Genomic DNA, 71,899 nt, shown 5'->3' on the forward strand with positions numbered 1-71,899 from the left:
ATCATTCAACTAATGATGTGACCTCGTTAATCAAATAACAACACTTTGTTCATGGTTAGGAAACATAACCATCTTTGATTAACGAGCTAGTCAAGTAGAGGCATACTAGTGACACTCTGGTTGTCTATGTATTCACACATGTATTATGTTTCCGGTTAATACAATTCTAGCATGAATAATAAACATTCATCATGAAATAAGGAAATAAATAATAACTTTATTATTGCCTCTAGGGCATATTTCCTTCAATGGGTATATATAGGAGGAAGGAGTACGTCGGTGGAGCACCGAGGGGCCCACGAGGCAGGGGGGCGCGCCCTGTAGGGGGGGCGCCCCCTACCCTCGTGACCGCCTCCGGTACTTCTTGGAGTAGGGTCCAAGTCTCCTAGGTCTTATCCGAGAAGAAAATCACGTTCGAAAAAGGATTTTTCTGTTTGGACTCCGTTTGATATTCTGTTTCTTCGAAACACTGAAATAGGCAAAAAAACAACAATTCTGCGATGGGCCTCCGGTTAATAGGTTAGTCCCAAAAGTAATATAAAAGTGGAAAATAAAGCCCAATATAGTCCAAAACAGTAGATAATATAGCATGGAGCAATCAAAAATTATAGATATGTTGGAGACGTATCAGGCATCCCCAAGCTTAATTCCTGCTCGTCCTCGAGTAGGTAAATGATAAAAAGAGAATTTTTGATGCGGAGTGCTACTTGGCATAATTTCAATGCAAAATTTCTTAATTATGGTATGGATATTCAGATTAGAAAGATTCAAGACAAAAGTTCATATTGACATAAAGAATAATAACACTTCAAGCATACTAATAAAGTAATTATGTCTTCTCAAAATAACATGGCCAAAGAAACTTATCCCTACAAAATCATATAGTCTGGCTATGCTCTATCTTCACCACACAAAGTATTTAAATCATGCACAACCCCGATGACAAGCCAAGCAATTGTTTCATACTCTAACTTTTTCAAAACTTTTTCAATCTTCTGTAGCGACCCGACCCGAATGGATCAAGTCTACTGTGCTCCGGTGTCATCCCTGGATCAGTAATGCTGACACCACACAGTACATCGAAGGATTTATAGCAGAGTGGCAATCACACACTTATTACATCGTTGTCTCAAAGAGAACTTATTACAATAAATATGGCTTAAGGCCATCTAATAACGATAACAGCGGAAGACTCGGAAGATGAATGGGTCCATCAACTCCAACGGCATCACTGAGTATAGAACCACGACCTAAAAGCACCTTACTCGTCGTCTGAAAAGTCTGCAACATGAGAAGTTGCAGCCCGAAAACGGGTCAGCACATGGAATATGCTGGCAATGTAACACATAGAGAGTAATGGAATGAAACAGCTATACTATATGCATATATGGCTGGTGGAAAGCTCTATGGTTACAATTTTGCGTAAAGCCAGTTTTTCCCTACTGCAAAGGAATAAATTTATTTAACTATCATGGTAGTTGTTAAACATCGAGAATGGTTGACAGCATTCCGATCCCAATTAAGTAATTAAAACCCATTAATATTAATTAGAGTAACATGTTGAGATTCACATGATATTCAAGTACTAGATACTCAAGTTGTCCATAACCGGGGACACGGCTAATCATGATTAGTTTGTACACTCTGCAGAGGTTTGCGCACTTTTCCCCACAAGACTCGATCGCCTCCGTTTGGTTTCTCGCACTACATGGTGTTTGAGAAGACGGATGACCGAGACATAGTCTTTCAGAAGCGCTAGCACCTTACATGTGGGTAGACCGGTACACCTACTTTCCCCTACATCTGCTAGTCTACTCGTAAGAGTTCGCACGACTTAGTCAACTATGCCAGAGACCATAATGGCTTGTGGCTGCACACGAAAGTTACTAGCATGAATGATCTTATGATCCCTTTGAGCCTGGGTGGCGGTCCGAAATAAAAACAGACAAGTCCCGATAGACATCACGTGCCTCAATCCACCCAGATGTGTGTTTAAGTTGCCACCTTAGGTAAACCATTAAATTATCAATCTCACATCTGTTATGGATATCACTCACCCAATCCACGTCTACTAGCATAGCATGGCATAATAAGCAAGCGTAGAAGTAACTCCCAAAGGTTTCATAATAATACAAGTGATAGGTACTACCTCATCTACTTCACATCCCACAATTTAATTAGATCCTAATCATGCAATGTGAGAGGATTGATCTAATGCAATAAAACTGGGTGGTAGAAAAGGTATGATCAAAGTGTTACTTGCCTTGCTGATGATCCGCGAGACCTAGGGTTTCGAAGTAACAAGCGGCGCAATCCAGGTGATCTATCGCAGGAAAACAACAAGCACACAATAAGTACTCATCTAATGCACAGGAAAAACTCGAACAAGAGAACGAACCAGAAAGTTCAACTTAAGAACTCCGGTTGCAAAGAAAGAACGAACCGAACAAAGAAACGGAAAACAAACCGCGGAAGAAAACAACTCGGTTCTAGCAGGTTGAAACTAGGTCAAATTTTACTGTAGCAAAGGCTTGTTCAAGTTGATTAGACGGAACGGCGGTTTCGAGACGAAACTCCAGGCGCTTGAAACACCTAATTCCGATAAACGAGCGCGAAGAAAGACTAGAACGAAGATCGGATCTGAGATCGCGATCGCGGAATAAATCCGACGAAAAGAAAGAGATGAACGGTTAAACGAACGGGCGTCGTTAACCGGGAAAAATCGGTGATCATGTTCGTTGAGATGAATGGTCCGAGAGAAGAATGAAAACCGATCTAGGGTTTTGGAAGAAACCGAAACAAAGCCGGAAGAAAAACCGGAAGAAAAAAGAGAAGAACCGGAACGGTTTTCTAGAAGAAAAACCGAACCGAGGAAAAGAAGAGGCGGCGCGGCTACCTCGGGAGGCGGGGCTTCGGGCGGCGGCTTAGGGCGGCGGCGGCGGCTTAAGGCGGCGGCGGCGGCTTAAGGAGGAGAGGGGCGGCGGGCTTGGGTGGTGGAGGAAAAGAGAGGGGGTGAGTATATATACTAGGAGGGGGGGTGTGACTTGGCCAAGGGGCAAAGGGGGGGGCGGCGGCCTAGAGTCCCGCTGGGACACGGCTTCGCGCGAGGGGCTAGGGGCGGTGGCGGCTGGCTGGGCCTTGGCCCGGCTGGCCTGGCGCGCGGGAGCTGCTCCTTTTTTTAAAAATCGGTTTCGCGCGCAGAAAAACAAAAGAAAAACTATCTAAACGAACTCCGAAAAAACCTAAAGTAAATTTTCCCCGACTCCTAAAAATGGGTCGAACAAAATGAACTTTACTCCGGACCTAGAATGCAATTTTTTGAAAACACGCATTTTTCCCTATCCAAATAAAAAGCAAACAAAACTCCGGCAAAACCAAAATTTGATTTATTCATTAGATCTTCATTTCTCCTAAATTTTGGGAAAGTCATATTATTCCCTCTCTCTTTTTTTTTGATATTGGAAAAATAATTGAAGATGAAATAAATAAATCAAATGATCCTCTTTTCCAAAATTTGAGAGAACTCAAATATGAAAATAATGAAATCTCCAACTCTCTCCGTGGGTCCTTGAGTTGCGTGAAATTTCTAGGATCAACCAAAATGCATGAAAATATGATATGCATGATGATCTAGTGTATAACATTCCAAATTGCAAATTTGGGATGTTACATCTTCACGCAATACATGAGCATGACCATGGACATAGCACTATGTGGAATAGAAGAGTGGTTGTGGAGAGGACAAAAAGAGGGAAGATTATAACACCCTCGATGCGACTATATCTCCCACGTGTCGAGGCACGACTTAGAGGCATAATCGCATTGAAGGCATATGTCGCAAGTTAGGCAATCTTCACAACATCCCATGTAATATTATAATGAAAGGGGAGATAACATAGTTGGCTTACACTCGCCACGTCAATCAAGTACATAAATAACATTACATCATCCAAACACTCATGGCCCGACTACGGCGCTAAAATAAAAGAGAACCCAACATGTGACACGGTCCCGTTCACCCCCAACTGGGCACCACTACTGATCATCGGGAAAGGAAACATAGTAACGTTGAGAGTCTTCGTCGAACTCCCACTTGAGCTCATACGCGTCTGCTGGAGCGGAATCATCAGGCCCTGCATCTGGTGTAATAGTAATCTGTGAGCCACAGGGACTCAGCAATCTCGCGCCCTCGCGATCAAGACTATTTAAGCTTATAGGTAAGGCAAGGTAAAATATGAGTGGAGCTGCAGCAAGCGACTAGCAAGTGTGGTGGCTAGCTTATACGCAAAAGAGAGCGACAAGAGGAGGCAAAGCGCGAGCGAGAAACTAGAGAACCACCTGCGCAAACATTACTCCAACACCGTGTCCACTTCCCGGACTCCGCCGAGAAGAGGCCATCACGGTAACACACTCAGTAGATTCATTTTAATTAAGTTAAGGTTCAAATTATCTACAACCGGACATTAACAAATTCCCATCTGCCCATAACCGCGGGCACGGCTTTTGAAAGTTCAAATCCCTGCAGGGGAGTCCCAACTTAGCCCATGACAAGCTCTCACGATCAACGAAGGAATAGACCTCCTCCCAAGACATTCCGATCAGACTCGGTATCTCGGTTCTTCAAGACACTTCGACAGGTTAAAACAAGACCAGCAACACCGCCCGAATGTGCCGACAAATCCCGATAGGAGCTGCTCATATCTCGTTCTCAGGGCACACTCAGATGAGACTAGCTACGAGTAAAACCAACCCTCAAGTTTCCCCGAGGTGGCCCCACAGGCAGCTCAGTTCGGACCAACACTCAGAGGAGCACTGGCCCGAGGGGGTTAAAATAAGATGACCCTTGGGCTCCGGAAACCCAAGGGAAAAAGAGGCTAGGAGGCGAATGGTAAAACCAAGGTTGGGCATTGCTGGAAAAGCTTTAATCAAGGCGAACTATCAAGGGGTTCCCATTATAACCCAACCGCGTAAGGAACGCAAAATCCGGGAACATAACACCGATATGACGGAAACTAGGGCGGCAAGAGTGGAACAAAACACTAGGCGAGAGGCCGAGCCTTCCACCCTTTACCAAGTGTATAGATGCATTAAGATAACAAGATAATATAATGATATCCCAATAAGTAAATAAATGTTCCCACAAGGAACGGCCTTCAATCTTCACCTGCAACTAGCAACGCTATAAGAGGGGCTGAGCAAAGCGGTAACATAGCCAAACAACGGTTTGCTAGGAAATGGTGGGTTAGAGGTTTGACATGGCAATATGGGAGGCTTGAAAGCAAGTGGTAGGCATCGTAGCAATGGCATAGCAAAAGAGCGAGCAAACTAGCATAGCAAAGATAGTAGTGATTTCGAGGGTATGATCATCTTGCCTGCACAGTTGTCAGAGTTGACTGGATCCTCGAAAGCAAACTCAACGGGCTCCTCGTTAGCGAACTCATCTCTCGGCTCTACCCAAACAAGACAAACAAGCAACAAGGACACAATCAACCACGTGCAAACTCAAACAACGCAATGCAAAGATGGTATGCTATGCGGGATGCGATGCGGGATGCGAAATGCAAGATATGACAGGAAATGCATGTACCTGGCCTCAACTTGGAAGTCCAAGTGTTCCACTGGAAAGATGAGATGAAATCGCTTGAAAACGATATAAAGAACGCCGGAATCGGAGTTACGGTTTGGAAATGGCAAGCGATTTAAAAATGACACCGGTGTGCGATTTACAGCAAGTAGCCAACTAAATGCAATGAGATGAACATGCTACAGCAACCAAACATGACAACAAAATACATGAAAGGGATGCATTCAAGATGCTTAACAAAAGTCTAGCACTGAGCTACGGCCAATTCATCCATTAACAGGTTCAATCAAGCATGGCAAAAATGCATATGACAAACAGATCTCAGACTTAGTGAAATTAACACTTGTCTGGAATTTCAGATCAGGTAGCCCTCTTTGGAGCAACAAAACTACATGCTACAGGACCTGAACAAGGAAAAGTAAAGCATGGCATGGAGCTACTCAAAGAGCTTAACAAAAGTCCCTTAGTGACCTTGAGCCAAAAGGGATCAGAAAATACCATTGCAAGCACGTGAACATAGCAAAAACATAATCAGCTTTCAGACTTAGTGAAAAACTGGCACATGCTGAAACATATCTCAAGTAGGCATGTTTACGAGCTCGATGCACTCACTACGGTGCAAGTCATGGCAAGACAAGCAAACATCCATCAACAAGGCACAAAATGCAAGCTATACATGGCAAGAACACTAGCATAGCATGCACGGATCAACTACAACATCATTGGCAAAATTGCAAACAAGTTGACAATCTGCCCAGATTCACAAAGTAGCAAAAGTAGAGCTCGATTGACTCAAGCTAGGGTGATCCATAATTGCAAAAAAAGACTTGGATGGATATAGTACTACAATATTAACAAAACATCCTTACTGATCATCCTCAAAAGAGGCAGGGATCACTAGGAAACAACATGAACATATGGCAACATGAGCTAAACAGATCAAGGACTTAGTGGAATTACGAAGTCCCTGAAAACAGAATTAGCAAGTGCACCACTTTGCAAGCTTGCACAAGTCACCACACACATCCTAAAAATACATGGGTTGCACCTCTGGAAAGATGACAAAACCCTTAACAAAACACATGTAGAACTCATGGGCATATCATGCACACATTAATCATGGCAAAAATGACAAAAAGCTAAACGGAGTAGCAGATCTGACAATAATCTCAAGTTGCCCTCTTCTAACAGCATTTCGGGCATGAAGATGAACTCAAATGAAAATGATTCAATGGAATGAAATGATGTACTCTCTGAGATGAACATTTTGATATGCTATATGCATGAATCGGAGCTATGGATGCAAACTTACGGAGCCACGAACAGGAGCACATGGATCTGCAATTCCGAGGACTTAGAGGAAAAAATCATCACCTAGGGTTTCACTGTTCATAGATCTGGATCGGGTGGAGGTCACTGCAGCACGGCGGCGCGGAAGCCGAGGAATGACGCCGGGGCTCACCGGAGGAGGTCGCCGGAGGGCGCCGGGATGGCGAGGCGTCGAGGAGGAGGGAGGAGGAAGACGGTGGAGCTTGGGATCCGAGGAGGCGGCGGCGGCTTGGCGGCGGCGTGGGCGGGGAGGCGGGCGCGCGCGGCGAGGCGGGTGGCGGTGCGGGCCGGGGGGGGCCGGCCTGGGCTGCGGCGGGCCCGCGCAGCGGGGAGACGCGGCGATGTGGGCGCCCGGGCGGACGAATCCCGGGGCGCCACGTGGCCGCGGACGGCGGTCCGGACGTGTCCGTCGGTGGCGAAATGTGTCCGGTGCGCGTGAAGACGAATGGATCTAGGGTTTGATACGGAATTTCGGAGGAGGGGCTAGTTTTATAGGTAGAGGGAGATAGCAGAGTCCAAATGAGGTGCGGTTTTTGGCCACGCGATCGTGATCAAACGCTCTAGATCATGGAGCAGAGTTAGGTGGGTTTTGGGCCAAATTGGAGGGGTGTTAGGCTGCAACACAAATGAGGCCTTTTCGGTCCCTCGGTTAACCGTTGGAGTATCAAACGAAATCCAAATGGTACAAAACTTGACAGGCGGTCTACCGGTAGTAAACCAAGGCCGCTTGATAAGTCCCGGTCCAATCCGGAAATGTTTAATCCCCACACATGAAAGAAAGCTAGAAATGACCACCGGAGGAGAACGAAGCGCCGGAATGCAAAACGGACAACGGGGAAAATGCTCGAATGCATGAGATGAACATGTATGCAAATGCAATGCACATGATGACATGATATGAGATGCATGACAACGACAACAACACACGGAGACAAAGACCCGAACCCGAGAAAATAAATTAACTTAACGCCAGAAATGGCAAGAGTTGGAGTACAAATTGGGAAAGTTACATCCGGGGTGTTACAACACTCCACCACTACTAAAGGATCTCGTCTCGAGATCTAGGACTGAAAGAACGCCGGGTACTCAGAACGGAGGTGATCCTCACGTTCCCAGGTAGCTTCACGGTCGGAATGGTGTGACCACTTGACTTTGAGAAATTTGATTGACTTGTTGCGAGTCTTGCGTTCAGTCTCTTCAAGAATAGCAACTGGGTGCTCACGATAAGAGAGATCTTCTTGGAGCTCAATGTCCTCGAAGTTAACGGTGCGGTCAGGTGTCTTGAAGCACTTTCGAAGCTGAGAGACATGGAACACGTCATGAACATTTGCAAAGTTTGAAGGAAGCTCGAGTTGATAGGCGAGGTCGCCTCTCTTGCTGACAATCTTGAAAGGTCCCATGTATCTGGGGGCAAGCTTCCCTTTGATACCGAAGCGACGATTACCTTTCATAGGAGAGACGCGGAGGTAAACATGATCTCCGATCTCGAAAGCCAAATCACGGTGCTTACTATCATAGTAGCTCTTCTGGCGGGATTGGGCTGCTTTGAGGTTATCACGAATGACTTTGCACATTTCTTCTGCCTCTGTGATTAAGTCATTACCCAAAAGCTGACGTTCACCGGTTTCAGACCAGTTGAGAGGGGTACGGCACTTCTTTCCATACAGAATTTCAAATGGGGCCTTGCCCGAACTTGCTTGAAAACTGTTGTTGTAGGAGAATTCAGCATAAGGAAGACAATCCTCCCACTTCATGCCGAAGGAGATCACACAAGCCCTGAGCATATCTTCAAGAATCTGGTTGACACGCTCGACTTGACCGCTAGTTTGAGGATGGAAAGCTGTGCTGAAGCGGATGTTGGTGCACATGGCCTTCTGAAAAGAATCCCAAAACTTTGAGGTAAAGATGCTGCCACGGTCTGAAGAGATCACTTGTGGAATACCGTGCAGAGAGGCAATAAGAGAGGTATAGAGTTCCGCCAATTGAGCTGCAGTGATCGACTCTTTGATAGGCAGAAAATGAGCCACTTTGGTGAGTTTGTCGATGACAACGAATATAGCATCATTGCCACGCTTGGACTTTGGAAACCCAGTCACGAAGTCCATCTCAATGTGGTCAAACTTCCATTCTGGAATGGCAAGAGGTTGGAGGAGACGAGCTGGCCTTTGGTGTTCTGCCTTCACTCTTCTGCAGACATCACATTCATTCACGAATTGAGCGATCTCGTGCTTCATTCGAGTCCGCCAATAAGCTTGCTTGAGGTCCTGATACATCTTCATGCTCCCAGGGTGGATGGAGAGGAGAGAATTGTGAGCCTCGTTCAAGATCACTTTATGGAAGTCACCTTTGGGTACCACAATACGATCCTCGAAGAAAAGAGTATTCTTGTCATCAAGGCGGTAGCACTTGTACTTGGACTGGCTCTTGGCAATCCCAATCTTCACCTTTTTCACCATAGCATCAAGAAGCTGGGCTTGGCGAATCTGGTCTTCTAAGGTAGGAGATACTTGAAGGTTGGCGAGGAAACCTTGAGGAAGAAATTGCAGATTAAGTTTGCGGAAAGCTTCACAAAGCTCGGGTTGATAAGGCTTGAGAATCAGACTGTTGCAGTAAGCTTTCCTGCTCAATGCGTCAGCAATCACATTGGCCTTGCCTGGAGTATACTCGATACTTGGATTATACTCTTGAATCATTTCGACCCATCGAGTTTGTCTGAGGTTGAGATTAGGCTGAGTGAAGATGTACTTGAGACTCTTGTGATCAGTGAAAATGTCCACTTTTCTTCCCAAAAGAAGATGTCTCCAAGTCAACAGAGCATGCACAACTGCCGCCAACTCGAGATCATGAGTGGGGTAGTTCTTCTCATTAGGCTTCAATTGACGAGAGGTATAAGCAACAACTTTCTTCTCTTGCATCAATACTGCGCCAAGACCTTGGAGAGAGGCATCACAAAAGACCTCGTACGGCTTGGATTCATCAGGCGGAGTGAGAACTGGAGCAGTGATCAATTTCTCTTTCAAAGTGTTGAAAGCAATGTCACACTCCGGAGAACAAACGTACTTGACGTGCTTCTGGAGAAGATTAGAGAGAGGCTTCGCGATCTTAGAAAAGTTTTCAACGAATCTTCGGCAATAGCTTGCGAGACCGAGGAAGCTGCGGAGTTGCTTCACGTTCTGAGGAGGTTCCCAATTCACAATTGCATACACCTTCTCAGGATTCACGGCAATGCCCTTGGCAGAGATGATATGCCCAAGATAAAGAACCTCATCGAGCCAAAATTCACACTTGGAGAACTTGGCGTAGAACTGATGTTCCCTGAGCTTATCGAGAACCAAACGCAAGTGCTTGGCATGATCTTCCTTGTTCTTCGAGAAAACTAGAATGTCATCGAGATAGACCAAAATGAAGTCATTCGTGTAGGCGTTGAAGATGAAGTTCATCATGCGAGAGAACGTCGGAGGAGCGTTGACGAGGCCAAAAGACATGTCAGTGTATTCATATGAACCAAAGCTTGTCCTGAAAGCCGTCTTGGGAATATCTTGCTCACGAATACGAATCTGATGATAACCCATACGGAGATCAAGCTTGGAGAATACTCTAGCACCTTTGAGTTGTTCGAACAGCTCATTGATGTTGGGAAGTGGGTATTTGTTCTTGATGGTCTTCTTGTTCACTGGACGGTAATCAACACAAAGTCGGTCCATTCCATCCTTCTTCTTCACAAAAAGAACACCACAACCCCACGGAGAAGAACTAGGCCGGATGAGACTCATTTTCTCTTGAATATCGAGTTGCTTCTTCAGCTCCTTCAACTCTTCAGGTCCGAGCTTGTAGGGACGCTTGCACACAGGTTCCGTGCCAGGCTCAAGATCAATAACGAATTCAACTGGCCGGTGCGGAGGCATTGCTGGGAGCTCTTCTGGAAAGACGTCTTGATATTCGCAAACGACTGGAATTTGAGATATAGCATCCAATTCACCCTTCTCATTGAGAGAGAACAGACAGATGGTATTATCCCGAGCGGCAAAGACAATTACATACTTAGACGAATGAGTCAATTGAATCTGCCTGGCTGCACAATCAAGCTGAGCCTTGTGCTTAGAAAGCCAATCCATGCCGAGAATAAGATCAATATCTGAGTTACCAAGAACCATTGGAGAAGCCAGAAACTTGAAATCACCCATCATGGTAGAAATATCCGGAACCATCATACTAGAACTCAGACGCTTAGCCGGAGAGACGACTTGCATAGCTCTAGGTAAAGCCTTAGTACTAAAATTGTTCTCCGATGCAAATGGGAATGACATGAAGGAATGCGATGCACTAGAGTCAAAAAGTACTTTAGCTGGAATATCATTGACAGGAAGGTTACCCATGATCACATCTGACGAGTCCTCTGCCTGAGCTGCATTCATCAAGTTGACCTTGGCGTGCTTGGGGTTATGCTTGACCATAGTTGTACTTGCCGATCTGACAGGAGGAGGAGGAGGAGGAGGAGGAGGAAGACGCCTCTGGTTGAGACACTTGTTGGCATAGTGACCCTTCTGTTGGCACTTGTTGCACGTGACCTCTGAAAGCGGACGGTGGTACGGAGCACTCGATCTTGGAGCTTGAGACGAGTCTTATTCTGAAAGCCAGGGTTGGGGGGGTGGGAAGAACCACTGCCACCTTTGCTCTTCTGCTGATACGGCTGACGAAACGGAGGAGGAGGAAGCCAAAACTTATGTTGCTTGGCCACTTGAGTAGAGGAAGAAGAAGTAACATCTCTGGCTCGCTTCTTGGAAGCATCACACCTCAACTGAGCAGCCTCTTGCTTCAGTGCCATGTTGTAGAACTCATCGTACCTCAAGGGCTCAAAGAGGACAAGAGCTAGCTGAATTTCTTCTCTGAGACCACCCCTGAACTGGTATATCATGCTCTTATTATCAGGTACGTCCTTCTTGGCAAAGCGGGCGAGCTTCTGGAACAACTTGTTGTAGTCATAGACAGACAAAGAGCCCTGCTTCAGGTTGCGGAATTCCTCACGCTTGCTTTCAACCACGCTCTGAGGAATATGATGAGCTCGGAAATCTCGACGGAAATCATCCCAAGTGATAACACGTCCACCTCGGGAATCCTTGTACTGCTGGAACCATTCTGCAGCTTGATCTTTGAGTTGGAAGGAAGCGAACTTAACAAAGTCCTCAGGCCTGATGTTACTGCACTCGAAATGCTTGCACAGACCCACAAGCCAATCGTCAGCATCGGTTGCCTCAACATAATTGCTGAAAGTCTTTGGCCCGTTAGCAAGGAACTGGTTGAGTGTAGCAAAGTGATTCTGATTGCTGCCTTGATTCCCTTGGTTGCCTTGATTGCGCTCTTGAAGAATTTGCATGATCAACTGTGTGTTTGCATTGGTTGCGGCCATCACAGCTTGCCATGCCTCCGGAGGAGGTGGAGGTGGTGGCGGATCAGGATTCGGAGTCGTGCGCGTTGGAGGAGCCATCCTGAAGAGGTTGACATCCATTAGCACATTGACAGACAAATATTGAAGCTGAATCCAACGAAATGAAAATTGCAACATATAGTCTTCACATCCGAACAAAATGAATGAATGCATTCCTCTTGAAATGGTCACATATCCATAAATTAAGAAGCCACGAAGAATTAAGGTAGAGAAATAAATCAACAAGGTACGGATCAAGAATGAATAATCAGTAAGAAATCCCAATCTCAAACCAATATCCGTGGAAGAAGAACTAGAGCTACTAGAATTCGCACCTATGAAACTCCTGAACCTTTCCGGTTATGCAATCAGGTGTTGGGGATACAGGGGAAGCATAATATCTCACCCAAATCTAGCAAATCCTACATCCAGCTGTATCCATCCTTCAACACATAACCAAGAAACCTTCGGAAACCATCTACCTCAACCTTCGAAAAGCATCCGTTATACAAGTTATGGCGATACTCCCGAACTCCCGCCCCAGTACTGGGTGGCGTCGAGGTTATCTCACCAATGAACTGCATAAAAGAGATTTTCGATGTCGGCGTACTAAACTCAGGTATTCCAGAACTGCAACGATAAAATTATGATGACAACACCTCAGAGCTCAACTCCCCGGGACACTTCCACTAAACCCCTGACAGGAGGCACCAAGACAATGTTCTCATCATAAAACCATCGGAACGATTCCAAGATACCCGCGTTATCCTAAAAAAAATTTAGTGAAATTTGAGAAGAGAAGAGTCAAAACTCTACATCAGGATGCCTTACCAGAGCGATGAGGAGACTGGGAAGTAAAAAGAATTCCTAAACTCTCTGATATATAGTTCCTAAAAGACTCAAAACATTTTTCTAGACACAACTCGGCCACTAAAAACGATCAAGCAATGGGGCTCCTAAGGTCGGGGAAGGCTCTGATTACCAACTTTATAACACCCTCGATGCGACTATATCTCCCACGTGTCGAGGCACGACTTAGAGGCATAATTGCATTGAAGGCATATGTCGCAAGTTAGGCAATCTTCACAACATCCCATGTAATATTATAATGAAAGGGGAGATAACATAGTTGGCTTACACTCGCCACGTCAATCAAGTACATAAATAACATTACATCATCCAAACACTCATGGCCCGACTACGGCGCTAAAATAAAAGAGAACCCAACATGTGACACGGTCCCGTTCACCCCCAACTGGGCACCACTACTGATCATCGGGAAAGGAAACATAGTAACGTTGAGAGTCTTCGTCGAACTCCCACTTGAGCTCATACGCGTCTGCTGGAGCGGAATCATCAGGCCCTGCATCTGGTGTAATAGTAATCTGTGAGCCACAGGGACTCAGCAATCTCGCGCCCTCGCGATCAAGACTATTTAAGCTTATAGGTAAGGCAAGGTAAAATATGAGTGGAGCTGCAGCAAGCGACTAGCAAGTATGGTGGCTAGCTTATACGCAAAAGAGAGCGAGAAGAGGAGGCAAAGCGCGAGCGAGAAACTAGAGAACCACCTGCGCAAACATTACTCCAACACCGTGTCCACTTCCCGGACTCCGCCGAGAAGAGGCCATCACGGAAACACACTCAGTTGATTCTTTTAAATTATATTAAGGTTCAAGTTATCTACAACCGGCATGGTAAACCAAGGTTGATTCATTTTAATTAAGTTAAGGTTCAAGTTATCTACAACCGGACATTAACAAATTCCCATCTGCCCATAACCGCGGGCACGGCTTTCGAAAGTTCAATCCCTGCAGGGGAGTCCCAACTTAGCCCATGACAAGCTCTCACGGTCAACGAAGGAATAGACCTCCTCCCAAGACGTTCCGATCAGACTCGGTATCTCGGTTCTTCAAGACACTTCGACAGGTTAAAACAAGACCAGCAACACCGCCCGAATGTGCCGACAAATCCCGATAGGAGCTGCACATATCTCGTTCTCAGGGCACACTCAGATGAGACTAGCTACGAGTAAAACCAACCCTCAAGTTTCCCCGAGGTGGCCCCGCAGGCAGCTCAGTTCGGACCAACACTCAGAGGAGCACTGGCCGGGGGTTAAATAAGATGACCCTTGGGCTCCGGAAACCCAAGGGAAAAAGAGGCTAGGAGGCAAATGGTAAAACCAAGGTTGGGCATTGCTGGAAAAGCTTTAATCAAGGCGAACTATCAAGGGGTTCCCATTATAACCCAACCGCGTAAGGAACGCAAAATCCGGGAACATAACACCGATATGACGGAAACTAGGGCGGCAAGAGTGGAACAAAACACTAGGCGAGAGGCCGAGCCTTCCACCCTTTACCAAGTATATAGATGCATTAAGATAACAGATAATATAATGATATCCCAACAAGTAAATAAATGTTCCAACAAGGAACGGCTCCAATCTTCACCTGCAACTAGCAACGCTATAAGAGGGGCTGAGCAAAGCGGTAACATAGCCAAACAACGGTTTGCTAGGACATGGTGGGTTAGAGGTTTGACATGGCAATTGGGAGGCTTGAAAGCAAGTGGTAGGCATCGTAGCATTGGCATAGCAAAAGAGCGAGCAATCTAGCATAGCAAAGATAGTAGTGATTTCGAGGGTATGATCATCTTGCCTGCACAGTTGTCAGGAGTTGACTGGATCCTCGAAAGCAAACTCAACGGGCTCCTCGTTAGCGAACTCGTCTCCCGGCTCTACCCAAACAAGACAAACAAGCAACAAGGACACAATCAACCACGTGCAAGACTCAAACAATACGATGCAAGATGGTATGCTATGCGGGATGCGATGCGGGATGGAAAATGCAAGATATGACAGGAAATGCATGAACCTGGCCTCAACTTGGAAATCCAAGTGTGCCACTGGAAAGATGAGATGAAATCGCTTGAAAACGATATAAAGAACGCCGGAATCGGAGTTACGGTTTGGAAATGGCAAGCGATTCAAATATGACACCGGTCTGCGATTTACAGCAAGTAGCCATCTAAATGCAATGAGATGAACATGCTACAGCACCCAAACATGACAACAAAATACATGGCAGGGATGCATTCAAGATGCTTAACAAAAGTATAGCACTGAGCTACGGCCAATTCATCCATTAACAGGTTCAAACAAGCATGGCAAAAATGCATATGGAAACAGATCTCAGACTTAGTGAAATTAACACTTGTCTGGAATTTCAGATCAGGTAGCACTCTTCGGAGCAACAAAACTACATGCTACAGGACCTGAACATGGCAAAGTAAAGCATGGCATGGAGCTACTCAAAGAGCTTAACAAAAGTCCCTTAGTGACCTTGAGCCAAAAGGGATCAGAAAATACAATTGCAAGCATGTGAACATAGCAAAAACATAATCAGTTTTCAGACTTAGTGAAAAACTGGCACATGCTGAAACATATCTCAAGTAGGCATGTTTACGAGCTCGATGCACTCACTACGGTGCAAGTCATGGACAAGACAAGCACACACCATCAAGAAGGAAATGCAAGCTAGACATGGCAAGAACAATAGCATAGCATGCACGGATCAACTACAACATCATCGGCAAAATTGCAAACAAGTTGACAATCTGCCCAGATTCACAAAGTAGCAAAAGTAGAGCTCGATTGACTCAAGCTAGGGTGCTCCATAATTGCAAAAAAGACATGGATGGATAGAGCACTACAAGTATTAACAAAACATCCTTACTGATCATCCTCAAAAGAGGCACGGATCACTAGGAAACAACATGAACATATGGCAACATGAGATAAACAGATCAAGGACTTAGTGGAATTGCTAAGTCCCTGAAAACAGAATTAGCAAGTGCACCACTTTGCAAGCTTGCACAAGTCACCACACACATCCTAAAAATACATGGGTTGCACCTCTGGAAAAGATGACAAAACCCTTAACAAAACACATGTAGAACTCATGGGCATATCATGCACACATTAATCATGGCAAAAATGACAAAAAGCTAAACGGAGTAGCAGATCTGACAATAATCTCAAGTTGCCCTCTTCTAACAGCATTTCGGGCATGAAGATGAACTCAAATGAAAATGATGCAATGGAATGAAATGATGTACTCTCTGAGATGAACATTTTGATATGCTATATGCATGAATCGGAGCTATGGATGCAAACTTACGGAGCCACGAACAGGAGCACATGGATCTGCAATTCCGAGGACTTAGAGGAAAAAATCATCACCTAGGGTTTCACTGTTCATAGATCTGGATCGGGCGGAGGTCACTGCAGCACGGCGGCGCGGAAGCCGAGGAATGACGCCGGAGCTCACCGGAGGAGGTCGCCGGAGGGCGCCGGGATGGCGAGGCGTCGAGGAGGAGGGAGGAGGAAGACGGTGGAGCTTGGGATCCGAGGAGGCGGCGGCGGCTTGGCGGCGGCGCGGGCCGGGAGGCGCAGGGCGGCGCGGCCGCGGTCGTCGCCGGCGAGGGGCGAGGCGGCCGCCGGCGAGGGCGCGCGCGGGCGGCGCGGTGGCGGGGAGGCGGCGCGAGGAGGCGGGCGCGCACGGCGAGGCGGGTGGCGGTGCGGGCCGGGGGGGCCCGGCCTGGGCTGCGGCGGGCCCGCGCAGCGGGGAGACGCGGCGATGTGGGCGCCCGGGCGGACGAATCCCGGGGCGCCACGTGGCCGCGGACGGCGGTCCGGACGTGTCCGTCGGTGGCGAAATGTGTCCGGTGCGCGTGAAGACGAATGGATCTAGGGTTTGATACGGAATTTCGGAGGAGGGGCTAGTTTTATAGGTAGAGGGAGATAGGAGAGTCCAAATGAGATGCGGTTTTTGGCCACGCGATCGTGATCAAACGCTCTAGATTATGGAGCAGAGTTAGGTGGGTTTTGGGCCAAATTGGAGGGGTGTTAGGCTGCAACACAAATGAGGCCTTTTCGGTCCCTCGGTTAACCGTTGGAGTATCAAACGAAATCCAAATGGTACAAAACTTGACAGGCGGTCTACCGGTAGTAAACCAAGGCCGCTTGATAAGTCCCGGTCCAATCCGGAAATGTTTAATCCCCACACATGAAAGAAAGCTAGAAATGACCACCGGAGGAGAACGAAGCGCCGGAATGCAAAACGGACAACGGGGAAAATGCTCGAATGCATGAGATGAACACGTATGCAAATGCAATGCACATGATGACATGATATGAGATGCATGACAATGACAACAACACGCGGAGACAAAGACCCAAACCCGAGAAAATAAATTAACTTAACGCCGGAAACGGCAAGAGTTGGAGTACAAATTGGGAAAGTTACATCCGAGGTGTTACAAAGATAGTCTCACATCAACTAGGCATATCAACGGGCTATGGAGATTCCCATCAATATATATCAATGTGAGTGAGTAGGGATTTCCATGCAACATATGCACTAGAGCTATAAGTATATGAAAGCTCATCAAAAGAAACTAAGTGGGTGTGCATCCAACTCGCTTGCTCACGAAGACCTAGGGCAATTTTGAGGAAGCCCATCATTGGAATATACAGGCCAAGTTCTATAATGAAAAATTCCCACTAGTATATGAAAGTGACATAACGAGAGACTCTCTATCATGAAGATCATGGTGCTACTTTGAAGCACAAGTGTGGTAAAAGGATAGTAACATTGTCCCTTCTCTCTTTTTCTCTCATTTTTTTATTTGGGCCTTTTCTCTTTTTTTATGGTCTCCTTTTTTCGTCCGGAGTCTCATCCCGACTTATGGGGGAATCATAGTCTCCATCATCCTTTCCTCACTTGGGACAATGCTCTAGAAAATGATGATCATCACACTTTTATTTTTCTTACAACTCAACAATTACAACTCGATACTTAGAACAAATATGACTCTATATGAATGCCTCCGGCAGTGTACCAGGATATGCAATGTATCAAGAGTGACATGTATGAAAGAATTATGAATGGTGGCTTTGTCACAAATACGATGTCAACTACATGATCATGCTAGCTATATGACAATGATGGAGCATGTCATAATAAACGGAACGGTGGAAAGTTGCATGGCAATATATCTCGGAATGACTATGGAAATGCCATGATAGGTAGGTATGGTGGCTGTTTTGAGGAAGGTATATGGTGGGTGTATGATACTGGCGAAAGGTGCGCGGTATTAGAGAGGCTAGCAATGGTGGAAGGATGGGAAAAAGTGCATATAATCCATGGACTCAACATTAGTCATAAAGAACTCATATACTTATTGCAAAAATCTAGAAGTTATCAAAGCAAAGTATTACGCGCATGCTCCTAGGGGGATAGATTGGTAGGAAAAGACCATCACTCATACCCGACCGCCACTCATAAGGAAGACAATCAATAAATAAATTATGCTCCGACTTCATCACATAACGGTTCACCATACGTGCATGCTACGGGAATCACAAACTTTAACACAAGTATTCTTTAAATTCACAACTACTAAACTAGCATAACTCTAATATTATCACCTCCATATCTCAAAACAATTATCATTCTTCAATCTTCTCTTAGTATTCAACGCACTCAAAAGAAAATTTCACATATCTTGAACACCAAGCATATTTATATTAAGCAGATTACCATGCTATTAAGACTCTCAAAATAATTTAAGTGAAGCATGAGAGATCAATAGTTTTTAAAAACAAACTACTACCGTGCTCTAAAAGATCTAAGTGAAGCACATAGAGCAAAATTATAACGCTCAAAAGATATAAGTGAAGTGCATAGAGCAAAATTACATAGCTCAAAAGATTTAAGTGAAGCACATAGAGTATTCTATAAAATTTCAATTCAAGTATGGCTCTCTCAAAAGGTGTGTACAGCAAGGATGATTGTGTCACACTAACAAACAAAGACACAAATAATACAATACGCTCCAAGCAAAACACATATCATGTTGGTGAATAAAAATATAGCTCCAAGTAAATTACCGATGGAAGTGGACGAAAGAGGGGATGCCTTCCGGGGCATCCCCAAGCTTTGAATTTTTGGTGTCCTTGGATTATATTGAGGGTGCCATGGGCATCCCCAATCTTAGGCTCTTTCCACTCCTTGTTCCATAATCCATCAAAAGAACTCACCCAAAACTTGAAAACTTCACAACACAAAGCTCAATAGAAATCTCGTGAGCTCCATTAGAGAAAGAAAACATAAAACCACTTCAAGGTACTGTAATGAACTCATTATTTATTTATTTTATTGTTAAACCTACTGTATCCCAACTTCTCTATGGATTATAAACTATTTTACTAACCATAGATTCATCAAAATAAGCAAACAACACACGAAAAACAGAATCTGTCAAAAACAGAACAGTCTGTAGTAATCTGTAACTAGCGCAAACTTCTGGAACTCCAAAAAATCTACCAAAATTAGACGACCTAGATAATTTGTTCATTGATCAGAAGCAATTGGAATCAGTATTTTATCGCATTCTGATGATTTTTAGTAATTCGGGCACTGAATGCAAAGTTTCTGGAAATTACAGCAAGATCAAATAACTATCATCCAAGAAGATCCAATAGGTCTAGCTTGGCACAAACACTAATTAAAACACAAAACCACATCCAAACAGAGGGTAGATGGGTTATTTATTACTAAACAGGAGCAAAACACAAAAAACAAAAAATAAAATTGGGTTGTCTCCCAACAAGCGCTATCGTTTAACGCCCCTAGCTAGGCATAAAAGCGAGGATAGATCTAGGTATTGCCATCTTTGGCATTAGGAAAGAAAAGAGCAAATTTCCTTTCTATGGCATTTATTCTCCTATTTTGGGAAAGCACATGGCCATTAATGGATGAAGTAATATTAAGCACGTTACGGGAATTTGCATCTATACTAGATTTCATCTCTTTGATAATTTCGTTTTGATAGAAGCATAAGAGGGTGGTAGATTCAACTTTATCATTCATGGGGTGCCCAAATACAGTTTTCATCCTTTCATAAGTATCTATAGCATCCCCTTCAAGAAAACCCTCTTCAGAAATAGAATCTAGCACTTGTTTAAAAGAGGTAGGTAATCCGACATAAAAACCTTTTAAGTAAACCTCAATTTGATATTGTGGTATATAGCTAGCCCTAATCCTTAATAACCTATCCCAAGCATCTTTTAAAGACTCATCAATTAAAGAGCGAAAAATTCCAGAGTCATCTTCATCAAGATTATTTAAACTCTCATTGGTGACCCCGGTGGGTCTCTCAATAGCATCATTATTTCTGAGTTTAGAGAGAATAGAGGGATCATCCAGGGTACTAAGACCTTGGAAAGGACCCTTTGTTCTATTTGATTCGACCATGGAAACGGGAAGACATGCGAGAAAAAGGCAAACGGAGAAGGAGAAGGAGAAGGAGGAGGAGAAAGAGAGGGTGAATAAAACGGCAAGGGTGAAGTGGGGGAGAGGAAAACGAGAGGCAAATGGCAACTAATGTAATGCGGGAGATAGGGTTTGTGATGGGTACTTGGTATGTTGACTTTTTGCGTAGACTCCCCGGCAACGGCGCCAGAAATCCTTCTTGCTATGTCTTGAGCTTGCGTTGGTTTTCCCCGAAGAGGAAGGGATGATGCAGCAGAGTAGCGTAAGTATTTCGCTCAGTTTTTTAGAACCAAGGTATCAATCCAGTAGGAGCCCACGCTCAAGTCCCTCGTACCTGCACAAAGCGATAGCTACCCGCAACCAACGCGATTAGGGGTTGTCAAGCCCTTCACGGTCACTTACGAGAGTGAGATCTGATAGATAGAATATTTTTGGTATTTTTGATATAAAGATGCAAAGTAAAAAGTAAAAGCAAAGTAAATAGCAAAACAATATAAAAGTGATGGAGATTGATATGATGAGAATAGACCCGGGGGCCATAGGTTTCACTAGTGGCTTCTCTCGAGAGCATAAGTTTTCTACGGTGGGTGAACAAATTACTGTTGAGCAATTGACAGAATTGAGCATAGTTATGAGAATATCTAGGCATGATCATGTATATAGGCATCACGTCCGTGACAAGTAGATCGAAACGATTCTGCATCTACTACTATTACTCCACTCATTGACCGCTATCCAGCATGCATCTAGAGTATTAAGTTAAAAACAGAGTAACGCTTTAAGCAAGATGACATGATGTAGAGAGATAAATTCATGCAATATGAAATAAACCCCATCTTGTTATCCTTGATGGCAACGATACAATATATGTCTTGCTGCCCCTTCTGTCACTGGGAAAGAACACCGCAAGATCGAACCCAAAGCTAAGCACTTCTCCCATGGCAAGAACTACCAATCTAGTTGACCAAACCAAACGGATAATTCGAAGAGATTTGCAAAGATAACCAATCATACATAAAAGAATTCAGAGAAGATTCAAATATTGTTCATAGATAGACTTGATCATAAACCCACAATTCATCGGTCTCAACAAACACACCACAAAAGAAGAAGATTACATGGAATAGATCTCCACAAGAGAGGGGGAGAACATTGTGTTGAGATCCAAAAAGAGAGAAGAAGCCATCTAGCTACTAACTATGGACCCGAAGGTCTGAGGTAAACTACTCACACTTCATCGGAGGGGCTATGATGATGTAGAAGCCCTCCGTGATGACGGCCCTCTCCGGCGGAGCTCCGGAACAGGCCCCAAGATGGGATCTCGTGGATACAGAAAGTTTTGGCAGTGGAATTAGGTTTTTGGCTCCTGTTCTGATCGTTTGGGGGTACGTGGGTATATATAGGAGGAAGGAGTACGTCGGTGGAGCACCGAGGGGCCCACGAGGCAAGGGGCGCGCCCTGTAGGGGGGGCGCCCCCTACCCTCGTGACCGCCTCTGGTACTTCTTGGAGTAGGGCCCGAGTCTCCTGGGTCTTATCCGAGAAGAAAATCACGTTCCAAAAAGGATTTTTCTGTTTGGACTCCGTTTGATATTATGTTTCTTCGAAACACTGAAATAGGCAAAAAAACAGCAATTCTGGGCTGGGCCTCCGGTTAATAGGTTAGTCCCAAAAATAATATAAAAGTGGAAAATAAAGCCCAATATAGTCCAAAATAATATAGCATGGAGCAATCAAAAATTATAGATACGTTGGAGACGTATCAAGAAGCCATCTAGCTACTAACTATGGACCCGTAGGTCTGAAATAAACTACTCACACTTCATCGGAGGGGCTTGGATGATGATGTAGAAGCCCTCCGTGATCAATGCCCCCTCCGGCGGAGCTCCGGAACAGGCCCCAAGATGGGATCTCGTGGATACAGAAAGTTGCGGCGATGGAATTAGGTTTTTGGCTCCTTCTCCGATCGTTTGAGGGTACGTAGGTATATATAGGAGGAAGAAGTACGTCGGTGGAGCTTCGAGGGGCCCACGAGGCAGGGGAACGCACCCTAGGGGGGTGCGCCCTCCACCCTCGTGACCGCCTCGTGGCTTTATTGACGGAGGGTCCAAGTCTCCTGGATCTTATCTGATGAGAAAATCACGTTTCCGAAGGTTTCATTCCGTTTGGACTCCGTTTGATATTCTGTTTCTCCGAAACACTAAAATAGGCAAAAAAACAGCAATTCTGGGCTGGGCCTCCGGTTAATAGGTTAGTCCCAAAAATAATATAAAAGTGGAAAATAAAGCCCAATATAGTCCAAAATAATATAGCATGGAGCAATCAAAAATTATAGATACGTTGGAGACGTATCAAGAAGCCATCTAGCTACTAACTATGGACCCGTAGGTCTGAAATAAACTACTCACACTTCATCGGAGGGGCTTGGATGATGATGTAGAAGCCCTCCGTGATCAATGCCCCCTCCGGCGGAGCTCCGGAACAGGCCCCAAGATGGGATCTCGTGGATACAGAAAGTTGCGGCGATGGAATTAGGTTTTTGGCTCCTTCTCCGATCGTTTGAGGGTACGTAGGTATATATAGGAGGAAGAAGTACGTCGGTGGAGCTTCGAGGGGCCCACGAGGCAGGGGAACGCACCCTAGGGGGGTGCGCCCTCCACCCTCGTGACCGCCTCGTGGCTTTATTGACGGAGGGTCCAAGTCTCCTGGATCTTATCTGATGAGAAAATCACGTTTCCGAAGGTTTCATTCCGTTTGGACTCCGTTTGATATTCTGTTTCTCCGAAACACTAAAATAGGCAAAAAAACAGCAATTCTGGGCTGGGCCTCCGGTTAATAGGTTAGTCCCAAAAATAATATAAAAGTGGAAAATAAAGCCCAATATAGTCCAAAACCAATCAAAAATTATAGATACGTTGGAGACGTATCAGTATTTCTTCAACAGGCGGTAAATTAAGACCATGTATTTCTTCAATAGGAGGTAAATTCTTAACATCTTCAGCTTTAATGCCTTTTTCTTTCATAGATTTCTTTGTCTCTTGCATATCTTCAGGACTGAGAAATAGAATACCCCTTTTCTTTGGAGTTGGCTTAGGAGTTGGTTAAGGAATTGGATCAGGAAGTGTCCAATTATTTTCATTGGTCAACATATTATTCAATAGAATTTCAGCTTTATCTGGTGTTCTTTCCCTGAAAACACAACCGGCACAACTATCCAGGTGGTCTCTGGAAGCATCAATTAGTCCATTATAAAAGATATCAAGTATTTCATTTTTATTAAGAGGATGATCAGGCAAAGTATTAAGTAATTGGAGAAGCCTACCCAAAGCTTGTGGGAGACTCTCTTCTTCAATTTGCACAAAATTATATATTTTCCTTAAAGCAGCTTGTTTCTTATGAGCGGAGAAATATTTAGCAGAGAAGTAATAAATCATATCATGGGGACTACGCACACAACCAGGATCAAGAGAATTATACCATATCTTAGCATCACCATTTAATGAGAACGGAAATAATTTAAGGATATAATAATAGCGAGTTTTCTCATCATTAGTGAACAGGGTGGCTATATCATTTAATTTAGTAAGATGTGCCACAATAGTTTCAGATTCATAACCATAGAAAGGATCAGATTCAACTAAAGTAATTATCTCAGGATCAACAGAGAAATCATAATCCTGATCATTAACAAAGATAGGTCAAGTAGCATAAGCAGGATCATATTTCATTCTAGCATTTAGAGTTTTTTGTTTCAACTTAGCTAATAATTTCTTAAGATCACTCCTATCATTGCAAGCAAGAAAATCTCTAGCAATTTTTTCATCCATAACATAGCCCTCATGCACAACAGGTAATTCATATCTAGGGGAGAATCTTCATCATCACTTTAATCAATATTATCAGTTTCAATAATTTCATTCTCTCTAGCCCTAGCAAGTTGTTCATCAAGAAATTCACCAAGTGGCACAGTAGTATCAAGCATAGAAGTAGTTTCATCATAAGTATCATGCATAGCAGAAGTGGCATCATCAATAACATGTGACATATCAGAATTAATAGCAGAAGCAGGTTTAGGTGTCGCAAGCTTACTCAAAACAGAAGGTGAATTAAGTGCAGAGCTATGGCAGTTCCTTACCTCCCCTCGTAGTTGAGGGATAAATCTTGGTTCTTGGATCTTTCAAGTTCTTCATAATGATAAGTAGATATAAATCCCAAGTGACTCAAAGAATAGAGCTATGCTCCCCGGCAACGGCGCCAGAAAATAGTCTTGATAACACACAAGTATAGGGGATCGCAACAGTTTTCGAGGGTAGAGTATTCAACCCAAATTTATTGATTCGGCACAAGGGGAGCCAAAGGATACTCTCAAGTATTAGTAGTTGAGTTGTCAATTCAACCACACCTGGATAACTTAATATCTGCAGCAAAGTATTTAGTAGCAAAGTAATATGATAGTAGTGGTAACGATAGCAAAAGGTAATGGTAGCAAAAGTAATATTTTTGGGTTTTGTAATGATTGTAACAATAGCAACGGAAAAGTAAATAAGCGAAGAACAATATATGGAAAGCTTGTAGGCAATGGATCGGTGATAGAGAATTATGCTGGATGCGGTTCATCATGTAACAGTCATAACATAGGGTGACACAGAACTAACTCCAATTCATCAATGTAATGTAGGCATGTATTCCGAATATAGTCATACGTGCTTATGGAAAAGAACTTGCATGACATCTTTTGTCCTACCCTCCCGTGGCAGCGGGGTCCTATTGGAAACTAAGGGATATTAAGGCCTCCTTTTAATAGAGTACCGGACCAAAGCATTAACACATAGTGAATACATGAACTCCTCAAACTATATACAGTCATCACCGGGAGTGGTCCTTATTATTGTCACTTCGGGGTTGCCGGATCATAACACATAGTAGGTGACTATAGACTTGCAAGATAGGATCAAGAACTCTCATATATTGATGAAAACATAATAGGTTCAGATCTGAAATCATGGCACTCGGGCCCTAGTGACAAGCATTAAGAATAGCAAAGTCATAGCAACATCAATCTCAGAACATAGTGGATACTAGGGATCAAACCCTAACCAAACTAACTCGATTACATGATAAATCTCATCCAACACATCACCGTCCAGCAAGCATATAATGGAATTACTCACGCACGGCGATGAGCATCATGAAATTGGTGATGGAGGATGGTTGATGATGACGATGGCGACGGATTCCCCTCTCCGGAGCCCCGAACGGACTCCGGATCAGCCCTCCCTAGAGAGTTTAGGGCTTGGCGACGGCTTTGTATCGTAAAACGTGATGAATCCTTCTCCCTGGGTTTTTTCTCCCTGAAAGTGAATGTATGGAGTCAGGGTTGAGGTCGATGGAGCGTTAGGGGCCCATGATGCAGGGGGCGTGCCCAGGGGGTAGGGCGCGTCCCCCACCCTCGTGGACAAGTGGAGGCCCCCCTGACATGGATCTTTCTTCCAGTATTTTCTTATATTCCAAAATAATTCTCCGTTTATTTTCAGGTCATTCCGAGAACTTTTATTTCTGCACAAAAATAACACCATGGCAATTCTGCTGAAAACAGCGTCAGTCCGGGTTAGTTCCATTCAAATCATGCAAGTTAGAGTCCAAAACAAGGGCAAAAGTGTTTGGAAAAGTAGATACGACGGAGACGTATCAGTGCCGTACCTTCGGTGCTAGGATCGGTCGGATCGTGAAGACGTATGAATACATCAACCGCGTTGTCGTAACGCTTCCGCTTTCGGTCTACGAGGGTACGTGGACAACACTCTCCCCTCTTGTTGCTATACATCACCTAGATAGATCTTGTGTGTGCATAGGAATTTTTTTGAAATTACTGCGTTCCCCAACAGGATATGAGATACACGGATGTGGACGACGCGATTTGAGAAGTGCCTAGTCAGTGCCCGTGGACGCGCCCAGGCGTCGTCATGGACGAGGGGGAGCAGTCTGTGCTCGCTCTTATGTTGACGTTCCGGAAGGCACAGGAGGAGCAGAGGTACAACATGTTCCTCCTCGAGCAGCATCGGCTGGTGGTGGGCCAAATATACGACGAGCGTGCAATCTAGGCGGTCGTGGCCGCCATGGCCTCCGGTGAATCCGCACTTCATTGCGGAGTAGTGGGCGCTCTACGAGGCCTCGCGTGCTCAAGGCGCCGCCCGCAACGCAGAGCCAGCGCAGACGGGTGCGGCCGCGGTCGCGCACACGATTGGTGGCGCAGGCGGTCCAGGACCCCAACGCCGCCAGCTACGCGTCCTATGCATCACCGTCCAAAATTTGGGGCCGCACGTGGCAGACAGTGACGAACCGTCCATGTTCATCATCGATCTCACGTCCACCGGTGCGGCGATGGATAGGTCACGGACTTATCCGAGGATGAGTAGGACATGGGAGGTGGTAGGGCACTGTGTCCCAACCGGGCCGGTCCATCTCCCATGTTCTATTCTTCCTCCCAGAGACCGCACCTCCACCCAGGGTCTTGAACCCCGCCATTCTTCATGGAGACGACAGATGAAGGATGTGGTCGCTGATATGAAATGCAAAGGAAGTGGATGATGACCGCCGTCGTAGGATAGATTTAGGGTTGAGTTTATTTTCTTTTATCCTAAATTTTCAAAATGTAATGAAAATCCACCGTGCTTGCATGAACCTCATCTAGTTTATATGAAAATCCGTCGTGTTTGCATTATTTTGTGTCTGTTAGTTGAAACGGTGTCTGAAATGTATCCAGACAATATTAAATGAGTGGCTTCCGATCTATGTCTGCGGACTGGTTTTTTGGTCCGCCGACAAATGCCGGGGCAAATTTATGGGACGGCGTGGAGATGCCCTAAGAGGTTTATTTAAGGCGGCTGCTACAAATCAACCGTCGCCAGCCATCCGATCTATCTTATCTCAGCCCTTGAAAAACAGTCAACGCACACTCGATGTCCTCTTCCCCGCACCGCATCAGCCACCCCTGCTTCGATCCCCGTCCAAGCCGCCGCTGCAAAAGCATCACGGCTGCCGCCGGCAAAGCACTTTGCAACACCGAAGCCACCGTCAGTCGCTGCATCGCAATTCCAAGAGCCGCTGGGGAAGCTCCATTGGAGCACCATGAGCCGCCGGCGAGCATTCCATTGGGGCACCAAGCTGCTGCTTTGCAACTTCGAGCTCGCCGACGAGCGCTGCAACATCGCAACGGGAGCCACCGGCAAGAGCTCCATTGGAGCACCGACGCGCACGGCAGCTTCAAGAGCGTCGGCCGGCGAGATCCATTGGAGCAGCAAGCGCTGCAGCTTCGATAGATGCCGGCGCCAACACAACATCGGGAGGCGGCGGCGAGAGCTTCATTGCAGCACCGCAACCGGCGAGCTCCACGGGGTCGCAGCACCGCGTGTGCTGCACTGAGAGCGCCGGCGAGCTCCATTGGAGTACCGAGCGCTGCACTGCAGCTCGACATCACACCGACGAGCGCTGCAACGCAGCACCAAGAGCCGCCGGCGAGCGCTCCATTGCAGCACTGCCGCCGACGAGCTCCATGGGGTCGCAACGCCGCTTGTGCTGCACTGCATCTCCGCCGCCGTCGCGAGATCCACAGGGACGCAGCTACCTCCGGCGATGAGCGGCGCCCAACTCCGGCCTCCCCGCGTTCGCTGCAGCACCGGCGACGAGCAGCGCCAGCCTCCGGCCTCCTGCTTCATGTTGTGGCGCCGGCCTCAGGCTCTTTCTCTTGCTTTTTACGGTAGAGGAAAGGGGAAAAAGAGGAGTGGGGGAGAAGGTCTGGAGATGAAGGAAGAGATAAGGCTTTGCTGATTGCAAATGGTGTGTGGGGTCGGACACGTGGCGTGCACTGCAGGCGGTTTGCGCAGCGTGAAAATCATCCGGCTTAGAGAGAACGTTTTTCTTTATTTAACGCTAAAAAAAGGTTTATTTAACACCTTGTATCGGCTGTGCGACGTTATTTATGAAGCGGGTGAAAGTGAACGCAACCGAACTGTGCGACGTTATTATGCAAAAGCGTTCGCTGAACAATCAGCCTCCGGCTCGCACACGCCGTGCCTGGACAACCCGCCCGACCTGACGGCCGCGGCCGACGAGGCGGGCGAGCTCGTCCGCGACCTCGGCGGCCTCCCGGCCTACGTCACCGGATCCCGCAGCTCCACGCGCGCCATCGTCCTCGCCTCCGACTACTTCGGTCAGTGCTCAGAGTCACCGAGGCCACTTAGCAAGCCGAAGGAACGTCTCTGTTCCTACTCCAGTGTACGTGACTCCATTAATGAATCTTCTTTTCTGCAGGCTTCCAAGCGCCAAAACTGAGGTACGTACGTACTTGCCACTGTTTGATTGACTTGAAAGAACCACTTTCTGCTTCAAATTGTTTCTCTCCAAACTTGTTTTGTTTCATTCTGCCTGCATTCTTGAGTTTCATCTCGCTTGTGCGAGGCGAATGAATTTAACAATGTGTGTACCGTGTGTGTTCCCAAGGAAAATCGCGGATCAGGTTGCGGATGATGGATACTTGGTCGTGGTTCCTGATTTGCTGCACGGGGATCCGTTCAGGGATGAGGCCAAGATTTCATTTCAAGATTGGCTGAAAACCCACTCTCCGGTTGGTTCATTTTCCGTTCTTATCCTGCTTGTTGTATTGTTTGTAATAGTTGGTCTGTAAGACTATAACGGATGGCACAATACTGAAACTCTAGCGCTCTCCCTAAGGCTATAATGGATATGCAGACCACTTGCCATTGGTTTCCCAAGTACATTTTGAAAGAAAAGAAAAAGATGAAATTCTCTCTCCAGCACATTACATCACATGAAAATATTCAGTATCCTACTAAGGGCATCTACCACACTTAACTGTATTTTCATGGAAAGCACACTTAATCATAAGAAATGCTGCAGCTTTTCCATCTGAATGTTTCAGTATCAGGATAGGAAACATAACAAATACTGATTTCTCTCTTGCTCGTTGCTGTTACAGGTGGAGGCAGCTGAAAAGACTAAAGTGCTTATTGCTGCTCTGAAGAAGCAAGGGGTGTCTGAAGTTGGGGTTGGAGGTTATTGCTGGGGTGGTGGGTTAACTCACTTCAACTACATGAACACCGAGCAATCATTGTTTTAATTTTTACCACTCCCTCCGATCCATATGAATTGTTGATGATTTCTAAGTCATCGATCTAAATCATCAACAATTAATATGAATCGGAGGGAGTAGCATTCTTCAACTAACCGCTCCATTGTCTTTCGTAATAGCAAAAATCATCAACAATTAATATGGATCGGAGGGAGTAGCATTCTTCAACTAACCACTCCCTTGTCTTTCGTAATAGCAAAGGTAGCTGTGGAGCTATCAAAGTCTGAAGAAATTCAAGTGGCTGTCATTTCGCACCCTTCACTAGTGACTGTCGATGACATGAAGGGTGTGTGTCTTATTTCCATCTCACTTAATTAGGCTTTCCCTGCTGATTCTTCCTCGTGTATGCTAAAAATTCACTTTCACTAGAAGAATGCGCTGCATATCCTTTTCTCTAACTCGGTAACTCCATTTTGCATGCTCAGAGGTCAAGCATCCCATTGAGATTCTCGGAGGAGAGCTTGATCAAGCTTCTCCACCGCCGATAGTGCACCAGTTTGAACAGGCCTTGGATCAGAACAACAAGGTACATTCTTCCTAGTAGCTTCATTTCATACTTCGTGAAGATTGACCACTAAATTTTAATCTGCCATTTTACAGATTGACCACTTCGTGAAGATCTTCCCGGGAGTAGCCCACGGTTTCGCTTGCAGATACAACGCCAGCGACGCGTTCGCCGTCAAAACTGCCGAAAAAGCTCGTGCAGACATGCTCAGCTGGTTCAACAAGTATCTGAAGAAGCACCAAGAGCTTTCGCTCCACGAATCTTAGAAACTCGATCGCTCCAAGCTGTTTTGAACAAGTCACCCTTTTAGTTTTGTATAAATCGACGCCTTTTCATTAGTTTAGAAGTACAGAATTAAGGAGCTCTTGCCTTTCTGAATAAATTGCACATCGGTGCTGAATTTTTTAGGCGTAGCTTGGTCGTGTATGCAATGCAATAATAAAATAGTTCCTCTAGTTTGATTCAGCTGTACTTTCTTTTTGTTCTTCTCTGCATGGGAAATTTGAGTATTTGCCTAGCATATTTATGTGCAGAAAATTAATTGAATGCGATGCAAGTGGTGAATGGCGGATATGAGAAATTACAGATCAACAAGGTGTCTCACACAATGATGAATATATGATATTACATACTACTGTGTTAACAAATGGGTTTCTGAAAAAAAAATGACACTAATATATTACAGATTTACAAGGTGTCACAGACAAAACCAGAAAAAAGTTTCCGTCGCCGGGACTTGAACCCGGGTCTCTCGGGTGAGAGCCGAGTATCCTAACCACCTAGACTACGACGGAATTGCTGCATGACATTAAGAATTCCATTTAAAGTTAAAGACACAACGGGAGGAGTAGCACCGGAAGAGTAAGGAGATGAGAGGGGGTGCAACGCTGGCGGCATCTCCAACTCCTGGTTGGGTGCGGTGCGAGGAGGCCCAACACATTTGTTGTGGGAGAAACAACCGTGCGACGACCACACGCTCCCTTCCGTCTTCCCTCCCTCCGCCTCCCCCTCTGCTTGAGAGTCGTTCAGGACAACACGGTTTGATCCCATATACATCGTCGGACGGCGATGGCTAAAGAGACGCGTTCGGAATCTCCTTGTATATAATCGTGCAATCGTTGGCCAGGTGTTGCTGTTTGGTGTCACGTCGTTGGGATGCCAACCACTAGAGTGGTGGTGGTCGTTGCCTTCTTCTTCGACTCCATGGTGGAGGGAAGTGGAAGGTGTCGAATCCGGCAGAATTCCCCTCAATAAGCACGCGGTGCCATCTCTAAAAAAATTCCAATAAGTACTGGCATTTCATTCATAATAGTAGGCAGAGTATGTACAGTGCCAAAAGGCAAGGACTAACGTAAGAAAAATAAAATAAATTGAAAGAGAAGCTCAGGGAGATCAAGTACATTCCCGAAAGGGCCATGCATGCACTTAGCGCTTGTAGACGTCTTCGAGAGTCCTATGTAGCGTCATCTGGAGTAGTTGCGGTAGTATTCCTCTAATCCGTTACAGTGGCAGATGGAATAACGATGGGTTATCCCATAACATGAGAATCGACAGAGAAGATGCAGATGTAGACGGTCCATTTCACTGAATGTGGACTTGGAGAGCCTATGGCGTCCATAATGGTTGGCTAGTCTTCTCAGGTTTTCGAATATTATGGCCGAACGGCGGCCCCTTTTATTTCCCTGGCCATGATGCCACAGAGGAAGCAGTGCGGCTTCCGTGCGGAGCCTATGGCGTGCAACCCTGCAGAGCACATGGGGCCAAGTGGACTCGTCCCAGGCGTCGACGATCCTAGTTATGCATGGAAGTTGTTTCAGATCTGATTACATTTCCGTTTTGCCTCTTGAGATTCTTGCATAAACTAGGATCAAGCATTGCAGATTTCATGATACGTTTTCATATTGTTGCCTTATTATTTTTAAATGTTTAGCAAATACAGAAATATTACCGTCATCCATATCACCTATCTACCATTATCAATCTCTTCGCCAGACTAGTGCACTTATACAATTGATAATTGTATTAGGTTTGCTTGGAACACAAGAGATTTCTCATATATTGTTGCGGGGTTGCATATGTTATGATTTAAGATCTGGATTGTTTTGGAATAGCAGCACGATATGAAAGACTACAATAGTGCAAAGAACAATTTATTCATAGCGCAATCAACATAAAGAAAATAACATCGGGAACAACGCCATTGCAGAAAAGAAGACTCAACTAGCATCACTAGAAAGTGAAGCCCGACCCACGGAACTTCTCCTCGCATATCGCATCCAGACGTTTAGCCATCTCAGGGGTCAAGTGGTTCACCCAGTCTCCCACCACCCCATTCCTGAAATAGGAGTCATGCGAGAACTTGAAGAACACTCCTTGGGAGCCTTTCTTGTTCACCTCTAAATTTTTAAGATTCTCCAAGCTGCAGAGCTCAACAATCTCTGCAACGACACCGGCCTCCTCCTCTGTGTCAGAGAATGGCCTCCCAAGGAACTGGTCTAGCTTCCTGACTTTGTCCAGCGGATCCTGAAGCATCTGCTCGTAGGTAAGGAAAAGCACTCTGCTTGGCTCTGCATTGCTTGCCCTCCAGTATCCGAGGATGTGATCCCAAAAAGGTCCGCCGTTACTTGTGCCTTCACAGACAGTCTCGAACATCTCTTGGAGTGATATGTCAGGTTGAGCACGATTGATGAAGTGCCACAATGATACCACCATATCCTTTGGATCCCTGCCAACGAGCACCTACGATGTCATCTACTCTTTTTTTAGGGAAAACGCCACCATGGCTTACTGTATTTCATGGTTCAGCAAGGGCTTACCTCATTCACAAGGAGAGCTGGAATAAAATCGTGTGGATTGCATTTTTAAAAGTCCTTTATGTTATATATACTATAACCCACTAAAATTAAATAATTAATACAACAACACTACCTGCAAATGTAGACGATTTTGCAGTAGGGTCCTCCGGAGATGGACGGCGGCAGCACCGACAGCGGCATGTGCGTGCACATGAGCCTCGGCGACGGCAGCGCGTCCAGCACAGCCTCGCGGCCGACGGCGAAGAGCCTGTCCACGAGGGGCACGCAGTCGTGTGGGTTGAGGCGGCGGAGCGGGTGGGCGGGGCTGGCCGGCGGGCACGCGGCGCGGGCCATCGTGGCGAATATCAGGGCCTTGAGCCACGTGGTGCCGCTCTTGGGAACGCTCGCAAGAACCACGTCGCCGGGGCGCGCCGCGAAGCTGCGCTGCATGGCCATGATGCCTGGTGCCCACTCCTCTCGCACCCACACGCCCTGGTAGCAGCGCCGCTTCAGCTTGCTGTTGCTGGCATGGTTCTGGTTCGTCGGGAGGGACGCGACGGCGGCGGCGTACTCCGTGGGAGGGTGCACAGGGATTGTGCCGTCGTCGGCGTCCTTGAACGCCACGGGGCCATGGAGGAGACTAGACGTTTCGCTACCAACCATCTGATCTGCTGAATGAGGTGATGGAAGGGTAGCTAGTGATCACATATACATATAGTATCATATGCCGCTGGGTTAAGGGCATCTTCATTGCGGACCCTCAAGCCATTCACATACGTCTGAGCCACGCTGCTTGGACGTGTTCTGTCATTCAATATAGATCTGTATTGATTCGTTTGGCGGTCCGGACACATTTTTTTTCTGCAGATCAAAGATAAAGTGGGGAACTTTGCGGGCGTCCGATCGCTGCCATGTCCGTTCCTGACCGCCCTGGCTCACTCAAACACCCCCCCTTCGCTCGCGCGCTTTTCCTGCCGCCTCTTCAGAGCATTAGTGCCGCATTCACATTCGACTAGAGTGGATGCGGCCTCTCACTTCTACTGGCATTGAAGCGGCGCGTCGGCTGAGAGAGCGCCGCATGCGCTGCTTCCCAGTGCATGCGACTGCTTCGCATTCAAACGACACCACGGTTGTATGTCACCCTACATTAAATGAAACGCGGTTTCCCGAGGAACCTACTCAGTTGCTACTCATCCGTCCGTCTGCCACCCACCATTGCCATCCGCCCGCTATATAAACTCCAGCCTTGACCATAGCCGCAGTCATCCTCCTACGGTCCCTTTCTCCTCTCCGCACCAGCCCACCATGGCCTCCTCGCGCTCCAAAGCTCTCTAGGACGGATTCTCGTCGGAGCAGAAGAAGAAGATGGCCGTCATTGCTGTCGGCTGGCAGGTCCGCCAGCAGACGGAGACCGCCGCCATTGCAATGGAGGATGATCTGGCGCCACCCTCCTCGCCGGTGCATGCTGGCCTCACCACCAGCGAGGCCCGTGCGCACTACACGGACATGCTGCGGGAGGAGCAAGAGGCCAAGTTTCGACAGGCGCAGGCTGACCAAGCCTAAAACCCCGGCCTCCTCGAGGAGCACCAACGCGTCGAGGAGCAACTTGCCATTGGCACGACCATCGTGTAGGGCGTGGACGTGCCAGAGCAGGAGGCGTTGGTCGACTCCTACTGCTTCGCTCGCGACATCCTCCGCGACTGCTGGCGGTACCGCCTCCATCAGGTGGAATTGGAGGCCACCTGCAGGGAGTTTGCCAAGGTGGCGGATGAGATGTGGGGCAAGAGAGACAATGACAAGGACATCGCCAGCTCTGCCCGGCCGCGCCCCGCCACGGCCATGAAGCCGACACGTCTGTGGGCACTGTCGACAGCAAGGAAGAGTATTGCATGGTAGGTCACCGCCACTCGGGTCCCAAGAGGGCCACCGCCCCTCCCCTCCCGTTGAAGCAAAACTTGGTGGGCTGAACATCCTCAGCCGATTAGCCGCTTGGCGTTGATGTGGAGACGGACAGCTTCACTTCCCAGACTTTGGAGGCGGAGGTTATGAAGATGGAGCTGGAGAGCGCCTAGGCGGAACTAAAGAAGGGGAAGGCAAGAGTCAGAGCTTCAGTTCTCGGGGCTCATGGCCAGACTTGGGAAACGGGTGTCTGTGATCGTTTATATTAGGTTTAGAGTGGGGTTTAGTACGGTTTATATGAAAAATATAATGAATTTTATCTGGTTTATATGAAAAAAGTTTGAAATGTAATGAATATCGTCCGGTTTGTATGAAATCTGTCGTGTTTGCATGAATTTTGTCTGGTTAGTTTATGGTTGAAATGTATGCGGAAAGCATTGGATGGCCGGCACCCGCATTTGTGTCCGCGGACTAATCCCCTACTCACTGATAGATGCCGGAACAATTTACAGGTCGGCATTGAAGATGCCCTGATACGTGCATTTTCAGCTTCAAAAGAAAACCTGCATTTTCCTCGACAGCAAGCATCTTTTCTTTCTACTTTCCCGTGGAGTAAGCATCTGATCCTATGGACTCTTTTCTTCCCATATGGGTGTTTGTGGTGTATATTAACCAGGGTTTTCTTTGTGTCCAACAAGGATCTTCTTTTTGGCCCATATATGGATGTCATCCTCGTCATAATTCGTGTCTCTAGCATGTGTAGCTTTAAAAAATTTAAATTTTTGAACACCCGCAAAAAAAATTAAATTTTTTAACAGAAAACTGTTTCAAATGTCTCCCACATGTCAAGTTTTCAAACAGCTTTCAAAAGTTTTGAATACACACTATTCCAGACTAGCTCTCCAATGTGGATGGTTTTCGAAGCTAAACATATGAACGAGAAAGAGATACTCCCCCCATTTCTTTCTAATTTGCATAAAAACTTTTCTGAAGTCAAACTTTGTAAAGTTTGACCAATTTTATGAAAAAAAATATAAGCATTCACAATACAAAGTCAATATTATTAGATGCATCTTAAAATTAAATTTCACGCTCCCTCACAAAAATATATATTAAATTTCACACCATATAACTTTAGTATTATAGATGTTGATATTTTCAAATATAAATTCGCTCAAACTTTGTATAGTTTGACTTCAAACAAATCTAATATGCAATGTAAAAAAGAAACGGAGGGAATCACTCTTAGGACCCCCTCTATTATTATTTTTTGAGAACAACCTCTGTTTTAAAACTGTTGAAGTTATAGATTACGCTAAATCGAAGTTGTTTAAATGTTTATAAAATATGTAAAGCTTGACTTGAGAGAAACTAGAACTTTAAACATCTTACAATGGTGTGTGCGGGGTGAGGTGTGGGTAGGGGTTAATAAAGAAAATTGCAACTAAGAGAAACTCTACAAGAGTCGTTATATATTGCATATGGAGCGCAAAGTCGCCATATCTCAGCCTTCATAATATATTTTCTGTTTTCTCATTCAGAAACTTTGATTGACTCCAAAACTAGACGTTTTATCACTTCATTTCAAAAGCAATCATGCAAGAAATAATTTAACAAGTTGCTTGAACAAATGCATTTAACCGGTGACATGTGCAAATCACATGTTGCTGGCATGTGCACCGTCCCCTTCTCCGGATGTGCACTGCTCTCTTGTGTGTGTTGTCCCCTCTCCAGCGTGCACCTTCCCTTGCCCCGGCAGGCCCTAGAATGTATGATCACCATTCGTCTGTCATCTCAAATTCTTGCGCCATTGGATCCATGGTATTCGAATCCAACATGATGAATCGTTTATCTTCGGCTATCCCTTCATGTCTCGTCTAACACCCCTCGGTTTCGAGCCTACATGAACCCATCTCTTCATGACATCGTCTGCTCTCTTGCATAGTGATGGTGTCCTAGCCCAGGGGTATTTCACCATGTTGGTTCCTGATCTGGTGGGTCGGGCTAAGGACCCCTAGGTCGGTTTCGTCTTGGGCCATTTTGGGCAACCCATGACGCGCTACAAAGAAGATTATGGAAGCCTTGACGTTCAAGACAAGTAATCCATATCCGTGGAGCACCCGCCTCCACCGACGTAGCCGATTAGGGCATCTACAACGCCGGGTGCTAGGCCCGGACGCTAAGATAAATATCCTATCCGATCGGCAGTTAGACTACAAAATCCTAGCGTCTAACCTGGCAGCGACGCAAAAGCTGGAGGCGGGCGCTTTGCCTTTTTTCCCACAGCCATGCATGTAGCGATTGGTTTTTCTACTAGTTCTGCGATTAATTAGCACCCCTCATTAGCGCTTGCCGTTGGGTCAGAAAACGCTAAGCTTCTTTCCTATTTTATGAGAATTATCTTTTCATTCGTAAGCGTCTACTTAGTCGCCCAGCAATGGAGATGCCCTTAATTAGAACTCTTGTAATCCTAGGACCCCGATGGTGTCACGGATTAGGGGGCACTCACCATGGCACCTCCCATCTAGATGTCGACATGGCTTCAGAATGCCTGTGACACATTTGGTCTCGACATCTCTGTATGAGCAGGCTAGTTACTGATTTGGAAGATTAATGTATGGCTAGGACTTTTGTAAAGTTGTAATCCTAGGATGTCATGAATTAGGGGGCATTCACCACGGCGCCTCCCATCTACTCCCTCCGTTCGGAACTACTTGTCGCAGAAATGGATGTATTTAGACATATTTTAGTTCTAGATACATCCATTTCTGAGACAAGTAATTTCAAAGAAAAGAGTAGATGTCGACATGGCTTCAGAAACAGCTGGTCTCAACATTTCTGTATGAGCAGGCTAGTTACCGTGCATGGCTAGCATTAGACAGCCGTGGGCCTGCCTCGCGCACTGGCAAAGACGAAGGCCTCCCCTAAAATAAAGTGTCTCGCTCAAAAACGGAAATTTATTTACAAAAAATTCCGTCGCCGGGACTTGAACCCGGGTCTCTCGGGTGAGAGCCGAGTATCCTAACCACCTAGACTACGACGGATTTTGCTATTGTTTGAACTTTAGCTTTAAAGAACCGTAACATTAGGCCTGCCGAGCAAACCTAAGTATACTTCGGGTCCAGCAAATGACAAATTTGTGTGCCTGAGCAGAAATCTGAACTGAAATATGATGGTTCATCAGCTGAATCAGGTTTACGAGCATATCATGTTATTGAAAATGCATGTCAAAGAGTCGAGACAAAGTACACGCACTTCGCCACAGATGATACCAAGCATGCAAGGAAAAAGAGATACTGAACCTATTTTGCCAGCAAAACTGGAGTACATTCGGGTCCCAAGAGTGACTAAATAATAGACGTGCGCTAAAATTGAGGAAAATATATTTGCCAAGAAAACTGAAATGTATTAGGGTCCAACAAATAAGGAATTCAACAACAAAAACAACAAAGTCTACAGTCCCAAACAAGTTGGGTACACTAGAGGTGAAACCCATAATATATCACGATCAACTCAAGGTTCTGGCACATGGATAACAAGCTTCCACACGCCCCAGTCCATGGCTAGTTCTTTGGTGATACTCTAATCCTTCAGATCCGTCCAACAAATAAGGAATTCATGTCCCTTTAATTGAAACATCAAACTTGTTGTCGATAAGATTATCAAGCAAGGCGTGATCATATCAAGTTGCAACAATGGATGTCAACGGGTTGAGAGTTGAGAATGTTGCCAACAACTACAGCACACTCTCCTTCAGATGAATGCGAGGAAAATTATATATCAACCAAATATTCATTAGCTTGTCCAAAAGAGACGAGGAACAGCATGCCAATTACATATGAAGCATTAGAAAGAAGTTCAATTCATAATTTGAATAGTATTGAACTGGTTCCAGAGCGACCAGACATAGCAATCACTTTGCTGTGGAACAGATTGGTGCCATAGTGCTCAAAGAGAGTGAATAACACCCAGCAAGAGTTTTACAATATTATTGTGCCAAAAGAAAATGCCAAAACATGGAGCTTTATAAGGTGCCTAATTTCACTTAAAAGATCATGGGAAATCTGGGCTTCAATGTCTTCACTCCTCAACCGGCCTTTGCCCCAGAACTGATATGTCTTGATACCGTTTCTGCATTTCCAAAGAATGACGAATTATAAGCCATGTGGCCTCAGCATTTGAAGCATTTAGCATATGCATTAACTAGCAACACAAAGTTGTACACAATCAAACTTCTATCTTTCCAGTGCAATGAAACGCATGTCTTCTGCGTTTTCTCGAAAAAAATACTCAATGAGTGAACAATGAGGTTGCTTAACCAAAATACAGCAACAATGAACAAGTATTCTGTAGAAGATAGACCAGCATCCTGTGCTAAGCTAAAATGTGTAGGCACTCGTTTCTGTGGCATTGTAGAAGTATATACAAGAGATTTTGTGTGCATATGAACTATTGAAAGTACACAGAATCAGAAGATGCAGTTCACAGTCAGAAATATAGGCTAATGGGGGGTTTAAGAGAGAACTGCAGAAGGTTTGCTAATTGGTATAATATGATGTTGTGTTAGGTTACTAGTTACTAAAAAAACTACTTATATTCTACTACTACTAAATGAATGTGAAACAAGCATACAAGAGCATGCAAGGACATAAAAGAAAGATTAATTAGCATATATGGTAATCGAAAAACAGTGTGCAAAGCATGTTGTGCCTACACATGGTGAATATGCATCAATATAGTTGTACTTCGGTGATTGTAAGGGCTATGAATACATTTGTGAGCCAAACTCGTCTATTATGTATCCTCAGTCAATATGCTATCCGATATGTATATCTGCATCGAATATGCATTCCTCTCACTCAAATTGTTAATCATATGTGACAAGAATATACTCCCTCCGGTCCTTTTTACTCTGCATATTAGGTTTGTCTGAAGTCAATCTCATCCATCTTTGACCAAGTTTATACAAAAAATTATTAACATTCACATAACAACACATTTGTTATTAAGATCCATCTCGGAATATATTTTCATATTATATTTATTAGATGTTATAGATGTTAATACTTTCTAATATAAATTTGGTCAAACTTAGCAAACTTTGACTTCAGACAAAGCTAATGTGCGGAGTAAAAAGGACCGGAGGGAGTATATGATCTGTGGTCCAGGACACTATTAAAAGCCCTACAATAAAGTATGATCATCACACACAATACAAGATAACATAGTTTGCTGAATTTAGCTATCACCAAGGCATTCCACATTGTCAAGAAATTATTGGAGACTTTACACGCAAAATATCATAAATAAGCATCCACATGCAGAGAAATCATGCATTTAACGAGCATGAAATGCTGTGCCTACTCAACCTATACTCATTTTTGCTCAGTGTTACAAGATCACAAAGAACATAAGAAAACCCTGACATTGGAATGAACAATTGGCAGAGCATACCACCTTCAATGCGATTTTCAGAAGAAATTAGAAACCTAATTGAATTTTCTAAACCGCTAGGTTGATCCGGCAAAGATCAAACACAAACTAGATATCCTTGCAGGTGAAACTCGCACTTCAAATAAAGTAAATCAACATAAGTATGAAATGCCCTCATTTCGCAGGAGAAACAATAACCACACAGCATTATTCCTATTTGATCTTGAAAGCCAACAAAATTACGAGAAACATGTCTCTGATCATAAGAATGTGGACTTTGTCCCGTCCTACCCGGATCAGAGATGCAAGATCTAGTATCCCACGGATCACGAAAGGTCAAACGAACAAACGATGGGAAGGCCCCGGAGAGAGAATATTACCCCGACGTTGTTCATCTCCCAGACCTTGTTGACGCCGTAGTCCACCAGCTGCAGCCAAATCAAACGCAAGAGATTAGGAGGCCGAATCGGACACCGCAGGAGGACGCGCAGATCTGAAAATGGGGATCGGGATGGGAGGGGTTACCCGCTCGCCAGCGAAGGCGCCGGCGACGACGAAGGTGACGTACACGCCGTTACGGCGCATCACCACGCGGTACATGGCATCCCAGAGACCCATAGTCGAGGGCGGAGGCGGAGGCGGCGGCGCGCGGGGGGGATGGTGGAGATTCGGTACGCGACGACGGACGAACCAGTTGCGCTTGACGAGCGTTTCTGATGGGAGCTTCTGGGTACCTCGGGCGATTTCTACGGTGTTATCTCTTAGATGGGCCGTCCTGAGCCCATCAGGGCTATTTCGTGTTTTCTGGCCCGTTAGCCGACGTGGAACACGAGCGGCCCACTACCACTGGGTGATTGGGCGCGTGAACTGGCCGAACTTCCCTAAAAAACTAATAAAAGATAACTGGGCGAACGTTCAAAGTCGACCGCATTTTGATCACCCAAACACTGATTTGCAACGCCGTCCTTTTTCCAAGACGTGGGAGTGCAATGAAAAAGACGGTGGCTTATCTCATCTCTACCTAGATGTTCTATTATTATTTTTCAGTTTTGTCATATTGATCCTTACGTGACTTGTACTTTAATCTTTATGATATGAATGAGACACATATTATCATGCAAAAAATAAATTCTGACAAAATTGATGAGAATCAACGAAATATGCATCGGTTTGCGTTACTGGTGAGGAGATGGTGGGAATCAATGAAAGATGCATCGGTTTACGTGATGAAAAATGTGTATTCCTAAGAGCAAATACAATAGGATGACGTAGGCGGGCTGTGAGCCTTTAAATATTATATTTTGGATGAGTTGGCGTAAAGAGAGGAGGAGAGAGAAGGGAAGCGGGCTACTGATTAACAGCCGGATGCAGCACGTGCTCCTAGCATGTTGGGAGAGAGGGAGGTGGACCATGTATCAAAAAGTATTACATATTTACAAACAACTATTGTACTTGTCCGCTATAAGTTTGGCTATAGATGATGTGCCAAAACTATATAGCCAACATCTGACTATACTATTAACCATGCTCTAAGAGCATCTACATTCGACTTGGCAAATCCGACTCTCTATACGTTCGCGGACGCATCCGGGCACGCCCACGGGCGCATCCCGACGGACCCTCATATTTCCGTCCCAGCATCCACATATCTCAAATCCGGACTATCAAATCCATGCAAATACATGCACGTCGATCATACAAGCCAATGTCACACGTAAATAGCAAATGTTGGTACGAAGCACATATAGTGTTTACATAAAATTTATTTTAAGTGCCAAACTCAAGCATTGACTTTTTAGTTGTCATTGTGGGTCCACATGTGCTCCACAAGATCATTGAGTAGCTGCATGTGCACCTGCTGATCTCGAAGATTCGGATGCATATGTAGAAAGTGAAGGAAATATGCCCTAGAGGCAATAATAATGTTATTATTTTATTTCCTTATATCATGATAAATGTTTATTATTCATGCTAGAATTGTATTATCCGGAAACATAATACTTGTGTGAATACATAGACAAACTAAACGTCACTAGTATGCCTCTAATTGACTAGCTCGTTAATCAAAGATGGTTGTGTTTCCTAACCATAGACATGTGTTGTCATTTGATTAACGGGATCACATCATTAGAGAATGATGTGATTGACTTGACCCATTCCATTAGCTTAGTACCCGATCATTTAGTATGTTGCTATTGCCTTCTTCATGACTTATACATGTTCCTATGACTATGAGATTATGCAACTCCCGTTTGCTGGAGGAACACTTTGTGTGCTACCAAACGTCACAACGTAACTGGGTGATTATAAAGGAGCTCTACAGGTGTCTCCAAAGGTAAATGTTGGGTTGGCGTATTTCGAGATTAGGATTTGTCACTCCGATTGTCGGAGAGGTGTCTCTGGGCCCTCTCGGTAATACACATCACATAAGCCTTGCAAGCATTGTAACTAATGAGATAGTTGCGAGATGATGTATTACGAAATGAGTAAAGAGACTTGCCGGTAACGAGATTGAACTAGGTATTGAGATACCGACGATCGAATCTCGGGCAAGTAACATACCGATGACAAAGGGAACAACGTATGTTGTTATGCGGTTTAACCGATAAAGATCTTCGTAGAATATGTGGGAGCCAATATGAGCATCCAGGTTCCGCTATTGGTTATTGACAGGAGGCATGTCTCGGTCATGTCTACATTGTTCTCGAACCCGTAGGGTCCGCACGCTCAAGGTTTCGAGGACAGTTATATTATGAGTTTATGAGTTTTGATGTACCGAAGTTAGTTCGGAGTCCCGGATGTGATCACGGACATAACGAGGAGTCTTGAAATGGTCGAGACATAAAGATTGATATATTGCACGGCTATATTCGGACACCGGAAGTGTTCCAGGTGATTTCGGAGAAAACCGGAGTACCGGAGGGTTACCGGAAACCCCCCGGGAGAAGTAATGGGCCATATGGGCCTTAGTGGAGAGAGAGAAGGGCAGCCAGGGTGGGCTGCGCACCTCCTCCCCCTGGTCCGAATTGGACTAGGAAAGGGGGGGCGGCGGCCCCCTTTCCTTCTCCCTCCCCACTTCCTTCCCCCTCCTAGTAGGAGTCCTACTCCTACTAGGAGGAGGACTCCTCCTTGGCGCGCCTATAGGGCCGGCCGGCCTCCTCCCCTTGCTCCTTTATATACGGGGGCAGGGGGCACCCCTAGACACACAAGTTGATCCACGTGATCATTTTCTTAGCCGTGTGCGGTGCCCCCTTCCACCATAATCCTCGATAATATTGTAGCGTTGCTTAGGCGAAGCCCTGCGACGGTAGAACATCAAGATCGTCACCACGCCGTCGTGCTGACGGAACTCTTCCCCGACACTTTGCTGGATCGGAGTCCGGGGATCGTCATCGAGCTGAACGTGTGCTAAAACTCGGAGGTGCCGTAGTTTCGGTGCTTGATCGGTCAGGCCGTGAAGATGTACGACTACATCAACTGTGTTGTGCTAACGCTTCCGCTGTTGGTCTACAAGGGTACGTAGATCACACTCTTCCCTCTCGTTGCTATGCATCACCATGATCTTGCGTGTGCGTAGGAAATTTTTTGAAATTACTACGTTCCCCAACAGTGGCATCCGAGCCTAGGTTTTATGTGTTGATGTTATATGCACGAGTAGAACACAAGTGAGTTGTGGGCGATATAAGTCATACTGCTTACCAGTATGTCATACTTTGGTTCGGCGGTATTGTTGGACGAAGCGGCCCGGACCGACATTACGCGTACGCTTACGCGAGACCGGTTCTCCTGACGTGCTTTGCACAAAGGTGGCTAGCGGGTGTCAGTTTCTCCAACTTTAGTTGAACCGAGTGTGGCTACGCCCGGTCCTTGCGAAGGTTAAAATAGCATCAACTTGACAAACTATCGTTGTGGTTTTGATGCGTAGGTGAGATTGGTTCTTACTTAAGCCCGTAGCAGCCACGTAAAACTTGCAACAACAAAGTAGAGGACGTCTAACTTGTTTTTGCAGGGCATGTTGTGATGTGATATGGTCAAGACATGATGCTAAATTTTATTGTATGAGATGATCATGTTTTGTAACCAAGTTATCGGCAACTGGCAGGAGCCATATGGTTGTCGCTTTATTGTATGCTATCGGATTTCGGGTTCTGGCAGACCCTTGAGGTTCGAACACTGGGGTGCGCGCGGAGATTTCGCCTTCTACCTACCTGCACCCCTCCGCCTCGCTAAGATCTAAGCTATGGAAAGAACAACACAAGAGACACAGGGTTTATACTGGTTCAGGCCACCGTTGTGGTGTAATACCCTACTCCAGTGTGTGGTGTGGTGCATTGCCTCTTGGGCTGATGATGATGAGCAATACAAAGAAGAACAGCCTCGCGAGGGTCTGTTCTTGGCTGGGGGGATGAACTACTGGGAGTAGTTCAATCATCCTTCTCTCTCTCTTCTTGATTCTCTCTCTGATTCGATCTCCTCTCTACTCGATCTTCTCTTCTTCGTCCTTTTTCTGAACCCCCCTACCTGTGGGTGGCTGGTCCTATTTATAGAGGCCCTGGTCCTCTTCCCAAATATCGAGCGGGAAGGGAGCCAACAATGGCGGGCTAATTTGAAGGGGGACAGCTAGTACCAGCTATCTTGACAAAAGTAGTCTTCGCCTGCACAAAGCTCTGGTGGTGACGCCGTCTTGGGCTCCACAATGACCTCCGTCTTGCCATCCTCCTGGTCTTGGTCTCGTTGCACCGAAATGGCAACCTTTGCCTGACGCCTCGGTACTCCGTGGCTGCGCTTGCCCCCTTTGCACCAAATGGGAAAGGAGGACACTGCGCGGGCTGGCGCCCGCCTGGCGCCCTTGGTCGTCATGGCTTGCATCACGGGCACCTCGTGAGGTACCCCGCCTTGATCTCTCCGCCTCCTCGCTAGCCAGCCTGGTGAGGCCGTGCCTGAGGAAGCTCCGTGTCATCCGCCCCGCGAGGCTTGGCCCCTCGCGAGGGTCTTGGGTCTGTGTTGATGAAGATGGGCCGTGCTGGGCCCCCCTTTGAGCCATGCCGCAGGCCGTAGGCAGGCAAGTCTGGGGACCCCCATTCCCAGAACGCCGACAGTAGCCCCCGGGCCCAAGGCGCGCCCGGACTTGGTCGTGCAGGGAGGCGGAAGGGCAAGAGCGAAGCGCCGTGGGCCCTAACAGCCTGCGGCCTTGGGCGCCGCGTGGCGGTTGATTGGACGTGAGCGCCTTAGCAACCGCGTGAGTTGATAAAGGAGCGGCATCCGCCTAGGCTTTGCTTTTTGCTTTCTCTGGTTGCTGCTCAGATCCCCTTTCTTGCGCCTCTCCTTCCTTCCTCCAAAATTTCCAGATCTACTCCGACTGCGTGACCTAGGAAGCCATGGCGCCTCGTCAGTCCCCGACCGTAGCTTGGTACTCGTCTGCCCTGGACTCACCGAACGTGTCGGAGGCGAGCCTCGCCCGGTTGCGCCGGATGGCGGCGGCGCGGGGCATCGACGGGGCGAAGGTGTTCAAGGCTGGCTCCGCCACCCCTGAGGGTCAAGGGAGCACCTACTATCCGTTCTTCGTAAGCGCCATTACTGCTGGCCTGGTGCCTCCCTTCTCCGAGTTCTTCTTCTCTGTCCTCCGCCATTATAAGCTACAGGCTCTGCATCTCCACCCCAACTCCGTCCTTCTCCTGGAAATCTTCGCCTATTACTGCGAGGCTCATGTAGGGGTGCAGCCCTCAGTGGCCTTGCTGCGCCACTACTTCTACCTCCGGACCTCTCGCGGTCCTGCTTCTGCGTGCGCGAGCTTCATCGCGTACGGCGGCGCCATTGCCATTTCGAACCCCGGGAAAAGGATTGAGGGCTTCAGGAGCAAGTGGGTCTTGGCAGATGCTGGGCGCATCCACCCTCGGCTGATCTTGCCCACGGAGCAACCCACGAGCTCCAGCGATTGGGGTCGAGCGGAGCTCGCGGACCCCCACGCGAAGCTGGTGTTGGAGAAGATGGACGCGGATCTGAGGCCGGCCAACATGGCGGCGGCGAAGCTGACCGGCGCGTCGCTGCTGAGGGAATTCCTGGAGCACCAGCTGTCTCCGCTTCGACAGTACTCACTTCCGATGTGGAGGCCCCATCCGAGCCCCGCGGCCTTGGCCGACGGAGATCTGGCTGCGGTCCTCCAATCTCTGGTCGGGGGCGATGGGGCGAGATTGGAGGGCGCTCCTACGCCCTTGTTCCTCCGCGACGACTAGGAGCAGGTAGTGGAGTCCATGCCCGTCTTCAACGGGGACGGGCCTGTGCCCATGGAAACTCCCGAGGAACCGGTGGAGGTGCCCTCCGACGACTCCAGCAAAGAGGAGGAAGGAGGGGAGCGGGAAAAAGGGCCTGACTCCGAGGCGACTGACGGAGAGTCGAGGGCTCCCCTCCCCCGGCACAGGTCCTGCGTTCTCCGCCTCTCTCCGAGCGATGACGACGAGGATGATGACGAGCAGGACGGCAGGAGCTTGCCCCCGATCCCGAAGAAGGACAGGACCAGGTTGATCTCCCGCGGGTCTACCCCGGCCCCGAGGCGGACCGCAGACGCGCCTTCCGCTTCCAAGCTTCCCGAGGTTGACCCTTCCAGCTGGCTTTCAGGCTTCAAATTTGGCCGGAGGCCGCTTGAGCTCACTGGCGACGACCCGTAAGCGCTTGATTCTTGTCTTTATTTCTTGTTCTGCTTCTGAGGCTTGACGTCCGCATCTCTTGGATAGGCTGGCGCCCGCAGCAAAGAAGCCGAAGGGAGCTCCTGAGGTTCCGTCCGTGGCAGCGCCTATGCCCGCAGAGGAGGGTGACAGCGACGCACGGGCTTCTCCTGCCCGGTCATCCTCGCGAGGCCTGGCTGAGCCGGCTGGGGCGAGCTCAGCCCCCATGGCCCAAGTGGCTCCCGAGGTGCCTTTGCCTGTTGCCGCCACTACAGCCGTTAGGGCGCAGCAGGCTCTGCCTCAGGATGCTGTGGTCGCGCTGCCGCCTTCTCCTTCTACTCCACCGACTGTTGTCTCTCCGACTCCTCCTGCCGTTCTGGATCGTGTTGCTGCTGAGCTGGACCGACTGCGCCAGGATCTTCTTGGCGCCGACCCTCGCTTGGTGGCCGGGCGCTTGGAGCTGGCTTCAGGATGGATTCGCTCCGACGCTTCGATTCGGGCGGCGCTGGTCCAAGCCTCGACGGCTTGCGATGAGGAGAAGCGGGCCGTCCTTGAGGCGAAGGCTGCTCATGACGCAGCCCTGGGGGAGGTGGTCGACGTCCGTGGTCGCTGCAAGGCACTGGAGGACGAGCTGCAAGGCCTGCGGGACCAGCTCGCGAAAGAGGTCCGCCTTCGCCAAGAGCAGGAAGAAGGCGTGAAGGCTCGCGAGGCGGCCGTCAAGGAGAGGGAGGTCAAGCTCAGGAAGCGCCGCGACCGCCTAGGCGCGCTGGAGCAGGAGTTGGGGGTGAGGAAGGCCGAACTGGACGACAAGGCCCTGGTTCTTACCGAGGACCGCGTGACCTTCGCGGAGATGGAGGCGAAGGCTCGCTCCTCGCTGAGGACGCTTTACGACAACGGCCTGGAGAGCCCGCTGGCTAGCGCTGAGGACGGCCCCGCCAAGCTGCTTCCCTTCCTGGTTCGCGCTCTTGAAGATGTCGCCCTTGGCCTTGGCCCCACGGCCGAGGCCGAGGCGCGTGTCCTGTCTTCTGCAGCGCTGACGCGGGTCCTCACCCACATCTACCTTCGTGATCCCGGCGTCGACCTCGACAGCCTGCTGGCCAGTAAGCGGCGAGCGTGCCGCTGCCGAGGCCGTGAAGGGTCGCGCGGAGGCTCTGCTGGGGAAGTTCCGGGCCTTCAGCACCAAGCCGAAGCAAGGCGCTGCCGACCCCACTGCTCCATGAGGCGAACCCACTCCGCGCTGCTCCACCGCCGACAAGTGACTCCGTTGTGGCTCCTGTCCTGCCTTTAATTCCTGCACATGTATCATGCCTCGGGGAGGCGTTTAAACTTGCGTTTGGCATTGAGATAACAGTGTGGACTGTAACATTTGCTTTTGAATTCCTTGAGATTTACGCTTTTCCTTCCTACTTGTTTATGTTCTACGCCGGCAGAGCCCGGCCCCGCGCATACCTCAGCCGCCGTTAGCCCCGACCGGAAACCAGGACGGGACCAAGGAGTGAGGGGCTACGTGACAAGTTAGGCTCCTGAGACGCGATGCTCAGGAGTCCCCCTTGGCGCACGAACAGCAAGTAGGGAGGTATGATGTGGGTGGATCTACCGTTCTACGTCTGCAGAGCCCGGCCGCGCGCATACCTCAACCGTCGTTAGCCTTTCGGAACTAAGGAGTGAGGGGCTACGTGACCAGTTAGGCTCCTGAGTCGCGATGCTTAGGAGTCTCCCTTGATGCTCAAACGGCCTTCGTACCTTGGCTCCACTCGGGGAGAGACGCACGACGAACCAGGCCCGGGGGGCCTGGCTGGGCGGCGTGCGTCTGGGCGTGACCCAAGCACAGCCCCCGTGCCCAGCCCCCTCGCGCGGCACTCCCGAGGGGAGGCGTTACGATGAGGCTAGACACTGAGCTCTGGGCTCCCTGAGGTTGATGCGGCCCGGGGGCCACCCTCAGTTGTTTATCACCAGCGCGGAGCATAGCGCTTCCGTATGTGTACGGGCATAGCCGCTCCTCGGTAGTGTCGTCAGCCAGCACGGAGCATGGTGCTTCCACTGGTACGTGGGAGGGGGCCCCCCTCCGGGAGGAGCCCCCGGGGCGTGTACAGCCCCGCCCTGACACGTGGCTGGCACGGTAGGGCCTGGCGAGGTGTATCTGGGCACCCGTGAGCTAGCGCGGGACTCACGGGGCCCTACCTCTAGGCGGGTTGCGCCTGGCACTGGGCCTTATCTTGTGATGTGTCCCTACAAATTTGGTTAGATGCCGGCACTCTACGTCCTCGGGTCCCGGCCCTCGAGCTGGTCTCAGCCGTCGCTGGTATGGCAGGTCGCGATGCCGTGGACAAGGCCAGAGGGTGAGGGCTGGAGAGCCAGTAAGAGCCCTGAGTCGCGATGCTCAGGTACCCCCCCTTTAACGTGCAAGTGGTCGGCATGGAGAAGAAGAGGTGCCGTGGACCGGCATCAAATAATCAAGCATGGTGGGTCGAACGCATAACCGGAAATAAACGCAAAAGGGATACATGCCGCTGGGTCTGGCCCGAGCGACTTGGGGATGATGCAGCCCGAGGGGCGCCCCCAACAAAGTAAGCTAACAACATGAAATAAAAGGGATACATGCCGCAGGGACGGACCCACGCGGCCTGGGAATAATGCAGCCCTGGGGGGGCGCTCCCAGCTGGAAATGAAACTTGAAAGATGTCACCTGATGATGTTGAGGACGAAGGACTGTTGGTGTAGCAGACTCGGTGGGTTGCGGAAGCCGATCCTCACGAGCCCCCAGGCCTGGGGGCCTCGGGAGGCTCCGGAGGCGCTGGTGGCTCCTCGCGGACCATCTCCATCTCCGCCAGGGCTGCGGGACGCCTGGCCTCTTGTGCCTCCATGATGCCCCTCATGAGGCGCTGGTACGTGGCAGCCGCATTCGGCAAGCCGTAAGGCATGCGAACGCAACTGTGGGGTGGACCTCCGCAGCGCCCCACTCGCGAGGGCCAGAGGCGCTCCAGAGAGGCGACTCGATTGAGCCCTGGTATGTCGATGCAGACGCGCAGCCCACCATCCTCGCCTGGATGGGGAGCCACTGCTGGTAGGCGGCGGCCGCCTTTCATGACTCTTGACTCCTGTAGCTCCTGAATGGCCTTGATGATGAACTCCTGAGGGTCTGGCTCTCCTTGCCTTACTCCTTCTTGAGGGAAACATGCTTCGAAACACGCCTCCATGTGGTGCCCAAGCACCTCCCTCGTGACCTTAGCCAGGTCGGTGGCCCTCCAGGGGAGAGCCCCCGAGCCCTTCCTGAGGAGGGCGCCGAGCGCGCTTTCCTATGCGATGGAAGGAGGTTCCCCCTGGGCAGGCACGGGCCCAGAGGGGCCTGCCTCCTGAGGGGCCGGGCCGGACGATGTCTTCTTCTTCTTGGGGGCGGTCTCGGGAAGCCTCCTGCTTCCGCGATCCGGGTCTTCCAGTGACGCGGCCTGAAAGGCTCGTTCCAGGGAACACACCGCGTCCTTCTCTTCACAGGGCACCGTGATGACTCCGCCACTTCCTGGCATCTTGAGGACGTTGTAGCCGTGGTGAGTTACGACCATGAACTTGGCTAGCGCTGGGTACCCAAGGATGGCGTTGTACGGCAGTCGAATGCGAGCGACGTCGAAGTCGATGAGCTCGGTGCGGTAGTTGTCGCGTTCCCCAAAGGTGACAGGGAGGCGGACCTGCCCAATCGAGATCGTGGAGCCGTCGGTGACTCCGGAGAAAGGCTTGGTTGGCTGAAGCTGGCTGTAGGGCACTTGGAGATTGTTGAATGTTTCCACGGACAGGACGTTGAGCCCTGCCCCGCCGTCGATGAGGGTCCTGGTGACCACCACGTTGCTGATGATTGGGGAACAAAGCATCGGGAGGACTCCGGCTGTAGCCGCACACTTGAGCTGATCTGCTGAGCTGAACGTGATGGCGCACGCCGACCACCTGAGAGGGCGCGTGGCTTCGAGCTTGGGGAGGACTGCATTCACTTTGCGGGCGAACTGCTTGAAGATGCGTTGAGAGGCTGGGGCTTGAGCCCCGCCCAGGATGCAGGCGATCGCGCGCGGCTCCTGGAAGCCCCCAGCCCCCTCGTCCTGGTGGCGGTCCTCGTTTCTCCTTGGCTGCGGCGGCAGCGGAGGGAGGCCTGCATTGCCTTGCGGGAGATCCTCGCGAGGCTGATCCCTCCAGTCTCCCTCGCGAGGCGGGTCTTGCCAGTGATCCTCGCGAGGTTGATCGCGCCACCCTTGGCGCGGGCCACGGTATTCCCAGCATCCTACGTTCCTTCCTCCTCCTCGACCATAGCCCCGGTCACCGCGGTCGGGGCGACGGCCGATCCTTCCTTCTCGCACGGCTCGGAGCTTTTGACATTCGTTGGTGTTGTGGTCCGATGACAAAAACACCGTTCTCCGGTACTATGGAGAGAGCAACAGATTTGTTGGAAATCATACATACAGATGTATGTGGTCCGATGAATGTTGAGGCTCGTGGCGGATATCGTTATTTTCTCACCTTCACATATGACTTAAGCAGATATGGGTATATCTACTTAATGAAACATAAGTCTGAAACGTTTGAAAAGTTCAAAGAATTTCAGAGTGAAGTTGAAAATCATCGTAACAAGAAAATAAAATTCCTACGATCTGATCATGGAGGAGAATATTTGAGTTATGAGTTTGGTGTACATTTGAAACAATGCGGAATAGTTTCGCAACTCACGCCACCCGGAACACCACAGCGTAATGGTGTGTCCGAACGTCGTAATCGTACTTTACTAGATATGGTGCGATCTATGATGTCTCTTACTGATTTACCGCTATCATTTTGGGGTTATGCTGTAGAGACGGCCGCATTCACGTTAAATAGGGCACCATCAAAATCCGTTGAGACGACGCCTTATGAACTGTGGTTTGGCAAGAAACCAAAGTTGTCGTTTCTGAAAGTTTGGGGCTGCGATACTTATGTGAAAAAGCTTCAACCTGATAAGCTCGAACCCAAAATCAGAGAAATGTGTCTTCATAGGATATCCAAAGGAAACTATTGGATACACATTCTATCACAGATCCGAAGGCAATACTTTTGTTGCTAAATTCGGAAACTTTCTAGAGAAGGAGTTTCTCTCAAAAGAAGTGAGTGGGAGGAAAGTAGAACTTGACGAGGTAACTGTACCCGCTCCCTTATTGGAAAGTAGCACATCACAGAAACCAATTTCTGTGACACCTACACCAATTAGTGAGGAAGCTAATGATGATGATCATGAAACTTCAGAACAAGATACTACTGAACCTCGTAGATCAACCAGAGTAAGATCCGCACTAGAGTGGTACGGTAATCCTGTTCTAGAAGTCATGCTACTAGATCATGATGAACCTACGAACTATGAAGAAGCAATGGTGAGCCCAGATTCCACAAAATGGCTTGAAGCCATGAAATCTGAGATGGGATCCATGTATGAGAACAAAGTATGGACTTCGGTTGACTTGCCCAATGGTCGGCAAGCAATTGAGAATAAATGGATCTTCAAGAAGAAGACTGACGCTGACGGTAATGTTACTGTCTACAAAGCTCGACTTGTCGCAAAAGGTTTTCGACAAGTTCAAGGGATTGACTACGATGAGACCTTCTCACCCGTAGCGATGCTTAAGTCTGTCCGAATCATGTTAGCAATTGCCGCATTTTATGATTATGAAATTTGGCAGATGGATGTCAAAACTGCATTCCTGAATGGATTTCTGGAAGAAGAGTTGTATATGATGCAACTGGAAGGTTTTGTCGATCCAAAGGGAGCTAACAAAGTGTGCAAGCTCCAGCGATCCATTTATGGACTGGTGCAAGCTTCTCGAAGTTGGAATAAACGCTTTGATAGTGTGATCAAAGCATTTGGTTTTGTACAGACTTTTGGAGAAGCCTGTATTTACAAGAAAGTGAGTGGGAGCTCTGTAGCATTTCTGATATTATATGTAGATGACATATTACTAATCGGAAATGATATAGAATTTCTGGATAGCATAAAGGGATACTTGAATAGGAGTTTTTCAATGAAAGACCTCGGTGAAGCTGCTTACATATTGGGCATTAAGATCTATAGAGATAGATCAAGACGCTTAATTGGACTTTTACAAAGCACATACCTTGACAAAATTTTGAAGAAGTTCAAAATGGATCAAGCAAAGAAAGGATTCTTGCCTGTGTTACAAGGTGTGAAATTGAGTAAGACTCAATGCCCGACCAATGCAGAAGATAGAGAGAAAATGAAAGATGTTCCCTATGCTTCAGCCATAGGCTCTATCATGTATGCAATGCTGTGTACCAGACCTGATGTGTGTCTTGCTATAAGTCTAGTAGGGAGGTACCAAAGTAATTCAGGAGTGGATCACTGGACAGCGGTCAAGAACATCCTGAAATACCTGAAAAGGACTAAGGATATGTTTCTCATATATGGAGGTGACAAAGAGCTCATCGTAAATGGTTACGTTGATGCAAGCTTTGACACTGATCCGGACGATTCTAAATCGCAAACCGGATACGTATTTACATTAAATGGTGGAGCTGTCAGTTGGTGCAGTTCTAAACAAAGAGTTGTGGCGGGATCTACATGTGAAGCGGAGTACATAGCTGCTTCGGAAGCAGCAAACGAAGGAGTCTAGATGAAGGAGTTCATATCCGATCTAGGTGTCATACCTAGTGCATCGGGTCCAATGAAAATCTTTTGTGACAATACTGGTGCAATTGCCTTGGCAAAGGAATCCAGATTTCACAAGAGAACCAAGCACATCAAGAGACGCTTCAATTCCATCCGGGATCTAGTCCAGGTGGGAGACATAGAGATTTGCAAGATACATACGGAGTTGAATGTTGCAGACCCATTGACTAAGCCTCTTCCACGAGCAAAACATGATCAGCACCAAAGCTCCATGGGTGTTAGAATCATTACTGTGTAATCTAGATTATTGACTCTAGTGCAAGTGGGAGACTGAAGGCAATATGCCCTAGAGGCAATAATAATGTTATTATTTTATTTCCTTATATCATGATAAATGTTTATTATTCATGCTAGAATTGTATTATCCGGAAACATAATACTTGTGTGAATACATAGACAAACTAAACGTCACTAGTATGCCTCTACTTGACTAGCTCGTTGATCAAAGATGGTTGTGTTTCCTAACCATAGACATGTGTGTGTCATTTGATTAACGAGATCACATCATTAGAGAATGATGTGATTGACTTGACCCATTCCATTAGCTTAGCACCCGATCGTTTAGTATGTTGCTATTGCTTTCTTCATGACTTATACATGTTCCTATGACTATGAGATTATGCAACTCCCGTTTGCCGGAGAAACACTTTGTGTGCTACCAAACGTCACAACGTAACTGGGTGATTATAAAGGAGCTCTACAGGTGTCTCCAAAGGTAAATGTTGTGTTGGCGTATTTCGAGATTAGGATTTGTCACTCCGATTGTCGGAGAGGTATCTCTGGGCCCTCTCGGTAGTACACATCACATAAGCCTTGCAAGCATTGCAACTAATGAGTTAGTTGCGAGATGATGTATTACGAAACGAGTAAAGAGACTTGTCGGTAACGAGATTGAACTAGGTATTGAGATACCGACGATCGAATCTCGGGCAAGTAACATACCGATGACAAAGGGAACAACGTATGTTGTTATGCCGTCTAACCGATAAAGATCTTCGTAGAATATGTGGGAGCCAATATGAGCATCCAGGTTCCGCTATTGGTTATTGACCGGAGACATGTCTCGGTCATGTCTACATTGTTCTCGAACCCGTAGGGTCCACATGCTTAAGGTTTCGATGACAGTTATATTATGAGTTTATGAGTTTTGATGTACCGAAGTTAGTTCGGAGTCCCGGATGTGATCATGGACATAACGAGGAGTCTCGAAATGGTAGAGACATAAAGATTGATATATTAGATGGCTATATTCGGACACCGGAAGTGTTCCGGGTGATTTCGGAGAAAACCGGAGTACCGGAGGGTTACCGGAAACCCCCCGGGAGAAGTAATGGGCCATATGGGCCTTAGTGGAGAGAGAGAAGGGCAGTCAGGGTGGGCCGCGTGCCTCCTCCCCCCTGGTCCGAATTGGACTAGGAGAGGGGAGCGGCGTCCCCCTTTCCTTCTCCCTCCCCACTTCCTTCCCCTCCTAGTAGGAGTCCTACTCCTACTAGGAGGAGGACTCCTCCTTGGCGCGCCTATAGGGCCGGCCGGCCTCCTTCCCTTGCTCCTTTATATACGGGGGCAGGGGGCACCCCTAGACACACAAGTTGATCCACGTGATCGTGTTCTTAGCCGTGTGCGGTGCCCCCTTCCACCATAATCCTCGATAATATTGTAGCGTTGCTTAGGCGAAGCCCTGCGACGGTAGAACATCAAGACCGTCACCATGCCGTCGTGCTGACAGAACTCTTCCCCGACACTTTGCTGGATCGGAGTCCGGGGATCATCATCGAGCTGAACGTGTGCTAAAACTCGGAGGTGCCGTAGTTTCGGTGCTTTATCGGTTGGGCCGTGAAGACATACGACTACATCAACCGCGTTGTGCTAACGCTTCCGCTGTCGGTCTACAAGGGTACGTAGATCACACTCTTCCCTCTCGTTGCTATGCATCACCATGATCTTGCGTGTGCGTAGGAATTTTTTTGAAATTACTACGTTCCCCAACAGAAAGTTCATAAGTTGAGTCGCATCTTGATCTTCCACGATTTCAACTTGTTCTCCAGGTGTTTCGAAACCATGGGTTTGGGCTATGCCATCACCATCATCCTCGATAATCATATTGTGCAGAATAACACAACATGTCATCAGTTGCCACAAAGTTTTAAATTCCCACATCATTGCAGCACTCCGCACAATTCCCCAACGAGGCTGAAGCACACCAAATGCCCTCTCCACATCCTTCCTAGTCGCTTCATGCATTGTTGCAAAAATGGCTATGTTTATTGCCATGTGGTTCGAATATGGTCTTCACAAAGGAGGAACACCGAGGATAGATACCATCGGCAAGATAGTATCCAATGTTGTACTCTCGAGCGTTACGGTGTAGTTGCACGGCGGTGATTCCCCATTGGAACCCATTGCAAAGCCTCCTGAACACCGGAGATTGTTGAAGCACGTTCATGTCGTTGTGAGAACCCCGCATTCCAAAGAAAGCATGCCAAATCATAAGTCATGTGATGCCACCACTTCTAGTATGATGGTGGCCTCTCTGGTGTGACCTTGATACATTCCCTGCAAACCTTTGGGGCAGTTCTTCCATTGCCAATGCATGCAATCAATTGATCCGAGCATTCCTCGAAACCCCCTTGCCTCTCGAATAGCCAAGAACTTCTCCGTGTCCTGCGCAATTGGTTCTCTGAGATACTCATGTCCAAACACCTCCACCACGGCGCAGACAAACTTGACAATAGTCTTAAAGCACATGCTCTCCCCCATCCTGGCCATCTCACCAACGACATCTACAATAGTACCAGGGGTGCAAGCATCCTCAGAGCAGCCGTGCACTTCTGCTTGGCCGAGAAAGAGAGTTGGCTGCAACAATCCCTTGTGAGCTTGAAGTAGTCATATCGTGCCTCCACTCCCTCCACAATGCACAAAAACAATGGTTTCCGCATGCGAAAACGGCGAGAAACCATGGATCATCTGGGAAAGTAGATTTGGGAGCAAATTAGTCCTTGTGCAGACACCTCATGTTCTTCATCAAGAGGGCTGATCGGGAGTCCGTTCCGGGATCTGAAGAGGGGGATTCGACTTCGTCGTCATCATCAACCTTCCTCCATTAGCAATCTCATGACGCTCACCTGTGGAATGGATTACCTGGGTAGATCGATGAGGCCGAGCAGCAGGAAGGAGCGTCGAGGAGGCGGCACTGCAAGTGAGCAACGAAAGTTTGAACTTGTAAAGGAAGGCAAAAATAGGGGAAATGTGGCTTTTGGTCGGGAGGAGGGGGAATTAGATATTTCCATGGATGCCAAAAAAATTCGCCCAATGCAGCAAAAAACTAATGCGCAAAGTGTCATCAGACACGGTCCCTTATTCAGCAATGTGTACGATATCTGAACACAAACGATTAATATAGCTTACCCTGTGTGTGATGAGTTTGAACGTGCAAATTTTGATCCGAATTTCCCTAGTTACAGTGGTCATCCACGTCATTGCATAATTTGGGTACACAAAAGAGCCTACAGCACAACCAAACTACTTAATCGAGCAAGTTTAACACTTAAACAGAACTAGCTGACCTAAACATTACTCTAACAAAAGACCGGTGCTCTAAACAAAGACTACTACTCTGTGTGATGCTACTTCTTGCTTGTGTTGGTTTTCCCTTAAAGAGGAAAAGGTGGTGCAGCAAAGTAGAGATAAGTATTTGTTGGGGAACGTAGTAATTTCAAAAAATTCCTACGCACACACAAGATCATGGTGATGCATAGCAATGAGAGGGGAGAGTGTCGTCCACGTACCCTCGTAGACTGTTAAGCGGAAGCGTTATGACAACGCGGTTGATGTAGTCGTACGTCTTCACGATCGACCGATCCTCAGTACCGAACGTACGACACCTCTGCGTTCAGCACACGTTCAGCTCGGTGTTGTCCCGCGAACTCACGATCCAATAGAGCTCGAGGGAGAGTTTCGTCAGCACGATGGCGTGGTGACGATGTTGATGAAGCTACCGTCGCAGGGCTTTGCATAAGCACCGCTACGATATGACCGAGGTGGATTATGGTGGAGGGGGCACCGCACATGGCTGGGAGAGATCAATGATCAACTTGTGTGTCTAGAGGTGCCCCTGCCCCCGTATATAAAGGAGCAAGGGGGGAGAGGCAGACGGCCAAGGAGGGCGCGCCAAGGGGGGAGTCCTACTCCCACCGGGAGTAGGACTCCTCCTTTCCTAGTAGGAGTAGGAGAGGGGGAAGGAAAGGGAGAAGAGGAGAAGGAAAGAGGGGGATGGCCCCCCTTGCCCTAAACCAATTCAGTTTGGGCCTTGGGGGGGGGCGCCTCACACTCCCCTTGCTGCCTTCTATTTCCACTAAGGCCCATGTACGCCCATTAAGCCCCCCCCCCCGGGGGGGGGTCCGGAAACCCCCGGTACTCCGGTATTTATCTGGTAACCCCCGAAACCCTTCCGGTGTCCGAATATAACCTTCCAATATATCAATCTTTATGTCTCGACCATTTCGAGACTCCTCGTCATGTCCGTGATCACATCCGGGACTCCGAACTACCTTCAGTACATCAAAACATATAAACTCATAATACCGATCGTCACAGAACTTTAAGCGTGAGGACCCTACGGGTTTGAGAACTATGTAGACATGACTGAGACACGTCTCCGGTCAATAACCAATAGCGGAACCTGGATGTTCATATTGGCTCCTACATATTCTACGAAGATCTTTATCGGTCAAACCGCATAACAACATAAGTTGTTCCCTTTGTCATCGGTATGTTACTTGCCCGAGATTCGATCGTCGGTATCTCAATACCTAGCTCAATATCGTTACCGGCAAGTCTCTTTACTCGTTCTGTAATGCATCATCCCGCAACTAGCTCATTAGTCACATTGCTTGCAAGGCTTATAGTGATGTGCATTACCGAGAGGGCCCAGAGATACCTCTCCGACAATCGGAGTGACAAATTCTAATCTCGATCTATGCCAACTCAACAAGTACCATCGGAGACACCTGTAGAGCACCTTTATAATCACCCAGTTATGTTGTGATGTTTGGTAGCACACAAAGTGTTCCTCCGGTAATCGGGAGTTGCATAACCTCATAGTCATAGGAACATGTATAAGTCATGAAGAAAGCAATAGCAGTAAACTTAAACGATCAAGTGCTAAGCTAACGGAATGGGTCAAGTCAATCACATCATTCTCCTAATGATGTGATCCCGTTAATCAAATGACAACTCATGTCTATGGCTAGGAAACTCAACCATCTTTGATCAACAAGCTAGTCAAGTAGAGGCATACTAGTGACACAATGTTTGTCTATGTATTCACACATGTATTATGTTTCCGGTTAATACAATTCTAGCATGAATAATAAACATTTATGATGATATGAGGAAATAAATAATAACTTTATTATTGCCTCTAGGGCATATTTCCTTCAGTATTTCCCTCAGTTGAGAATCAAGGTATCAATCCAGTAGGAGGAACACACAAGTCACCAATGGTTGCATCTACACAAACAAACAAATACTTGCACCCAATGCGATAAAGGGGTTGTCAATCCCTTCACGGTTACTTGCAAGGATGAGATCTGAATAGATAGGTATAAAAGATAAGTAAAAGTGCAAAATAAAATAAAGGTAAATAAATTGCAGCAAGGTATTTTTGGATTTTTGGTTTTGTAGATCTGAAAATAACATGGTAAAAGATAGACCCAGGGGCCATAGTTTTCACTAGAGGCTTCTCTCTTTAAAGAACGCATACGATGTGTAAACAAATTACTGTTGAGCAATTGATAGAAAAGCGCATAGTTATGACGATCTCTAAGGCAATGATTATGAATACATGCATCACGTCCGTGACAAGTAGACGGACTCCTGCCTGCATCTACTACTATTACTCCACACATCGGCCGTTATCCAGCATGCATCTAGTGTATTAAGTTAATAAGAACGGATTAACGCCTTAAGCAAGATGACATGATGTAGAGGGATAGATCCAATTAATGTGAAAAAAACCCACCTTTTTATCCTTAATGGCAATAATACAAATATGTGTCAATAAGCACCACAAGATTGAACCCATTACAAAGCACCTCTCCCATGGCAAGAAAAATCAATCTAGTTGGCCAAACCAAATCAATAGATCGGAGAGAAATACAAAGCTATCTTAATCATGCATAAAAGAGTTCAAAAAAGACTCAAATAATATTCACTAATCTGATCATAAATCCACAATTCATCGGATCTCTTGGATTTGAATCATATTGGGCGGAACATCTAGGATTTCTTGAGCTTGTGCAATCGATCTGGTCTAGACCAATGAAACCCTCCAATGCAAATGCGGCTACTCCGCTATGCAGGAAGCTCAAAGCTCTCATATATGAGTTGAAACGGTGGAGCAAAAGCATTTCCAAGCTCACTGTGGCCATTGATAATTCCAACATGGCATTGGCTAACTTGGATGTTCTTGAAAACCTAAGAACTCTCACCATTCCAGAACACAATTTTAGGAAAATTCTGAAAAGGCATATCCTATGTCTTCTGAACTATCAACGACAATACTGCAAGAAGAGATGCACTGTAAGATGGGTTAAACTGGGTGATGAAGATCCTAATTTCCTTAAAGCTTTGGCCTCTGAAAGATACTGGCGAAACACAATTCAAACTCTCAAGCTCTCGGATGATACTGTTGTGGAAGACCATGCAAGTAAGGAAGCAATCATCTACGGAGCACTCAAAGAAAGACTAGGCAAATCTGGTGACTTCCAAATGAAATTTAATCTTCAAAACATCATCAAAAAGGTGGAATATTTGGACCAATTAACTGCCCCCTTCACCAAGGAGGAAGTTGATGTTGTCATACATGAAATGCCAGCTGACAGGGCACCTGGTCCGGATGGATTCTCTGGAGTATTTTTGAAAAAAATGCTGGCCTATCATCAAAGATGGCTTCTATGAACTTTGTAACCAAATCTTTGATGGTGGTCTCAACCTTGAAAGCATCAATGAGGGTATATCACTCTCATACCCAAGGTTCGTTCCCCGGAGACAGTGTCAGATTTCCGACCCATCACATTACTCAACTGTTGCCTCAAGATTATCATTAAGCTCCTAGCCAACCGACTTGAAAAACTCATACTTAAAATTGTGCATCACAATCAATATGGTTTCATCAAAGGTAGATCAATCCAGGATTGCCTCGCTTGGGCGTTCGAATATATCCATCAATGCCAAGCTTCAAAGGAAAAAATGTTCTCCTAAAACTAGACTTCACCAAAACTTTTGACACGATTGAACACGATGCAATGATTAAAATCATGGAGCATATGGGCTTTAATGATAAATGGCTTGGTTGGATCAAGTGTATTTTCTCATCTGGCAAGTCTGCGGTGCTACTCAATGGTGTCTCGGGCAGACAATTCATGTGCAAATGTGGTGCTAGACAAGGAAATCCTTTATCTCCACTTACTTATATTCGTGCTAGCAGCTAATTTGCTTCAAGCTGCCATCAATGATGCTTTCAGGCAAGGAAAAATTCAGCTCCCATTCCAAAGGCAGAACCAGCAAGAATATCCGGTGATCCAATACGCCAATGGCACAATCATAATACTCTCGGCCTGCCCCAACCAAGCTCAAACTATGAAGGATATTCTCGCAGATTATGCTATTTCCATCGGGCTAAAAATAAACTTCCACAAGTCTACACTAATCCCAATCAACTGTGATGAAATATGCTATAATGAGATATCTAATATCTTTGGCTGCAAAGTTGGAAGCATGCCATTCACTTACTTGGGATTACCCCTCGGATTACCAAACCAACGGTTCAAGATTTGATGCCTCTTGTTTGCACGGTCAAAAGGAGGATGACCAACACGCTCTCGCTGGTGTCATATAGTGCCAAGCTCTCTCTCCTCAACACAGTGATTACGTCTCTGACAATTTTTGCCCTCTGCAAACTCAAATTTCCACCGAAGATTCTGGATCTCCTAAACAAAATACGAAGGAAATGCCTTTGGACAAAAATATTGAGCAAGGGGATAAATGCAATTCTCTGGCAGCTTGGAGTATGGTATGCCAACCAAAACTAAGTGGCGGTCTTGGCATAATAAACCTTAGGATTCAGAGTGACGCACTGCTCCTCAAGTACCTACATAAGTTCTACAACCGCCATGATTTTCCATGGGTCGGGCTAATCTGGTCTTGCTATTACAATGAAAAAATCCCACACACGCCAGAGCCCTGTGGCTCCTTCTGATGGCATGATGTATTGAAACTCACACCAATATACAGAGGGATCTCAAAAGCAAATGTTCACACCAGCGACACAGTGCTTATTGCTACCTCTTGAGCATGCGTTGGTTTTCCCTTGAAGAAGAAAGGGTGATGCGGCAAAGTAGCGTAAGTATTTCCCTCGGTTTTTGAGAACCAAGGTATGAATCCAGTAGGAGGCTACCCGCAAGTCCCCTAGTACCTGCACAAACAAACAAGAACCTCGCGACCAACGCAATAAAGGGGTTGTCAATCCCTTCACGGTCACTTACGAGAGTGAGATCTGATAGAGATAATAAGATAAATATTTTTGGCATTTTTGTGATAAAGATTGGAAAATAAAGATTGCAAAATAGATAGTAAACTAGAATTGAAGATTGTAAACTTATATGATAAAGTAGACCCGGGGGCCATAGGTTTCACTAGTGGCTTCTCTCAAGATAGCATGTATTACAGTGGGTGAACAAATTATTGCCGAGCAATTGATATAAAAGCGCATAGTTATGATGATATCTAAGGCAATGATCATGAATATAGGAATCACGTCCGTGACAAGTAGACCGAAACGATTCTGCATCAATCTACTACTATTACTCCACACATCGACCGCTATCCAGCATACATCTAGAGTATTAAGTTCATAAGAACGGAGTAACGCTTTAGGCAAGATGACATGATGTAGAGGGATAAACTCAAGCAATGTGATATAAACCCCATCTTTTTATCCTTGATGGCAACAATACAATACGTGTCGTTTCCCTTTCTGTCACTGGGATCGAGCACCGCAAGATTGAACCCAAAGCTAAGCACTTCTCCCATTGCAAGAAAGATCAATCTAGTAGGCCAAACTAAACCGATAATTCAAAGAGACTTGCAAAGATATCAAATCATGCATATAATAATTCAGAGAATAATCGAATAATATTCATAGATAATCAAGTTCATAAACCCACAATTCGTCGGATCTTAGCAAACACACCGCAAAAAGAGTTACATCGAATAGATCTCCAAGATGATCGAGGAGAACTTTATATTGAGATCCAAATAGAGAGAAGAATCCATCTAGCTAATAACTATGGACCTGAAGGTCTGTGGTAAATTACTCACACATCATCCGAGAGGCTATGGTGTTGATGTAGAAGCCCTCCGTGATCGAATCCCCTCCGGCAGATCGCCGGAAAAGGCCCCAAGATGGGATCTCACGGGCATAGAAGGTTGCGAAGGTGGAAAAGGTGTTTCGTGGCTCTCCCTGAAGGTTTCAGGGTATAAGAGTATATATAGGCAAAAGAAGTAGGTCGGTGGAGCTGCGAGGGGCCCACGAGGGTGGGGGCGTGCCTGGCCCCTCTAGGCGCACCCTCCTACCTCGTGGCCGCCTCGCTGCTTCCTTGACGTCCACTCCAACTCTCCTGGATCACGTTTGTTCCAACAAAAGATCCTCGCGAAGGTTTCATTCTATTTGGATTCCATTTGATATTCCTTTTCTGCGAAACTCTGACATAGGCAAAAAAATTGCAATTTGCACTGGGCTTTTGGTTAATAGGTTAGTCCCAAAAATAATATAAAAAGGTATAATAAAGTCGATTAAACATCCAAAACAGATAATATAATAGCATGGAACAATAAAAATTATAGATACGTTGGAGACGTATCAAGCATCCCCAAGCTTAATTCCTGCTTATCCTCGAGTAGGTAAATGATAAAAACAGAATTTGTGATGTGAATGCTCCCTAACAATATTTTCAATGTAATTCTCTTTATTGTGGCATGAATGTTCAGATCCAAAAGATTCAAGATAAAAGTTTAATATTGACATAAATATAGTAATACTTCAAGCATGATAACCAAGCAATTATGTCTTATCAAAATAACATAGCCAAAGAAAGCTTATCCGTACAAAATCATATAGTTTGGCCATGCTTCATTGTCGTCACACAAAATGCTCCCCTCATGCATAACCCCGATGACAAGCCGAGCAATTGGTTCATACTTTTTAACGCGCTTCAGCCTTCTCAACCCTTACGCAATACATGAGCGCAAGCGATGGATATAGCACTATAGGTGGAATAGTATATGATGATGGGGGTTATGTGAGAAGACAGAAAAAGGAGAAAGTCTCACACTGGCGCGGATAATCAACGGGCTATGGAGATGCCCATCAATTCATGTCAATGCGAGGAGTAGGGATTGCCATGCAACAGATGCACTAAGAGCTATAAGTGTATGAAAGCTCAAACTGGAAACTAAGTGGGTGTGCATCCAACTTGCTTGCTCATGAAGACCTCGGGCATTTGAGTAAGCCCATCATCGGAATATACAAGCTAAGTTATATAATGAAAATTCCCATTAGTATATGAAAGTGATAACTCAAGAGACTCTCTATATGAAGAACATGGTGCTACTCTGAAGCACAAGTGTGGTAAAAGGATAGTAACATTGTCCCTTCTCTCTTTTTCTCTCATTTTTTTGATTGGGCTTCCCTCTTTTTTTATTTGGGCTTCTTTGGCCTTTTTTTATTTTTTATTTGAATTTCCTCACATGGGAAAATGCTCTAGTAATGATGATCATCACACTTTTATTTACTCATAACTCAATGTTACAACTCGATACTAGAACAAAAATATGACTCTATGTGAATGCCTCCAGCGGTGTACCGGGATATGCGATGAATCAGGAGTGACATGTATGAAAGAAGTATGAAAGTGGCTTTGCCACAAATACGATGTCAACTACATGATCATGCAAAGCAATATGACAATGATGGAGCGTGTCATAATAAATGGAACAGTGGAAAGTTGCATGGCAATATATCTCAGAATGGCTATGGAAATGCCATAATAGGTAGGTATGGTGGCTTTTTTGAGGAAGATATAAGGAGGCTTATGTGTGATAGAGTGTATCGTATCACGGGGTTTGGATGCACCGGCGAAGTTTGCACCAACTCTTAAGGTGAGAAAGGGCAATGCACGGTACCGAAGAGGCTAGCAAATTGCGGAAAGATAAGAGTGCGTATGATCCATGGACTCACATTAGTCATAATGTAACGCCCGGGTAATTAAGCTACAGTAATTCCACGCAAATGGTGCCACGTCACCACAGTTACTGTTGCTAATCTATCGTTAGTTCAAAACTGATTCAAATTCGAATTTAAAATAAAGTTAAATAATGAAAGTTTTCAAAAATTAAAACAAAAATGTTGGGGCAGTGCCAAAATTGGCAAAGGTAATTATAGTAAAGAAAACACAAATTTATAAAATACTTAAATGCCCTAAGTTGAATTAAAACAGTAAAAGAAAATAAATAAAACAAAAAGAATAAAAATAGAAAAACAAAAGACCAAAAAAATAGAGGAGAAAGCCCCCCTCAACTGGGCCGACTGGCCCAGCTGGCCACCGCACCCCCCTTGGGCCTCAACCCACCAGGCCACCAGGCCACCAGGCCGGCCCACCCCCACTTCCCTTATTCCCCCGTGGACCCAAAAACCCTAACCCATCGTCCACCACTCCCCCCCACGTTTCGCCTCCTCCTCCCCGATCTAGATCGGGATCGGGGGAACGACCCGCCGCCCGGATCGACCGCGCCCACCGCCCCTGTGGACCTCGCCGGACTGCCTCCTCATCCCCGCCGGTCTTCCTCCCCGTCACCCGGTCGTCGCCGTCGACCACCCCGAGCCCCTCTGCCCTGACCCTACGGCCCTAGTGAGCCTCGCCCCTCTTCCCTTTGCCTCCCTGTGGCACGCCGAATCGCCGCGCCCGAGCTCGCGCACGCTCCGCTGCGGCCTCCTCCCCGTGCGCGCCCACCGTGGCCGCGCCTCGCACACGCCCCGCCCCGTGCGCGCCCACCGTGGCCGCGCCTCGCACGTGTCTCGCCCCGTGCGCGTCCACTGTGGCCGCCTCCCCCGCTCTGCGCGCGGCCTCGCTGGCCTCCACCCCTCCACGCCCGCAGCTCGCCGTCTACGCCCTCCTACGCGCCCACTTCGCCCGGTCTCGCCCGCTCTCGCCGCGCCACCGCCCTGCTTCCTCGCGCTGCCCACGCGCCCGCGCTTGGCCGCGCCCGGTCGAGCCGGCCCCTTCCTGCTGCTCTCTGCCGCAGCTCGTCACCGGCGCCCGCGCCTCCCCGCTCGCGCCAGCCCTAGTGCCGCGCCCGCCCGCCGCGGCCTATCACCCTCGTCGCCCCGGATGGCGCTGCTCTTCACTGCAGCGGCTGTCGGCGCCCGCCGCGCCTGCGGTGGCCCCTGCGGCCCCGCCTCTCCGTCGGCCGCCCCGGCCACCACCGCACCTGATCGTCGCCGGCCACGGCCTTGCCCGTGCCCCGTTCGGGCTGCACCCGATACCCGCACGCCCGCAAAGGCCCCTGAGCCACTAACTAGGGGGCCCCACCCCCAGAACGAAAATGATAAAAAAAGAATTAAAAAATAAATAAATAACAATAAAATGGGTCACTCACAGGTGTTAATTAGCTAAATGGGTCACTCACAGGTGGGACCCACCTGTCAGGTTGACCAGGTCAACTGCTGACGTCATGATGACGTCAGCAAACACTATTCTGGATAATGTTGGTTTAAATAATTAAATAAATCCTAAAAATGATTAAATGATTTAAAATTAATAAAAAATAAACCGTAGCTCGGATGGAAAAACTTTATACATGAAAGTTGCTCAGAACGACAAGACGAATCCGGATACGCAGCCTGTTTGTCCGCCACGCATCCCTAGCATAGCAAACATGCAACTTTCCCCCTCCAGTTCATTTGTCCGAAATGCGAAACACCGGGGATATTTTCTCGGATGTTCCCCCCCCTTCACCGGTACCACCTCATACCGCGTTAGGGCACCCCTAGCACCGATACTTGTCATGTCATGCATCGCTATGCATCTGTTTGCTTGATATTTATTGTTTCTTCCCCCTCTTCTCTCGCTAGACACCGAGACCGCCGCCGCCGCTACCCAATACGATTACGGTGTTGACGACCCCTCTCTTGCCAGAGCAACCAGGCAAGGCCCCCCCCTTGATCACCAGATATCGCCTACTCTTCTCTATACTGCTTGCATTAGAGTAGTGTAGCATGTTATTGCTTTCCGTTAATCCTATTCTGATGCATAGCCTGTCATTGTTGCTACAGTTGTTGATACCTTACCTGCAATCCTAAATGCTTAGTATAGGATGCTAGTTTATCATCAGTGGTCCTACATTCTTGTCAGTCTGCCATGCTATACTATCGGGCCGTGATCACTCGGGAGGTGATCACGGGTATATACTTATACCTAATATATGATACTTGTGGTGACTAAAGACGGGTCGGCTCGAAGAGTACCTGCGAGTGATTCACGGATTGGGTCCGAAAGGACATTTGTCCCGACGGCCCTCTGAGTGGATCTTTGTGGCGGAGCGATAGGGTAGGTTGAGACCACCTAGGAGAGAGGTGGGCCTAGCCCTGGTCGGCGTCCATGGTTATTTCAAAAATAACATGCTTAACGAGTTCTGGGTATTTGATCTGAGTCTGGCCACTGGCCTATACGCACTAACCAACTACGTGGGAACAGTTATGGGCACTCGACGTCGTGGTATCAGCCGAAGCCTTCGTGACGTCAATGACTGAGCGGCGCGCGCCGCATTGGACCGTAAGCTCGCGCTTGTATTAAGGGGGCTAGGTCTGCTTCCGGCCGCGTACGCAACATGTAGGTGTGCAATGGGCGATGGGCCCAGACCTGCGCCATAGGATTTAGACCGGCGTGCTGACCTCTCTGTTGTGCCTAGGTAGGGTTGCGACGTGTTGATCTTCCGAGGCCGGGCATGACCCAGGAAAGTGTGTCCGGACAAAGGGGATCGAGCGTGTTGGGAAATGTGGTGCACCCCTGCAGGGAAGTTAATCTATTCGAATAGCCATGATCTTCGGTAAGAGGACGACTTGGAGTTGTACCTTGACCTTATGACAACTAGAACCAGATACTTAATAAAACACATCCTTCCGAGTTCCAGATACAACCGGTGATCGCTCTCTCACAGGGCGACGAGGGGAGGATCATCGGTTAGGGTTATGCTATGCGATGTTACTTGGTGAACTTACCATCTACTCTCTTCTTCTGCTGCAAGATGGAGGTTACCAGAAGCGTAGTCTTCGATAGTACTAGCTATCCCCCTCTTATTCCGGCATTCTACAGTTCAGTCCACATATGTTACCCCTTTTGTCATTTGATACCAATGCATACATATGTAGTGTAGCTCCTTGCTTGCAAGTACTTTGGATGAGTACTCATAGTTGCCTTGCTCCCCCCTTTTCCCCCTTTCTATACCCGATTGATGCGACCAAACGTTGGAGTCCAGGAGCCAGACGCCACTGTCGATGACGACTACTACTACTCAGGAGGTGCCTACTACTACGTGCAGCCCACTGACGACGACCAGGAGTAGTTCAGGAGGATCCCAGGCAGGAGGCATGCGCCTCTTTCGATCTGTATCTCAGTTTGTGCTAGCCTTCTTAAGGAAAACTTGTTTAACTTATGTCTGTACTCAGATATTGTTGCTTCCGCTGACTCGTCTATGATCGAGCTCTTGTATTCGAGCCCTCGAGGCCCCTGGCTTGTAATATGATGCTTGTATGACTTATTTTATTTGTAGAGTTGTGTTGTGATATCTTCTCGTGAGTCCCTGATCTTGATCGTACACGTTTGCATGTATGCTTAGTGTACGATTGAATCGGGGGCATCACAAGTTGGTATCAGAGCCAACTGCCTGTAGGAATCCCCCTTCCGCACTCATTGGCCGAAGTCGAGTCTAGACATTACAAAACTTTTTACTAACATGGCCGTGTGCCTTACGGGCCCACGTCGCCATCTGGGTGGTATTAGGATCTTTTACTCCTCAATCCTTACTCTGGGACTCTGAACTCTCTTCTACTCGGGTTAAATGATTTTACTAACTTTATAATTAGGATCCCATGACCACGTTCACCCCAAAGTTGGATAAGCCCTAGTTATTCCTTAGAGTAGTATATTGAACTTTATCCACACTGTCATTTGACTCCTTTGAAACACCTTTGTTTTCAGATGGAGCCCACGAGACAGGTCGTGCGCCACACAATGGCCATTGGTGCCTCAGGATCACCTGCTGTGTTGGTTGAGATGATGACCTATCTGGGTTATCGCTGGCACCCTGAGTACACCGTCTACAAGGAGTACTAGGACTTCAACCAGGAGCAGTACCGTGCCATCGTCCACCTCTACTCTCGGGAGTATGACTCCACTACCATGGTGCACACTGCTCATGGTGTTGGAGTGACTATCGACATGGTGGTCCACGATGCTGCTTATGCTGCTCTGACACGTCTTCATGGAGAGTACCGGGAGTTGGACACCTCCCCCTTCAGGCACATTGCTATCACATCTGATGTTGGTGCGGAGGGATACTACACTGCTGCCTACTCCACTGTCACCCGAGAGCCCTTCTACCATCAGAACTTGGTTCTGCATGCTGATGGGCTGGATAGAGCTAACCGAGCTCTTCGCCACGAGTTGTACACCACCCGTCAGCACCTGTACCGTGCTCTGACGCTGTTGCACCCCTCTGTCCGATCTGGTGATTTGTCGTGTTCTGTGATCTACCCTGCCAGGACCGTGATGCCCCAGGGTGTCGACTGGCCGGATGTGGGAGGCTACTCTCCCGCACTTGGTCCTCTCCTGCCACCTACGCGTCGGGTTCCGCACCAGAGTATCCGCGAACCCCAGGCTACTCACGTGGAGGACTTCCCTTCGCGTCACTACCAGCTGTCCGGCTACACCTACCTCCACAGTTCCTCCTGGGACTGATGTAGGCTTGCTTGTTAGTGTTAGATGCATTCACCGTGAGCCTGCGTGCCACCTATGATGTTCTTAGCCTATGTATTAAACTCTGTGTACCGAACTCTATGCATGATCTCTTTTGTAAGATACGCCAACTACTATGTAGTATCTATCGTGTTCCTTTCATTATGCATGCTTCATCATGAATGATTCTTGTCCTTGCAAATTCTCAATGCTGAACCACCCCTGTTATATATTAGCAGGATGGTTAGACCAGGTGGTCGTGGTGACCCTCCCCCTCCCCCCCCCCCCCCTGAGTACATGGCTGGGATGATGCAACAGTTTGAGCTGAATCGCCAGTTTATGGAGAATATTATGGCTTAGTTTCCTCGCCCAACATGAACCAGCAGCCAACCCAAGTGACTCTGCAGGATTTCATGCGTCTCAACCCAACTGTGTACCGCAGCTCAACCCAGCCTCTAGATGCTGATGACTGGCTCCATGACATCACCTATGAGATGGAGTCTGCTGATGTAGCCCCTGCCAGCTATGTCAGCTTTGCTTCCTTCTTCTTGAAGGGACTCGCTTCTCAATGGTGGGACAGTCACAGACGTACTCTACCGGTTGGAACAATCATCACCTGGCCAGACTTCCAAGCTGCTTTCCATGCTCGCTTCATTCCTCAGGGAGTCATGCACCGTAAGAAGCGTGAGTTCCGCAACCTCATCCAAGGCAACAAAACTGTGGAAGCTTATCAGCGGGAGTTTCTGGATTTGTCCCGCTATGCTGAAGAATACATTGCAACTGATGCACGCAGACAGGAGAAGTTCCGTGATGGCCTTCAAGCTGACATCAAGCTCGCACTTCTAGTGCATGACTTTGCTGATTTCGCCACCTTGGTGAACAAGGCCATCAATGTTGAAACTGGTCTGCAGGAACACTAGAGCTCTCACAGGCGCAACCGTGACACGGGCTCATCTTCGGGCCCGTCCACGTAGAAGCGTAGGATATGGATTCCCAATAGCATGTACCAGCCAACTGCACCTGCTCCAAGGTAGTCCTATGCTGCAATGCGTCTGCCTCCCCCACCAACCAGGCAGCCAAGGCTTCCAGCTCCACCACCCCAAGCTCCTGTTCCCGCTCCCAATAATGGTCTCTGCTACGAGTGTGGTCAACCAGGTCACCGTGCCAGAGATTGCAATCAGAATTAGAATCAACTGGCCCTCCCTGCAGCTGGCCATGGAAGCAACCAGCCTCGCAACAACAATGCCAGGTCTTATGGTCGTGTTCATGCCAACCACGTTGATCTCGATGAAGCTCAAGACCAGCCTACTACCGTGATGGGTACACTCCTCGTAAATTCAGTACCTGCATCTGTTTTATTCGATTCAGGAGCATCACATTCATTCATGTCAGAAGATTTTGCATACAAGCATGACATTAAATGTGAGGAGATGAACACTTCGGTATTGGTAAAAAACCCCGTGGGGCAATGTCAAACCTCACTGGTTGGCATCGACGTCCATGTGGAAATCGAAGGGCTGGAATTCTATGCCTCTCCCATTATCCTGAAGTCGTCTAACATCGACCTCATTCTGGGGATGGATTGGTTGAAAGCGCATACTACTTCTATAGTTTGCGCCACTAAGACCGTCCATCTGCTACACCCTTCCGATGAAATAATAAGCTACAATGCCTGTCTAGTTCAGAACGCTGAGGCGCGGCTTTATGCCTTGAATGCGTTGAACGCTGCACCACTCGAGGGCATTGAAAACATCCCCGTCGTTCGTGAATTCCAAGACGTCTTTCCGGAAGAACTTCCAGGGATCCCCCCTGCAAGAGCTGTCGAATTCATCATCGACTTGAAACCAAGCACCACCCCTATAGCCAAACGACCCTACAAGATGCCGCCACATGAACTCATTGAGCTTAAGGAGGAAATCGACAAATCTCTTAGCAAAGGTTTCATTCACCCTAGTTGCTCTCCTTGGGGAGCACCTTCTCTCTTTGTTAAGAAGAAGGATGGGACGAACCGATTAGGCCAAGACTAC

General features: G+C 47.4%; 3 protein-coding genes and 2 non-coding genes across 5 annotated transcripts; 1 reads left to right on the plus strand and 4 right to left on the minus strand.

Annotated features, from left to right (window-relative positions):
* Nucleotides 1–27,988: 27,988 nt before the first annotated feature.
* On the plus strand, nucleotides 27,989–30,787 carry LOC125532898 (endo-1,3;1,4-beta-D-glucanase-like). The gene is made up of 8 exons (XM_048696763.1): nucleotides 27,989–28,403; nucleotides 28,702–28,878; nucleotides 28,980–29,001; nucleotides 29,169–29,292; nucleotides 29,665–29,755; nucleotides 30,014–30,103; nucleotides 30,243–30,343; nucleotides 30,418–30,787. Exons 1-8 carry the CDS (start codon nucleotides 27,989–27,991, stop codon nucleotides 30,586–30,588), a joined length of 1,191 nt encoding a protein of 396 aa, XP_048552720.1. The 3' UTR covers nucleotides 30,589–30,787.
* Nucleotides 30,788–31,043: 256 nt separating this feature from the next.
* Nucleotides 31,044–31,116, minus strand: TRNAE-CUC. The gene has a single exon. It is a non-coding gene; the product is annotated as a tRNA-Glu (tRNA).
* A 1,340-nt stretch (nucleotides 31,117–32,456) lies between these two features.
* LOC125517267 (cytosolic sulfotransferase 5-like) lies at nucleotides 32,457–33,818 on the minus strand. Its single transcript, XM_048682449.1, has 2 exons — nucleotides 33,251–33,818; nucleotides 32,457–33,047 (listed from the first exon to the last, which is right to left on the minus strand). Exons 1-2 carry the CDS (start codon nucleotides 33,778–33,780, stop codon nucleotides 32,552–32,554), a joined length of 1,026 nt encoding a protein of 341 aa, XP_048538406.1. The 5' UTR covers nucleotides 33,781–33,818; the 3' UTR covers nucleotides 32,457–32,551.
* Nucleotides 33,819–37,987: 4,169 nt separating this feature from the next.
* Nucleotides 37,988–38,060, minus strand: TRNAE-CUC. The gene has a single exon. It is a non-coding gene; the product is annotated as a tRNA-Glu (tRNA).
* A 795-nt stretch (nucleotides 38,061–38,855) lies between these two features.
* Nucleotides 38,856–41,191, minus strand: LOC125517276 (cytochrome b-c1 complex subunit 9, mitochondrial). The gene is made up of 3 exons (XM_048682460.1): nucleotides 40,975–41,191; nucleotides 40,830–40,877; nucleotides 38,856–39,147 (listed from the first exon to the last, which is right to left on the minus strand). Exons 1-3 carry the CDS (start codon nucleotides 41,065–41,067, stop codon nucleotides 39,097–39,099), a joined length of 192 nt encoding a protein of 63 aa, XP_048538417.1. The 5' UTR covers nucleotides 41,068–41,191; the 3' UTR covers nucleotides 38,856–39,096.
* Between the last annotated feature and the right edge of the window lie 30,708 nt (nucleotides 41,192–71,899).

Source organism: Triticum urartu, chromosome 1 (assembly GCF_003073215.2).
Source record: "Triticum urartu cultivar G1812 chromosome 1, Tu2.1, whole genome shotgun sequence".
NCBI classification, from domain to species: Eukaryota; Viridiplantae; Streptophyta; class Magnoliopsida; order Poales; family Poaceae; genus Triticum; species Triticum urartu.

Coding starts and splice junctions, on each gene's coding strand:
- LOC125532898 (XM_048696763.1), top strand. CDS start 27,989: ATGCCGGCGCCAACACAACATCGGGAGGCGGCGGCGAGAGCTTCATTG. Junction 28,404..28,701: donor TGTTGTGGCGCCGGCCTCAG/GCTCTTTCTCTT, acceptor ATTATGCAAAAG/CGTTCGCTGAACAATCAGCC. Junction 30,104..30,242: donor GACTGTCGATGACATGAAGG/GTGTGTGTCTTA, acceptor TTGCATGCTCAG/AGGTCAAGCATCCCATTGAG.
- LOC125517267 (XM_048682449.1), bottom strand. CDS start 33,780: ATGGTTGGTAGCGAAACGTCTAGTCTCCTCCATGGCCCCGTGGCGTTC. Junction 33,048..33,250: donor AAAATCGTCTACATTTGCAG/GTAGTGTTGTTG, acceptor GCTCGTTGGCAG/GGATCCAAAGGATATGGTGG.
- LOC125517276 (XM_048682460.1), bottom strand. CDS start 41,067: ATGGGTCTCTGGGATGCCATGTACCGCGTGGTGATGCGCCGTAACGGC. Junction 40,878..40,974: donor GCGCCTTCGCTGGCGAGCGG/GTAACCCCTCCC, acceptor ATTTGGCTGCAG/CTGGTGGACTACGGCGTCAA. Junction 39,148..40,829: donor GGGAGATGAACAACGTCGGG/GTAATATTCTCT, acceptor TTGGAAATGCAG/AAACGGTATCAAGACATATC.